A 72,089-nucleotide genomic window follows, 5' to 3' on the forward strand; every position below is an offset into this window, starting at 1 on the left:
CTTGATTACTATTATTTTTTTAAATTGAAAAACCGAGAAATTGCATTTAGTTTTTTTTAATTACTAGTTTAAAAAACAAATGGCCCAAACTCAGACCCAAACCCAAACCCAGCAACCCAAGTCCCCAACGTAAAATAAAAGGAGTGGCCAGAACGCATAGAAAAAGAGAAAGCGCAACCGCAGAAGTGCATAATGAAAAAGAGAGCGTTGTGGTGAGGACCGAGATGTTGGTTTGCCTCGTACCAATTTTGAAGACATTCCGTCAGGTCTTATTTCTACTTCATCTTGAATAGCTACAGCAGATTTTGCTAATTTGTATACGTATGTATTATGTAACCTAAAATGAGTTAACTGGAATGTAGAGAAACCCAAAATGTTATTATTTATTTGATGTTGTATATTTGATGGATGAATTTAGTTGCATGCATTATTGTGAATTTAGTTCCATATTAATGTCGACTTCTGAAAATTTGGAGAATCGAAAAGATCCTGGCTAGAACAATGGGAAATTAATCAATCCAAAAAAAACTAACTCCGTGTAATGTGTTTATGTGGCAAAATTCTCAAGGGAGGAATTTTTTGTCTCAAGCAAAATCTTGTTGGAGGCCATCGAAATGCCAAAGCATGTCCAAAATGCTCTGAGCATGTTAGAACTGAAATTCAAGTTTACATGTAAAAAAAAAGAGATCAAACAGCAAATGCACATGAATCCTAATTTTGATGAATTTGTTGAGCAATTGGAAATTTTCAAAGATGATGTTATGTTTCCAATCCCTCGAAAAGAGAAACAACCAATGTTAAGTTCAACAGCGTATTCCGCCACCATCCCCCCTGTTTCCTCAAGTCAAGAAACAAAGATAGTTGGTCCTCTTGATTATTTCTTTGCCAATGATATTGATCAAGTTGTGAATCGAGGAAAGCAAAAAATACCTAAAGATTCAAAGAAATATGATGAACGTCAGAAAAAAGTGAGAGACTCTGTTGTGCAGTATTTTGTCAAATAGATGTACGATGCAAGTATTATGTTCAACGTTAAAAACTATGATAACTTTAAGGAATTTTGTAGAGCTGCATCTTACTGTACTCATGCATGCTTGGAAGCCCCCAAGTTACCATGAAGTTACGGTAATTTATTTAAATAAAAAAACAAAGTACGAAAATTCTTTTGAAAGGATACAAGGCAAACTATCAAAAATATGGATGCACATTAATGGCTGATGGATGGACGGATGAAAAAAATATAACTTTGATTAATTTTTTGGTGAACGGTCTAAGAGAGACAATATTTTTGGAATATGTGGATGCCTACGACTTTTCTCATACAGGTATAAAGTTGTTTGACTTACTTGAAAAATTATATGGAGCAAATCGGTCCAAAGAATGTTGTTCAAGTGGTTACAAATAATGCATCTGTAAAAATTTCACCAGGTATGAGACGTGAATTCAAGTGGTTACTTTTAATAAGTATTAAATTTGTTCATAGTTGTCAAAGGCGACGCCACCAAGTGAGGACCCTGTACTTGGGGTAATCCCAGGTACAGGGATTTAATAAGGCGAGCCCAGACGCTCGCCTGGACTAGCCTTGGAAGTTGGAAGTTCACTCAGGCGCCCTTAGTGAAATTTTTTTTTTATTTACTTGTTTAAAACAAAAGGCCCAAACCCAAACTCTAGCAACCCAACACTCACATTGGAATTAGAAGAAGAGAACGCTGAACAAAAGAACGAAGTGAGGACATCTACATCTTAAACAACCAGAAAAATACTGATTTCACATCTTTTGGATGAGGAGGAAAAAAATTGATGTTGACCAAGAAAAATACAAGTCCGAAAGTTCTGGGGACTTTGATGATTCGATGAAAGAAGATGAACTTGATTTGAATAATTTAAAATTTTTAATCATGTTGCTAATTACTACGAACTTATTAATTATTTTTTTGTTTTGAGTGACATTGTGACTAATTATTTCATATTTTAAATATATTTATTCTAACATAAATATATATATTTTTTTAAATTTAAAAATGTGTGACTTGCTTCGGTAAGGCACGTGCCTTGTGCCTTCCGCCGTGCGACTTGTGTCTCAGGTTCCATGGTCCTTATCCGCCTCGATGCGCCTTGCGCACTTAACAATATGGTAAAAAAAAAGATAAGACTGATTTCTAAGGGATATGATACAACACCAACAGCTAGACAAGCACCTCTCCTTATTCACAAGCCTAAGAGCCTGACCCGTCAGCACTCAAGTAGGTGCACTCTTCACTGGCACAAGTATAAGGAAATAAAATTGCGTCTTGGCTAATATTTATAGTTTTTGATCTAGTGGTAAGCGCTTGATTCTAAATAAAGTAATAAAATAAACATACTTCAAAAAGTTCAAAATTATGGCGAAGTACAAGAAAACATTTACTTCATTACAATTCAAACTATGGTAAAGTCGTCCGGATCAATATTTCATTAAAATTATACTTTGTTGCAGTCACATATAATTAAATATTTTGCTATTTGATGAAACAATAGAGGTAAATGCAATATTTTATTTCACCACAATAACAAAACTGTGAAGTTATACAACTACATTACTTCTACAATCGATGTAGATACCCCGTTAACTGACGATACAGACGTAGTAAAATATGTATTTACTTCATCAATCAATGTTACATATGAAGAAATATAAGATCATTCGCTACATTAATTTACGAAATCGATTAAGTAAAAGACGCTTTTGAATCGGTCTAATTTCGAACCGATTTTGCCTCTTTAGACCGGTCAAAGACTTCGCTTTTTTATGGGCTACGACCTTGGTTTCAATGCTAAGCACCTTTTTACTTCATGTGCATCTATTTCGGTATTTATCTATCTATTACTTTGTTTAATATTTGAAGTATATCACCGAATTTCTACGGGTGCTTTTTCGTATTATTAGAACAAACTGGCACTGTAGCTCTCATCGACCTTGAGCATTCTGATTGAGCCATTCATGACCTTGTATTGTAAGCAATTGCATATACTTTGGCTCACGCGATTTCTTCTATTCCGACCCTTCTATAGTATCATAGTTAGTATCTACTGAGTCGGATGACTAATCATTAGTGTTGTGCGGCCTTCAGTGAATTCAAAATTTTAGAACATGGCACTAAAGAAATGTTGTGAGAATAAATTTTTTGACTCTAGGCATTAAAGGGAACAGTTTGTGCTAGAAACCATGCACGTACAGCTGAGATGTACAGTATGTTATCAAGCTTCTAGGTACTATTAACGTGTACGACCGTATGTGGAATGTGTGTAAGATACTTATGAAGTTTCTATTTTGGCTAAGCACCAGTGTTAAGATTTCTGGGACGAAATCCAATAGATAGGGGGTGAGTTGTAACGCCTAAAGCTATATATATGTCAGATACAAGTCACAAGCATTTTAAATAAATAATTTAATATTAATGGCACCTTGCTATGTACTTGGTCTAACTGTATAGTCTTGTATATAAAATAAATTTTGGTCACCCCTCTTACCATCTACCTAGACCAACCATATAAGAATAGTAAATTCGTTATTGTTGCACCTGTCATCTTCTTCCTCTGCGTCACTGGGTTCTTGAATCAACAGTTTCTGTAGGTCATCATCCGTGATATTTTCTTGGAGTTCCTCGAACTTGGCTTGACATCTTGAAGCGGAAATCGAAATCCCATCGAACCCACAAGTTCTTGAACGAAACAGGAAAGTAGAAAAATGGGCGGTGGTGGGAACTTTGGGAACACAAGCAATGCAACCAGCGAGGTTTGAATATGCGGCGGCCATCTTCACTCTGCTTGTTTTCACGCACAGCCTTTGCTTTGGAGGGGATAATATCAATTATCCTTCATTCAACCAATAATTGAGTCCCACGTAAGCAGAACTTGGGAGACTGAACTGATTTTATCGGAGGAAAACAACTTTTGAATATTAATATATTCTTTTAAATATTTTCACATTATTTTTTTATCACATATGTTCACATTTTATTGACGTTAACTTGTAATTTATTTTTTCATTACTTCAAAAATTATTATATAGTGTATTAATTCGATAAAAATTCAACCTTAACTCAAATTATTATATTGATACAGAATTATAATGAAAATATCCCAAACCACAAATTTATTACAATTACAAAAAAAAAATATATTTGAAGATGAAGAACTGAATTGAAATGAAAATGAAATCCTTCTTTATTCTGTAAAAATATTTACAAAGATCTGATACAAATGGAACTCGAGCTACGCTTAAATACATGTGCGGAAGATCAGAGAAGTAAAGTAGAATTGAAAATGCGACTTATATTCTAGTACTCCCCTCATGGAGAATGAATATTTTGAATGCCCATCTTGACTTGTAATCTTGCTGGAAAAAGTGGCTTCGTAAATAAGTTGGCAGCTGTAATTGAGAAGAAACATGCATCATTTCAAGGAGACCCAGCTTGAATCTTTTCCTCAACAATATGACAATTGATCTCGATGTGTTTAGTTCTTTCACGAAAGATCAGATTAATTAGAAGATATGCTTGGTTGTCAGAGAACAAGACTACTGGAAGGGGAACTAAACATGTAAATCAGTGAATAATGATTGACATCAGGAACCTGAACTTTATGCAGCTTTCTTGAGCCCATAAAGTGGATTTATGCAGTTTAGATAGTGCATTATGAGGCAACAACTCCCCCTTACGCTGTTGAAAACCAGGGGGCAAAGCCATGCATACTTCTTCATTTAAGTCACCGTGCAGAAAGGAATTATTGACATCTAACTGCATTAAAAACCACCCACGTACGATAGCCAAGGCTAAAAGAATCCTGAATGGCACATCGGAATAATTTTTGAAGTAGGACATATAGGAATTCAAGTGATGCAATACACTTGATTATTTTATTTAACTTAATTGTTTTTGGATATAATCTGCAGATTACATAAGCGTATTTATAAATCAAATCTCACATTTTCAAGACTTATTAACTCCACTCTTTGACTAGCTATTCAACCTTCCTAGATGACATTCAAATTACTAGCAAATATTCTAGAAAATGACTCTAAAATTTACAAATTATCTTAATACTCTCCTTAATTTTTAATTTTCAATTGCTGCTTGAACTTTCTCGAATTTCTCCTTGGTAAATGCTTTGGTTAGAAAATCTGAAACTTGATTATATGTGTTAATAAACTCCATTTGAATATACTCTGTGCTTACTAATTCTCGAATAAAGTGATGTCGAAGTTTAATATGCTTTGAATGAGAATGAAATACTGTGTTCTTTGTCATTGCCATAGGTGACATGTTATCACAATAAATTTTGTTAGCTGACTTTGAACTTGCTGCAAGTCACCAATATTTATCCTTAACCAAGTTGCATCACATGTTGCTTCTATTGTTGCAATATACTCAGCTCAGCTGATGATAGAGCAACTGTCTTTTGCTTCTTTGAGCTCCAAGCTATCACTTTTGAGCCAAGACAGAATATGTATCTAGAAGTGCTCTTCCTGTCATCTTGAGATCCTGCCCAATCGCTATCAGTAACCCAACCAATTTGTTATCTTGATCATTGACATAATGTAGTCAAAGCTTTTTTGTTCCTTGCAATTACCTTAGGATTCTTTTAGCTGCAGTAAAATGAACTTTGGAAGGATCATGCATAAATCTTGAAACAACACCAACTGCAAATGAAATATCAGGCATCATACGAGTAACATAAATAAGTGATCCAACAAAACTTCGATAGATATTTGGATCCACTTTTTCAGACCCATCATTTAGTTGCAACTTCTCACTCGGCATCATTGCAGTGCTAACATGCTTGCCATTTGCCATGCAGAATTTTTTGAACAAATCCTCTACGTACTTTTCTTGTGAGAGAAAAATCTCTCCATTAGCTTGTCTTATTTGAATGCCAAGGAAATACTTCATCATTCCAAGAATAGTCATTTCGAAATATGCCATCATTTTCTCCTTGAACTCCTTCAAAAAAAATCGTATTAGTTCCAAAGTAAATCAAATCATCAACATATAAACATACCACTATGAAATCATTCCCATCCTTTTTCATATATATATAGAGCTGGTTCATTCTTGCTTCTTTCAAAACCATTTTTGAGAAAATACCCATCAATTTTGCAATTCCAAGATCTAGTGGCTTGCTTCAAATCATACAAGGCCTTTCATAGTTTGTAAACCTTATCTTATTTTCCTTCAATCAAGAAACCCATTAACAATATTGAATCAAGTTTTATTGAACTCGAGTTGAATTTTGCAAGTATTTTTTAGGCTTCCTCAAGATCATGCTTGACTCTGCAAAGCTCAAGATCTTTTTTACTTAACACAACTTCAAGTCGAGACACACTTTCTTTCAGGTCTGCATTATTTTAGAGAGGATCTAATTATCTTATTTCTTTTGATCTAATCTTTGTATAGCTCTTTGTACATAGTCTGCACACTTTCTAAGGTGAGTTCATCTGAATCAACATCCTGGATTTCTTGATTGCTCGAGTTACCGTTAGTTTTAGCATTGAGACACAGATTTTGAAGTGGTGTTACGACCCGGTGTTGCAGCACTTGAGACAACACCTAGCGGGTTGACTTGCAGCCAGTGTTTTTCTTTCAAAACTGCAGACATGGAAGAATGATCTTCTCATTTACTGGATTCCAATTCTTCTTCTGAGTAATCATCACTCAAAGAGACGGTCATGCCTTTGTTCTTACGAATTCTGTTTGCACATTCATTTGCGTAATAATCGAATCCAGAACAATCTTTGCATTAGACCGAATCTAGTCTCTTAAGATGTGGTCGATCCATCAATCCATTCTTTGGTTTAAGATGTCCTTGAGAAAGTGCAGGTCTCATATTCTTTTCAAAAATGACAAACTTAGGTTTCGGTGGTTGAATGATTTTTGTTGGGCTAAGCATACATGAGTGAGAGTAGTACTGGGATGGGTCAACTCTTGGGAAGTTCTCATGCTTCAAGTTGTTGGCGTTGTGCCGCTTGATCTGATTGACTAAGTGGGCCGTAAAAGAGTGACACCAGATCTTGACGGATAATACTGTCTCTGCTGGGGACAGGGACGACGGTAGGGAAAGGGTAAAAGACTGATCTTTAAAGGATATGAGACAGCACCAGTAGATATACAAGCACATCCTCGTATTCATGGGCCTAACAGTTCGACCTATTAGCACCCAAGTAGGTGCATTCTGCTCTGTCACAAGTATAAGGAAATAAAGTTGCACCTTGGCTAACAACTATTGTAAGATCCAAAATTAAGATGATGTAATCCAGCTGCATTCAAATCTAGGAGAAAATACAAAATAGCTAATTAAATGATTTTAACTGCTTAATTGAATATGATATGCATTGTTGGATGTATAAAATGTATTTTCTGCAAGAATGCATGTAAACTGTATTTTTAAAGATTATTCAAGATGCGATCGAGGAATGGAGACCAATGGCTGAAAAAGTGAAAATATTTTTATCAAAGAATTGTTTTTAATTATTTAAAATAAGGTTGATGCTATTTGATATTTTGAAAATAAGGTGTTTTTAGGTGATTTTATACGTCGAGTTTTTTAACGGTATTCAATTTTCGATGAAATATGAATTTTTCGAGAACTCAACTAATATTTTCACGAAATTTCCTAAACGAAATATTTTAATTATGTATTAATGAGCTTATTGGGCCTATTGTACGATGGTAATGAGCTTAGGCTTACACTAGGAATTTTATATCAAATATTAAAAAGCCTAAACCCCCCCCCCCCCCCATTCTTTTTCGTAACACACGCCCATTCCCCTCAACAACAAGGACTCTCCCCTCCCCCTCAAACACACGCACACACGAGTTTTTATCAAGGGAAGGCCACAGTTTTGCAAAGGAAATTCAGCCAAGGTTCTTCGTCACTGTTCTTCGCTTTTCAACGTATTTGTCCTGCGTAATATATGCAAAGGCACACCATAAACTTTATTTTCTCATCTATCTCACCCTATTACGTATTGAAATTGTGTTTGCATGAAAATATGTTTACCTTGAATTTATATTTCTTTTTATGCACTTTCATTTGAATAAATTATGTTTACATATTCCAGAACTTGATATATTATCGCATGAAGGGGTTGCCATGTTTGGGGATCAAGGACGGACGTTTTTTAAACGAGTATAATGGCCATATGATGTATGGTTAAGGTCTGCACACGCCTAGGAGGAAGCTTGATCAAATTATTGCATGTAGGGTTCTAAGGTTCGGTTGGGAGGCTTCGCGGCGTGCGGTTCGAACTAGGGCTCGACCGGAGCTCAGGCTGGACGTGACACGGGGTGAGGAAGAGTCATAGCCATGCTAGGACTCAAGCACGACAGTAGGAAAATAGCCCATGCAAGGTGGGACATTCCCAAGCTAACAGGAATAATTGTTGTGCATGGGAATCATGGCTCGGACAGGGTGGTCAAGGCTCGGCTAGGGTCGTCCCAAAATGTGTAGTGTGTATTGTCGTTCCTGAACTGACACATGTTGGGATAATGAGCATAACTTTTTACTCCGACCTTCAAATGACATGAAACTAAATGGGGATGCAAGCCAAGACATAGGGCTACAACCTGCCTGTTTACCACTTTTTCAAATTATGAAGGGAAGAGACGTTTCTGGAGCGATCTTTGATGAAGTTGTGTGCAGGAACAAAATGTTTGGCGCTCGAGCGGTAAGATGTTACCGCCTGAGCGTCCCTGTACTAAAAATTCTGTATTTTTACATAAATTTCTGCGTCCGAGCGGTAGAATATTACCGCCCGAGCGCCATTGCACGACATTTTCAGTATTTTGGCAGAAAGTTCTGCACCTGAGCAGTAAGACCGCCCGAGCGCCGCTGATTATAATAAAGGATAAGTTTCAAATTTTCTAAGCATCTTCACCATTTCATCTTCACTTTTTCACAGCAAACAGACGGGAACCCTTCCTCCAAATGCTATTTTTTTTCTTCTTCTTCTTCTTCTTCTTCTTCTTCTTCTTCATTTTGAAGCTAGAGTTGAATTCTCCACCTCAAGATCATCCTAGAGTTGTAAGTGTTCATCTTTAATGGTTGTTATATATGTAGAGGATCATAAAGGGATGAATTTCACCTAGTATAGACATAGTGACTGAATTTTTGATATACTTGACAGTATAGGAGTGAGAAACATCGTCTCAAACCAATATTTGTACGCTTGGATAGTAAGTTGTCATGTTCTTGAAGTAATACAAGAGTAATATTATGTCACAGTTCTTCGAGGGTAAGGCACTACACTTCATCCACACATGGGGAACTCGGCAAGTAAATATCTTTATATCCCATAGTTTATGATAAGTTATGTGCTTTTACGTGGCCTACTTGTAGGCTAAGTTGGCATGTTCTTGAAGTAATACATGAGTAATATTATGAATTTCAAATGTTTTCCATTGATTATTGCTTTATGTACATTGTTAGTATGTTTATTGATGAAAACATAGCACCATATTCCATTTTTATTTATTAAATATGAAAAAATTTCATGAATATTGAAGATATGTGCTATGTCATGAACATGGACATAAAAGAAAAGGAAAATGACTAATTTTTATATGATATATGAGCTTGTTGACATCATGGGTGGTTTTAAGTCCACTAAACCTATTGGTCAATATATGTTCATGGGACGTGGGGTTGTCACAGGGCACCCTGACGTACAACACAATAGTATCTATATAATAAAGCAATCACGGTAGTACATGTCAACTAATGAGGCTCAAATACAGAAATGAACATGAATATATGCTATGGTATGACATGGTTTATTGATTCATTGTTGGTCACGACTCGATATGTATAATCCTTTGATGCATATTGATACGTGTAAGTGCCAACTTATTGAGTTTTATAGACTCACGTAGCTCATGTTTTATAGGATCGGGTAATGAAGATACATAGGATGTCGGTTCGCCAATGGATGCTTGTGACGTGCCTTACCTCGATAAGAATCTGGACGTCTTATTGTATAGCTTCCACATATGTATTATAATGGATTTTATGTCAGGGTTTGAAACAAGTTTCACGATGTTTATGACTATATGTATAACGATACGGTGTATGTTTGTATATGAAGATATGCTTGGAAGTACATATAGATGTTTTTTCTTGAGTTTTTGGCTATTACAAAATGTAGGGACATCATTCCAAAAATTTTATAAACCGTCAAATTGATAGAGACAGGCAACAACGAAGGTAACAGTACTTTCAAAAGAGTCGAGGAACAGGACAAGACAAAAGAACCGATAGCAAAGGTACTCAACCAGAGGAACCCCGTGGAAAGGGTCCCCCTCCACGTAAGGAACAGGAAAGACCACATTGTCCTAAATGTGGCAAACCCCATGGTGGTGAATGTATGCAAGGTAAAAATGTTTGTTATCGTTACAAAAAGCCATGGCATCTCGCTAGAAATTGTACATGGAGTTCTGAGAAAGTGCGAGGGTGTCCAATATATGTCCAATGCCGTGAGATGTATGCCAATTTGATAGTTCTGAAAATTACTAATTTTGATGTAATACTGGGAATGGATTGGCTCTCAAAGTATAGAGTTACGATTGAATGTGGCATGAAAATGATCAATTTTGCGCCAGTAGGAGCTGAACCATTCACAGTAACAAGTGCATATATATTCTTCCCTCTTCCGATAATCTCTTGTATGAAGGCATGTAAATTACTACAGAATGGGTGTCAAGGGTATTTAGAATCTGTTTTAATTATTGACCCACATGTTTGTGAGTTAAAAGATACAGATGTTGTTTGTGAATTCCCAGAGGTATTTCCCAATGATATAACAGGCTTACCCCTAGATAGAGAGATCGAATTTGTGATTAATGTTGTGGCAGGAACTTATCCGATCTCAAAAGCTCCTTATTGATTATCTCTTACATAAATGAAGGAATTGAAAGAACAGTTACAGTAATTACTTGATAAAGGGTTTATTAGACCGAGCTTTTCACTGTAGGGTGCATCTGTTTTATTTGTGAAGAAGAAAGACGGTACCCTTCGTCTATCTATTGATTATAGGGAGTTAAACAAAGTGACAATAAAAAATAGATATCCACTCCCTAGAATTGATGATTTATTTGATCAATTACAAGGAGCTGTTATCTTCTCAAAGATTGATTTACGATCATACTATTATCAATCAAAAGTAAAGTCAGCCGATATCTCAAAAAATGCCTTTCGAACCAGGTATAGGTATTATGAATTTCTTGTAATACCATTTGTACTAACAAATGCTCCAACTAGTTTGAACAAGTAGCATTCTTGGGCCATATCATCTCAAAAGAAGGCATATATGTGGATCCAAGCAAGATTGAAGCAGTTAATAACTGGCTACGACCAACTACTGTTACCAAGGTATGTAGTTTCCTTGGGTTAGCTGGTTATTACCATCGTTTTATAGCAGAATTTTCTAGGATAACATTGCCTTTGATTGCTTTAACACAAAAGAATGTGAACTTTGTATGGAACGAAGCATGTGATCGCAGTTTGCCAGAGTTAAAAACAAAATTGACATCAGCACCGGTCCTTGCTATTCCAGAAGGACCAGAAAATATTGTGGTATATAGTGATGCTTCAAAACAAGGTTTAGGAGCAGTCTTAATGCAGCACGGGAAGGTGATTGCTTATGCATCAAGACAATTGAAGGAATATGAAAAGAACTATCTTCCACATGATTTAGAACTGGAAGCAGTGATATTTGTGTTGAAAATATGGCGTCATTATCTGTATGGTGAGCAGTATGAAATATACACTGACCACAAGAGTTTGAAATAATTTTTCACGCAAAATGAGTTGAATGTGTGACAACGACGTTGGTTGGAATGAGTGAAGGATTATGATTGTGTTATTAATTATCATCCAGGTGATGCCAATGTTGTTACAGATGCCTTAAGTCGAAAATCCAGTTCTATTGCCGCGATGCAAGTACAAGAACAAATTTTATAAGATTTACAGAACTTGCAGATTGAGGTTATTCCAAATGGAGCTGCAATCCGGTTATCAACCCTCATGGTTCGACCAAGACTTGAAGACAGAATCAAGGCTGAACAAAGTGCAGATAATGAATTACAACAACTGAGACAACGAGATGAGGGAAAAAGAAATTTGAACTTTGAATTAATGGGGAACAAATGTGGACATATCGAGGTAGATTGTGTGCGCAAAAAAAAAGGAACGATAATAACCGACATTCTTATAGATGCTCATGCTACACCCTATTCGATTCATCCAGGAGTCACGAATATGTACAAAGATTTAAAACCATTATTTTGGTGGTCAGATATGAAAAAGGACATTGCTCAATTTGTTGCACAATGCTTCACTTGTCAACAGGTCAAGACTGAACATCAAAGACCAGCAGGACTCCTGAAACCATTACACATTCCTGAGTTGAAATGAGAACATATTACAATAGATTTCATCCTTGGTTTACCAAGAACACAAAGATGATTCAATGCTATATAGGTTATTGCCGATCGGCTTACAAAATCAGCTCAATTTCTTCCGGTGCAGATCACAAATACGATGAATCAATATGCTGAAGAATACATCGAAGAGATAGTGAGGCTTCGTGGCATCCCAGTGTCCATTGTATCTGATAGAGATCCCAAATTTACGTCTCCATTTTGGAAAATTTTACATCATGCTATGGAAACTCGATTAGCATTGAGTACATCATTTCACCCTCAAACTGATGGACAATCAAAACAAGTGAATCAGATCTTAGAAGATATGTTGAGGGGTTGTACTATTGACTTTCTAGGCAGTTGGGACAGTAAACTTGAAAATACCTCGGCTTTTTTTTAAAAAAAAAAACATAAACTTCGAAAATCACCATTCAAACTAAATTAACATTTTCATTGACCAAAATAACTTAGCATTTTAAACTTCAATTGTATAAAATAAATCTCTAAATCGTCCAATAACCAAAAATCATACGTCGACCTTTAAAAAGATCAACTAACAATAAAATAAAGCATAAAAATCCCTAATAAAGTCATTAACATAAAATTTTCAAATCTTTTATCTATCAAGCTAGTGCGGGAAAAAACGTTCCATCGGGAGTGTACTGCAGCACTCGATCCACTCAATCGTCAGCGCCTCCCATTATATTATCAAATCATGCATCGTACCAACCTAGTGAGTGTAATGACTCTGTACGTTCTAAAGATTAATAACAAATAATACATATACAATCACATGCATTTAAAAATCATATTTTTATTTAAAATAGCTTTTAAACATAATTAAACCATTTAAAATAATTTTAAACATAAATAAATCATTTAAATACTTTTAAGCATAAATCATATATCATAAAAATCGTAAAGCTTTCAATCCTTTATCATTTTGGATGAAGCTTGATCCTTGAAAGTGACTAGCTTTTATCATTTGATTGACTAATCAGTCTTTAGCTCTACATGGCCCATGGGGGTGGGCACTAGGCTCCACCGTAGAAATACGATCGTCGGGGTCTCTCTGGGGCGTTGTCCCGTAAAAAGGGTTTCTCTGGGGCCTTGGCCCTCACGATATCCTCACAAAATCATATATCACATTTTGTCACAGTCAATTAACATCCCTCAAAATATTTTTCATTTTCTTTTAAAAGTGTAAAATATCGTAAATTTCAAAAAATAGCATTTTAACAGTAAAAATTGCACAGCTTTACCATAAATCATAAAATATCATATTTTCATCAAAATAATCATTTCAAATCATAAAATATCATTTAACATGCATTATGATCATTCGGGACGCTGCCAAACTTTTACGTATTTCCCAAGTGTAGAATGATCGTTTTGCCCCTAGACGTATAATTTCTTGATTTTTATCTTTTTATTACTTTTAATGACATGGACTTATCCCAAATAATTATTTAAGCTTAAATCTAATTTTCTATAATTTTATTCAGCTTAATTCGAGACTTTTCGATTAATTCTTTAATCAACTATTCTTGAGCGTTTAATTCCTGAATAAATTCAAAACTTAATATTTTCTTCTCAAATTTTAAACATAAACTTTTTAATACCTAATCTACCCTTGTGAGCCATGAACCACCCCCGTGGACCCATGGTCCCAATCTTTCTTCATTAAATTTGAAATATGACCCCCAATCAAACACACCGACCCATTTCTCAATTTACTCGAGCCATGTCCGAGTCACCTCGAGCCAAACCCTAGCCAACCAATCTAGGAACCCTCATGAACATCCCTGGCCCTTATGACATGACCCTAGCCCACGCAACTCTCCTGGACAGGAGACTCAAAGCCACACGTGACCCTTCTCTTCGCCTAGGACTCTTGGCTAACTAGGAGTTTTCTAGTCGAGCCACCACCGAGCCCACCTAACCCTTACCGACCCTGGACCACGCCCAGACCCAACCAAGCCTAACCCAAGCCCCTAACCACACGAACGAAGCCCTGCCCGAAGATATAAGATGTGCGCACCCCACGGCTGATACTGCTATCTTGCGTGGAGGTTTATACCCAAACCACCACTTAGCACAGCCCCTCATAACCCTCAATGGACCATCCTAAGGCACCGTCTAGACCACCTAGCCCATCCCCATATCGAGCCGAAAGCCCCCTAGCCCGAGACTTACCTGAATTCGCATGGGGGAGAGTCCCAACTCCTGTGGACTCTTCCCTAGTGTTTATCTAGATTCCTAGACATGCTATGAATCCTCCTAGGACCTAACCACATCCCATACAAACCCTCCTCAAGACTTGGTCGAGCCCCATCACCCCATGCACCCTAGCCGAGTCCCTTGAATCAAGCAAAACCCATGAAACCTCGGCTTCTCTCTTCCCTTGCCATCTCTCGGTTCCAGCCATGTTTTCCTTTAATTTTTTCACGTTCCATTCATAAGTCATCTTATGTTGGCAGCTTAACCCTCGGGAATCATAACGTTTCAAAACCAAGTATTAAATCGTTGAAACTTTGAAAATATTTGACAAAACGTTTAACGATTAAAACTCCAATATTTTTCATGCAAAAATACATAAAACATGCATATAATAGTTTTAATGATGCGTCAAAAAGGTTTAGTAAAGGTGTCTTTGTGTTTAAAACGCTCGAATACGTTATCGTCGGCGAGGAAGGACGAACGGGCGACGAAGACACATAGATTTTCTTCCTTGTTAATTTCGAAAATAATATGTGTGCTTGTTTGTGTATTTCAGCTGATAGGAGGTTGAATTGTGGTGTTATGAAAGCCTATGAGTCCTAATTATAATTTAATTAACATGATAATGTGCTTTGGTTTTGGGCATCCAAGTATAGGAGCAATTGGGCATATTTAAAACAATTAAATTGAGCCCAATAACTCTAATTTAATTAAAATATAAAAGTTTATAAACATTAATTTTCATAAATAATGCATTTGATATTTTAAAAGTCCTTTGTTTGCCCAAAACCGGCTTCTTGGGTAAAATCGAGCTCGACTCGTAAAATAATTCAAACTCCCACATTTTTAGAAAAATTAAATCATTTTAATCATATGAGGAAGTCTTGAAAATATTTAATGAAAAATAATTATTCTAGTATTGGTCGTCTCCGGTCTCCTTTCCCCTACCTATTATCGAATATTCGGGTAAAATCCTACAATTTTATGAAATCATGTCATATAATCATTCAATCATGCAATCATATCTTTAATCATTTAATAAATATCATGCAAGTATAAAAAATCAATTAAATAAAAAAATTAAACAATTAAAATAATTTTGCATACATGTGGTTTATGTAGGTTGGTTTTTCGGATGTTACAAAACTACCATTGGTTGAGTTTACATATAACAATAGTTATCAGTCAACTATTGGAATGACACCCTATACTGCATTATATGGTAAAAAAATGACGATCTCCAGTACATTGGGATGAAATAGGAGAAAGAAAGTTATTAGACCCTGAATTGGAGCAACAGATAGCAGAATTAGTAACTAAGATTAGAGAAATAATGCACACTGTCCAGAGTCGACAAAAAAGTTATGTTGATGTTTGACGTTGCCAATTGGAATTTCATGTCGACGACCATGTATTTGTAAATATACCACCATTGAAGGGCATTTTGTGTTTCGGTAAGAAGGGAAATTAAGTCCAAGATGTATCGGTCCGTTTGAAATCTTGGACATAATATGAGACATAGCATACCGACTTGCTTTACCACCGAATTTGTCAAATTTTCGTAACATTTTTCACGTTTCCTTGCTACGGAAGTATTTGGCCAATCCAGCTCACGTTCTTCATTACGAACCATTGGAGCTTGCATCGAATCTCTTGTATGAAAAACGGCCGGTCCAAATCCTCGATAGGAAATCAAAAGTGTTACGAGGCAAGGAAATACTCTTAGTGAAACTATTATGGTGCAATCATGCAATCGAAGAAGAAACTTGGGAGCGAGAAGACGAAATTCAACAGAGATATCCTGAACTATATGGTACGTCAAATTTCGAGGACGAAATTCTTTGAAGGTGGGGAGAATTACAATGCCCGGTTACTCGTACAAATGATTAATGATGCGTTTATGTCATTTATTATGCTGTTATTTGGCTCATTATGTTTCACGTGTTGATTGAAGTATCGATAATGAGATTGAATATAGTGACTAGATTGAATAATGACAATAAGATGTGTGAATGAAATGGTGTCATGAACATTGATATTTAAATGTATGAAACGAGAATGAAACTATGATATTTCTTACGGTTTTTAGCCTAAGTATTTGAATATGAATCATATTGATATGAGGCAAATTTCATTAGAAATTCAATGAGTAGGGCTACAGCTTTTATGTTTTGAGTTTTGTCCAAATCCATTAGGAAACAAGACCAAAATCGTCCCAAAGTGTGTAGTGTGTATCGTCGTTCTTGTACTGACACGAATGAGCATAAAATTTTACTCATACTTTCAAATGACATGAAATTAATTGGGGATGCAAGCCAAGATATAGGGCTACAACTTTCATGTTTACCACTTTTTCAAATTATGAAAGGAAGAGACGTTTTTGGAGCGATCTTTGATGAAGTTGTGTGCAGGGACAGAATGTTTGGCGCCCGAGCGGTAAGATGTTACCGCCCGAGCGCCCCTGTACTACAAATTCAGTATTTTTATAGATAGTTCTGTGCTCGAGCGGTAGAATATTATTGTCCGAGCGCCACTGCACGACATTTTCATATTTTTGGCAGAAAGTTACGCGATCTTACCGCCCGAGCGCCGCTGAGTATAAGAACGGATAAGTTTCGAATTTTCTAAGCATCTTCACCATTTCATCTTGACTTTTTCACAGCAAACACACGGGAACCCTTCCTCCAAATGATTTTTTCTTCTTCATTTTGAAGCTAGAATTGAATTCTCCATCTCAAGATCATCCTAGAGTTGTAAGTGTTCATCTTTAGTGGTTGTTATATATGTAGAGGATCATAAAGGGATGACTTTCACCTAGTATAGAAATAGTGATTGAATTATTGATATATTCGGCAGTATAGGAGCGAGAAACGTCGTCTCAATCCAATATTCGTATGCTTGGACATTAAGTTAGCATGTTCTTGAAGTAATACATGAGTAATATTATGGGTTTCAAATGCTTTCCATTGATTATTGCTTTATGTACATTGTTAGTATGTTTATTGATGAAAACATAGCACCGTATTCCATTTTTATGTATTAAATATGAAAGAAGTTCATGAATATTGAAGATTGGTGCTATGTCATGAACATGAACATAAAAGAAAAAGAACATGACTAATTTTTATATGATGTATGAGCTTGTTGATATCATGGGTGGTTTTAAGTCCATCAAACCTGTTGGTCAATATGTGTTCATGGGACGTGGGGCTGTCACAGAGTTCTCTGACGTCCAACACAATAGTAGCTATATAATAAAGCAAGCACGGTAGTAAAAGGCAACTAATGAGTCTCAAGTATAGAAATGAACATGAATATATGCTATGGTATGACATAGTTTAAAGATTCATTGTTGATCACAACTCGATATGTATAATCCTTTGATGCATATTAATACGTATAAGTGCCAACTTATTGAGTTTTATAAACTCACATAGCTCATGTATTATAGGATCAGATAATGAAGATACATAGGATGTCAGTTCGCCAATGGATGCTTGTGACGTGCCTTACCTAGACAATAACTTGGATGTCTTATTGTACAACATCTGCATATGTATTATAATGGATTTTATGTCAGGATTTGAAACAGGTTTCACGACGTTTATAACTATATGTATACGGTGTATGTTTGTATATGAAGATATTCTTACACGTACGTATAGATGTTGTTGCTCGAGTGTTTGGCTATTACAAAATGTAGGGTTATCATGCCAAAATTTTTATAAACAGTCAAATTGATACCAATTTTTTGAATTTCTTCATAATATTGATATATAATTCAAACTCTATTTTGATTATGAGTATACGTATCATTAATCTTGTCAAGTATAGAAGAAGGGTGTCACAATAGGAGTCTTAGGTGCGTACATGAGGGGCTCGCGCATGCTCTTGTGTACGTGCAGGAGGTTGCAGCTTGCTAAGGGCTAGTTCAAGGGGTCTTGGCTGGTCAGTAGGGTCCATAGGGGTCTGGGAAGAGTTTGGCTTGAGGTGGCTCGGGCTTGGCTTGAAGGTAGCGCAACATGGCTCAATGTATCATGCTAAGGTTCGAATTAATGGGTTTAAATGGTTAAGGCTTGAACCGTGCGTCTACAGGGGTGGTCCATGGGTCACAAGGGTAAATTAGGTAATAAAAAGTCTATGTTTAAAGGTTGAGAATTTAATAATCAAGTTTGAATTAATTCGGAATTAAAACGCTCTACGAATTAATATTTACGAAATAAATAGAAAACCATGAATTTATGCCAAATAAAAATATAAGAAATTCAATTAAAACTTAAATAATTATTTGTTATGGTCTAGTGTCAACAAAAGTAAAAAAAATGTCAAAATCGATAAATTTTACGTCTAGGGGTAAAACGGTCATTTTACACCAGAAAATAGTAAACGTCTTGGCAGTGTCCTGAATGCTGTAAAATATATTAATATGATTATTTTAAATGTTTATGGAATTTTATGATGAAACGTTAATGCTAAAAGATATGTTGCAAGATTGGTTTAAAAGAAAAATGATTTATGCCTACTTTGATTTTTATAAAGTGATGAAAATGTGAAATGTTGAAGGAAGTGAAGTAATTGTAACTAATACAATGATTATGATGAAACGATGCTATGTAAGGCCAAGGCTCAATTGACGGGTGAGAGTGTCACTGATGTCCCTGCCGCCCAGTACTGTGGTAATAGTTAGATGGACCCATCGACCTTCAGCTGATACGAAAATCACAATTAACGATCTGAATTCAACGAAAAAGGAAAACACATACGTATATGATGAAAAGTAGAATTTTTATGATGAAAGGGAAGATTATTATGTTTATGTTTATGCATGTTCATGAAATGTTATTTTAAGTAAAAGTATTTTCACTGTTGTATGTGATTGTATATGAATTATTCGTCATTATGGTTATGGTTTGTTGAATCATTAGACTCACTATGTGTGATCGATGCAGGTGAGCATGATGTTGAAGTTGAGGGACTTGATTGTTGATCTTATTGGACTGAAGGTGCAAATAACCCGAGGAACAGCGCTAGTTTTCCGCACTTATGATCTAAAGTTTATGATAAAGATTTTTACGACTTTTATGATGCGTTTTTAGTGGTTTTGAGAGGTTGTTAGAGTTAGTTTTTATTTTGAAATATTGCTAAGTTTAGGTTTAGTGAAACGATTTACGATTTTACGTTTTGAATTCTTTCTTTAAAATTTCAAATACAGTTGGTATGTTTTATTTTAAAAGAGTGTCAAAATATTGTATATATATATATATGTATGTATGTATGTATATATATATATATATATGTATGTATGTATAGGTATCTGCCGAGAATTAGTATAGAAGGAAAAAAAAGTTAGTACTTTTTAAGAAGAACGAACAGTGGACGTTTCAGCTATAGCTTTTGGCCCAGTGGTAAGCACAATTGGTATCAAAGTGAGGTCATGGGTTCAAGTCTTCCAATAAGCATATTTCTATACTTCTTGGGGGGGGGGGGGGGGGGGGGGGGGGGGGAGGGGAGGGATGTTGAATTAAGTGTGCATGAGTGATATTAGTACTAGGATGGGTCACCTCTTGGGAAGTTCATATACGTCAAGCTGTTGACGTTGTGCCGCTTGATCTGGTTGGCCAAGTGGGTCATAAAAGAGTGACACCAGATCTTAACGGGTAATACTCTCTGCTGGGGACATGGCCGATGGTAGGGAAAGGGTAAGATTGATCTCTAAGGGATATGAGACATCATTAGTAGATAGATAGACAGACTCATTAGCACCCAAGTAGGTACACTCTATGTTGTCACAAGTATAAGGAAGTAAAGTTGCGCCTTAGCTAACAGCTATAGCTTTTGGTCTAGTTGTAATCGCTTGATCCTAAAAAACTTCTTTGTGTCTCTCATTATTTTTAGGTAATCATCAAACTTCTTTGTAATCAGCGAGATCGAATCTTCACATTGGTCAGACTCATTAACTTCCCGAATCAAGTCATCGAAGGAGTCATCAGAAGCTTGCAGTGCAACAACCTTCCCTTTGTCTCTTTTTAGTAAGTCTCGATTCATCTCAAATATTTTGAGTGAGCTGATTAAATCTTCCAGGTTAAGTGTAGAAGTATCCTTAGATTCATAAAAAACACAGATTTTAATGTTGAAGAGTTCTGGAAGGGATCTGAGCACTTTGCTAACCAATCCTTCATTCGGCATAGGATCGCCGAGAATAAACGCTTCATTTGCAATGTCATGCAATCTTCGGTTTTTCATCACCAGCCCCAAAACATGGCTTGTTCATCCTCATCTAAATGGTCTTCATTCTTATATAGGGAGGAAGAGTAAGGATAGGTGTTTGGGGAAACACTCAGCAAGTTCGGGTTGATCGTGCACAAAAAATACCAATGATACATATAGGTATACAAAATCATAATTTTGATTAAAGGCATGATGACGCTAATACGAACAAAAATATAAACATATCATTGAAAATTATCTCATTTTTCATGGTTTACTGATCAGTCCCTTATATATTACTAATTAACAGTTATCATAACCTACAACATCAGGACCTTAACGAAACATATCAAACATCGAAATTTCATTTGTCATTTCTTACTCGAATCCTTATAACACATTTTAATTATTTCAAACATGCTTTCAAATATCATATCTAATATCGAACAACAAACGAATTCAAAAATAAAATATCAAATAGAAACGAATATATACCGCGGATCGGATTTTCAAAGACATACGTAAATGTTACTGATTTCAATTCATTTCTTATCACACAACACTGCTGAAACAAGGATTTTGCCTACTTATGAAGGATTTTAGCCCTCATCCATTCTGTGGTCTGCTTCTGCTTTTACATGATAATATTTATTGGAAATGGGTGACCTCTTGGGAAGTTCATATGCGTCAAGCTGTTGACGTTGTGCCGCTTGATTTTGTTGGCCAAGTGGATCATAAAAGAGTGAGACTAGATCTTAACGGACAATACTCTCTGCCGGGGACATGGCCGACGGTAGGGAAAGCGTAAAATTGATCTCTAAGGGATATGAGACATCATTAGCAGATAGACAGCCAGACTCATTAGCACCCAATTAGGTGCACTCTATGTTGTCACAAGTATAAGGAAATAAAGTTGAGTCTTAGCTAACAGCTATAGCTTTTGGTCTAGTGGTAAGCGCTTGATCATAACAATTTTCTTTGTGTCTCTCATTCTTTTTAGGTAATCATCGAACTTCTTTGTAATCAGAGAGATCGAATCTTCACATTGGTCAAACTCATTAACTTCCCGAATAAATTCATCGAAGGAGTCATAAGAAGCTTGCAGTGCAACAACCTTCCCTTTGTCTCTTTTTTGTAAGTCTAGATTCATCTCAAATATTCTGAGTGAGCTGATTAAATCTTCCAGGTTAAGTGTAGAAGTATCCTTAGATTCATCAAAAACACAGATTTTAATGTTGAAGCGTTCTGGAAGGGATCTGAACACTTTGCTAACCAATCTTTCATTTGGCGTAGGATCGCCGAGAATAAACGCTTCATTTGCAATGTCATGCAATCTTCGGTCTTTCATCACCAGCCCCAAAACATGGCTTGTTCATCCTCATCTAAATGGTCTTCATTCTTATATAGGGAGGAAGAGTAAGGATGAGTGCTTGGGGAAACACTCAGCAAGTGTGGGTTGATCGTGCACAAAAAATACCAATGATACATATAGGTATACAAAATCATAATTTTGATTATAGGCATGATGAAGCTAATACGAACAAAAATATAAACATATCATTGAAAATTATCTCATTTTTCATGGTTTACTGATCAGTCCCTTATATATTACTAATTAACAGTTATCATAACCTACAACATCAGGGCCTTAACGAAACAGATCAAACATCGAAATTTCATTTGTCATTTCTTACTCGAATCCTTATAACACATTTTAATTATTTCAAACATGCTTTCAAATATCATATCTAATATCGAACAACAAACGAATTCAAAAATAAAATATCAAATAGAAACGAATATATACCGCGGATCGGATTTTCAAAGACATACGTAAATGTTACTGATTTCAATTCATTTCTTATCACACAACACTGCTGAAACAAGGATTTTGCCTACTTATGAAGGATTTTAGCCCTCATCCATTCTGTGGCCTGCTTCTGCTTTTACATGATAATATTTATTGGAAATGGACTTAGGAAACCATATACCAACCCCCAAGTAGATGGACACGTACAACATGAAATGAATTTTGAGGAAAAAAAGACTTCAAAAGGATGATTAATAAAGAGAATATATCATTATATGGACAATCCTCTGAATATAATATTCACTACTAAAACTGGCCAGCAAATCAGAAATACAATCAACCATGGAAATTATAAAATTTCTTATATGCTGCTGCTTCTCGCTATAGACATCATCGAGAAGATAAATTCAAATTCTCCGAGGTGAGAATCGAACTGACATTGACATCACCGGACGATGTTTAAGTCCGCTCATCATCTTGGTGACGTCACTGCTCCTTTGTACAGATTTTTTCCCCTTCAATGGCGAAATCAGTTTGTTTGCTATCCTGGATGGCGAAAATGATCTACCAATCTTTGACGCAGTCGGCAATTTCTTGGACAAACCCACTGGTCTTGTAGGAGAAATCGAAAGTGGAGGGCCTTTAATCTTCACTTGAAACTTTGAACCAGCCGGAGGAGACTTGATCGAGAACTTGTGCGGAATACTCGTCCTTTTCCCAATCACAGGGGACATAGTCTTGCAGAACTTTTGATGATGAGACGTGGGAGACATCGAAAGGAATAATGGGTTCGGAAACAATACTGTCTTTCTAGCCCATGGTGCATTCCTCGGGGATACTCGATTAGCTATATACCTAGAGTTTTCTTTGTCACACTCCCTTTTCTCAGCCGGTGAAACCTTGAAGTTTATTCGAGATCTTGCCCGTTGGATAAGCGGGATGTTTGATTGGGATCGGATTGTTCGCAATACGGCTTGTTTCTCTTTCTTTCTTCGTTCATGGATCTTGGAATCGTCTGCATTCAACCTGTATTTCCTCCTTTCGGTGATTGGAGTTTTTGGGTCATCTTTAATGGCAACTGATTCCACTATATTCCTTGCAAATTGACTTGCTTTCATGATTTCTCCAATTGTTTCTCCTAAAAGCATAGCTGGAAGCGACATTCGTCTCCATTCCTCTGCACACCACAACTCATTTTTGTCATACAACCAACTGAATCAGAGATCAGCCACAGCATGTTAATAAAAAAAAAATGTAAAAGAACCTGTGTTATCTATTAGCATTTTTCCTGGAGAAGACCTTCGGGAATTAACATTTTTCATCCTTCAAATTTATAATCAAACAACAAATAAAATCAATGGGCGCTGAAAAAAATCTTCAAACTTTTAGACGAACCAAGTTCCCGATTATCCGTACCTCGTACGCTGCTGTTTACAGCGTGGACTAAGATTCTCACCTGAACTCACTTTCTTCCCGCCATTCACTGCATATTGAAGCTCTTGCAATCGAGCCATACACTTATCCACCTTCGATACGACACACAAATCACCACTTCTTCTCCAAATCCAGAATTTGTTAACATGATATGATAAAAGCAAACAGAAATTAGTACCTTTTTAACTGTTTCTCTGAGAAGAGAGGGACTGAGAGGTGGCAGCGCCGCCGCCAATCTCCGCTGCTGCTTCGGTGGGCTTCTTGCAACCATTTTTTCACACTATCTGCACGGATTTGTGTGTGTTTCTTCTCGCCCTCCCTAGTGAAGTGAAGTGTAACAACAAAATTATATTGGAGCAGCTCACTTTTGGAGTAACGGATACAATGACGCGTGTTTTTGTAACGGTCGAATCGACATTTAAATTAATTAATTAATAATATTTCCACTTTGACTCTGATTTTATTTTATTTAAATTCCATTTAATGATTAATACAATTTTCAATTAAATTACTTAATTTATTCTTAATGTTTACCTATTATCACTTTCACCATTTAAAATTATGTCTCGGATTTCAAATAGACACACCTGAAAAAACTTACCACAATTATTTGAGATATAGTTGGATATCGTTTTTTATATTGATTTATCCAGAAATCAAATTAAAACTAAAATTTGTTGGCTATTTATTAAGTTTCTGATTCAAATAGGACACACTAGATAAAACTTAGGGCAAATTGTAAAGTCTAAAATACGATAATGTAATCTAACTGCATGAAAATCTAAGAAAAATAATAAAAAAATACCTAATTAAATTATTTTAATTACATGAATTCAATGTGGTAGGTATGTTTACATGTTTAAAATATGATTTTTCTCTAAAATGGATAAGACTCTGTTTTTAAGTGTTATTCAAGACGCGGTCGAGGAATGGAGATCGGAGACTGTCAAGATAAATTTTTTTATTAAATTATTATTTTTAATTATTTAATAAATGATATATTTTATACGATAATTTCGAAAATTGTATCTTTTGAGATGTTTTTACGAGCCGAGTCGTATTTTAAATTGGAAATTGATTTTTGACGAAAATAGAGATTTTCGAAAACTATCCTAAAAAAAATATTTTACCTACAATATAATGGGTCTAATTGGGCCTATTATACTATAGTTATTGAGTCTAAACTTGTACTATAGTATTTATATTAAAACAAGGACTCCTAAGCCCTAATTTGAATCATAACTCATGCACACTTCTCCTCGAGACCTAGGGTCTTCTCCATCAGAAAATAAACATACACCACACGTTTTGAAGGCTTTCACGTGAGTTTTGAAGACGATATTTCAACAAGTTCACTCCCGCCTCTCCGCCAACATTCCTACACGTTAAGAGTTGAATTTCGCGTGTGAAACACACAAAAGCATGTCTTAATCTTTCCTTGCTCAACGTTCATATCATATTACGTGTGTATATACATGTTTGCATGAAAAATATGATACTCTTTCATTTATTTTCGTTTTTATGAATCATACATGGAAAATCATGGTTTTTCTTGCATAATTCTTCATGATATTTATGCACAAAGGGGCTGCCATGGTAGGGCCATTACAAGTGATGAATTTCAGAGGGTTTAAGAGCCCTAGATGGGGATATATAAGGGCTGGACTGTGAAAGGGAAAAGATGAAGGAAAATTGGGTTCATGGATAGCTAGGGCACGATTTTTGGAGGATAAAAGGAGGGGGAACCACGCGGGGTACTTTCCACTCGAGGGGCTGGGCTCGTGAGGTCCTAGCATCGAGCCATGGTGGTCCACGTAAGGCTGTACAGGCTAGGAAAAGTAGCCACTACAAGAAAATACACATTCAACAACACATCAAAGACAACGGTTTTTATTAAAACCATTGTCTTTTTATTTTTAACAATGGTTTCAATAAAAACCGTTGTCGTAACCTAAAAAAATCTTCTCATAGACAACAGTCTCTTCAAAACCGTTGTCTTTGATATATCTGCAACAACGATTTTTAAAAACTGTTGTCTATGAGCGTGTTTTTTTGAGCTACGACAAAGGTTTTTAAAAACCATTGTCTATATGTGTTTTGTAAAGGGTCAAAGACAACGGTTTGTTTAAATCATTGTCTTTCAGCTGGTTTTTTTAGTTCTACGACAACGGTTATTGTAAAACGTTTTCTTTCTGTTGTCTTTGAATTTTTTTAAAAAAAATTATTAAATTTTGCGACGGTAGCGACGGTTTTAGTAAAACGACTAAAACCGTCGCTAATTAAAAAATTACAACGGTTTTGTATAACTGTCGCTCTTTTTAGCGACAGTTATAAAAAACCATCGCTAACTTTAGCGATGGTTGAAAGGATCGGTTAAACGAATAAAGAGTGTTTAGAAGGGGGGTTGAATAAACACTCCTCAAATTTAAATATTCTTCGACAATATGAGTTCAGTTTTGTTACAAACTGATACTAGGTATCCCTTCGGTCAATGACAATCACTTAAACTGAAAGAAACAGTTGCGGAAAATAAACTGACTGAAAGATAAAGTATCTAACTGAAAAGTAACGACTGAAGTAAAGATAACACAATTTGTTTCTGGATATTCGGAGACTTGAATAACTCCTATGTCACCCCTTCTATCACGAAGATAGGATATCCACTAAAATACTTTGATCAAATACAAGATATTGTACTGACCCACTTCAGTTTGGACTTATCACTTTGCCACAACTGAAACTCTTAGTATATAACACTTTTACAGATGGTAACTGATCTTATCACAACTTAGAAAAACTATCAAAGATTACAAAGGGTTATTTAAGCTCGAGAATGTAGCTTTGAATGCTACTGATATAACTAGTAAACGTGAACTTTTAGCTTCTGAATGTGAGTAGATATTTTAGCAGCGTAACAACAACTAGAATGTAATAGCTGAAATCAGTCGTGTTGTCTTCGGCTGCTACCTTCGATTATTTATAGGCTTCTCTCTCAACGATAACATTAAAGGATATTTGAATATTCTAACCGTTGATTTCCACGTCGATATACTCTGACAGTCGTACACTCCTCATTCTAAAATGTGGCGTTCCACTACTAGTTGCAGGTAGTTGTACTATTTGTCGGTTGTCGTTTTCAACTGATGACGTGTACAGCTGAGAGATCAGCTGGTAAAAAGTCAGTTGACGAGAATGACTGAAGAGATGTTCAGGTGAAAGAGCAGCTTAATAGAGAAGACATCTGTTCAGTTATATTTCAGTTGCGTCGATAAGTTAGTTGGATTCAGTTGCTTAGTTCAGTTGGTTTATCTTTTGTCAAATACTGGAATTAAGTTTCCAACAATTTTTCCCTTTATGGTGTTTGACAAAACTAGAGTAAAAGAAAACCGAATAATTGAACTCATAGTAGATAAAATAAGAAGTAGATCAACTGAACTCACATTCTTCACAAATACAAGAAAGACTGCTTTTTAAGATTTTTTCTGCTGTTCTAAAATCTCTTTGAGCTCTTACCCCTTTTTGTCAAACAACTCCATCTTGACAGATAATTTCCGAACGTCAGTAGATAGAAGCCGGACAGAAGTGGAAATGTTTTCGATAGCAAAGGTCATTGCGACTTGTAGCAAATCTATCTTTCTGGAGACGAGTGTCTCGACACTGTCAACTCGTTTGTTAATATAGTTTTGAGTTGCAGTAAGACTCAAGGCTATCCCCTTGTTCTTCTGGATTTATTCAACTACAGATGAGAGAGAGGTAATAGCAGTTTGGATGGCCTTCAGCTTTTCGGAGTTGAATTGTTGAGAGTGTTCCAACTTTAAAGTGTGAGACAGTTGCGTATTCTGAATCTTTGAGATGGCTGAGAGAATCTGATTCATACTATTCTGTATATTCTGAATTTCTTCAAGGACAAGATCAAAATCTAATGAGGATGGATGAGGAGACTGATGAGAGGTTTCCGGTCCTCTTGCAGTTTGATCAAATATAACCAACTCTTGGTCAGTTGCTACTGTTTCAGCAACATTCTGAACTGAAGTGATTGTTGCAGCAATGTCTTCTGGAACTTGAGGCGGAGAAGTTGGATTCTGATCAGCATATGAGCTGTCTTGAGGAATAATAAAGTCTGAAGAAGCCAAAACTGGTGCCTCTAGAGGATGATATTGGGAATCAATTGGCACAACAGTTGGAATAGCTTCTTCAGCAGATAAATCTGGCTGAACTGGTGCTTCTGAAGAGATAGGAACCTCTGGATTGATTTGATCAACGGGGTGATCAACTTTATCAGAAATAGGTTCACTCAATTGGGATTCTTGCACTACTGCTTGAATAATTTCATCAATGTTTGCGAAAGATAATTCTGCTTCAGTGTAAATTTGATGTTCACCAGTAGGTGATTGAGACATATCCTGAACTGGCTCTTCAGTTGGAATAATATCCTGTTCTGAGGATGACTCTTTCTGCTGAGAGGAAGGTTCTTCAACTATTTCCTCTTCATCATCGTCTAGATCTCCTTGATGAAGGACTAACTCTTGATCAATTTCCCAAAACTTTATCTGAGATAGCAAGCCAATCAGATCGGTGTCTAGCTGAGTAATCACCGCATGATCAGCATAGGCAGTAGGATTTGTTGGAACGTAGTTAGCCTTCAGTTTGTCAATAATTTGTGCTAACTTCTTGATTCTCATCTGATCAAACAAATATGTTTTTATCTCCAGAGCTTGAACAATTGTGGCGGCTTTGACCATCTTGAGGACAAAAGCTTCCATTTTGATGAACTTGTTCAGCTGGGATTTCTTTCTCAGTTGCTTGGCAAAAATATAAGTACGATAGGCTGTCCAAGCATCGTAGGGTTGAAGTTTTGATGCTGCAAAATTATTAACCTTATCCCAAACAAGGTCAATGTGGGTTTGAATGGGATTGGATGGCCTGGGCTCTTCAATCAATTTGCCCTTGCCTTTATCAGAACTGAGGATGTGTGGAATTTCAAGACCAGTTCGAGTAGTATCCACCCGTTCTATAATCTTGATGCCTTTGGGTCGGGCAGGTGCCAGAACGGTAGGACGAATAATATTAATCAGAGGAGCTTTGATCCTAACTGTTTCTCTCTTTGCACCAGCTGATTTTTCTGGTGCGATGATCTTCAGAGGAACTGCTTCAATTGGCTGCTGAGCATCTGAAGATATTAGCTTGTCAGTAGGAATAGATTCCTCTGTAGTTGTTGGTTTAATCCTCTGGGTTCTCGGTTTCTTGGCGATCTTTGGGGAAGGAGTTTTCTCTGAATCGGATTCACCCACAACTAATTTCTTTTTTGCTGACTTCAGTTGAGCCAATGTCTTGGTCTTTTTCACTGATTTTAGGAGCCGCCTGTTGAGTCCCAATCTCTTGTTTTATCTTTACAAACTGAGCAGGAGAAATGTCCAATTTGGTCTTGAGTGGCATAGTATTCTTCACATTGAAGACTTTGAATTTGGATGATTTTTCTGAATCATCTGCCACTAACCCCTTCACTTTCAGCAGATAGCTCAGTTTCACTGCAAAGCCTTTGGATTGTTTGGATGATAGAAACATATTCTTTAAAATATTGAATATAAGATGCTTCTAGTTGAGTTTATGTTCAGCCATAATGATAGAAATGGCTTGAAATTTTTCCAACGTAAGTGCAGCAAAAGATCCAGCTTTCGCCAAAATCCCTTGTACAACAACTCTTGAATTTGATCTTTCAGCTCTTTCATCTTAGCTGGTGCTAGACGACAGGGTGCCTTTGAGATTGGCACTGTACCTAGCATCAACTCAATAGAAAAATTCCATCTCTCGGTCTAGTGGAATGGGATAAACGTTCTCAAGAAAGATGCTAGGAAAATATCTGACCACCTCAACATCCTCTAGCTTCTGACTGACAGGAACAGGTGCTGAAGTAATACATGCTAGAAAAGCTTGGCAGCCTCGTCCCATAAGTTTCCTCGCACAGATGCTGGAGATAATGTACGGCATTTTCTTGTTCTTTGCTGCCTCAAAGGCAAAATATTTCTCGCTGGGTGGTCGAATAGATACTGACATCTGCCAAAAATCAATCGAAGCTCCATTCGAAGATAGCCAATCCACGCTAATAATGATGTTGAATTCAGGCATCGAGAGTACGATAAGATCTTTCCAAACTACATCCTTTTGTAAACGAAGCTCCAAATTCTTCACAATACTCGATGCAGCCATTTGATCACTAGAAGGAATGGAAACTCTAAATCCCAAATCCAAATCCCCAGATATAATATTTAGTCACTTTACGAACGTCTCAGATATGAATGAGTGTGTAGCTCCCCAAATCCAAATCCCCGGGTACAATCTTTAGTCGTTTTACAATGTCTCGGATATGAATGAGTTTGTAGCTCCTGAATCCAACATTACATAGATAGCTACACCTAAAATAAATATTTTCATGTGATAAATATACCATCAAATCCAATCGAGTCGAAAAATTAAGGAATTCCAATCATTAATAGCACAAAACTCTCGAAAATTATCTCAATCTATTCTACTAACCAATTTAACATTTCATGCAATAGAAGCAATATAAAAATGTTAAACAACTAGGTTATCAGTAATTACAGTCGTGTCTGGCTCTGCCTCTGCTTCCTCAACATGCATAACAAAAGCTCTGCCAATAGTTGGTCTGTCCTTTCTTCTTTGGGTAGTCAATGGCCTTATGTCCTTCATCCTTGTATATGAAGCACTTGTATGTTCCCCACATGCACTTTCCAAAGTTTAGACGATTGCATTCTTCGCACAGTGGCCACTCTTCAGGTTTTGGGGCTCTAGACTATGGTGGCCTCTGTTGCCTCGGTTTCTTCCACTGTCCTTGGGGCTTTTGTTGCCCTTGAGCTTTGGGAGGTCCCGTAAATTTCTTCTTGACTGGATGAGAGTTCTGCTAGTGCTGGTGCTGGTGCTGCTGCCTCTTGCGCTGCATCTCAAAATCAATATCTTTCAAGGCTTCCTCAGCTTAGAAAGAACAAGCAGTGGCAGCTGCATAATTCGTCGGTCGTATCAACATCACATCACGGTGTATAGTAGGTCAAAGGCCATTCAAGAAGTGACTCAGTTTCTCAGCAGCATCCTTAGAAATAAGGGGCACAAAGTGACAACCCCTATCACTTACTAACGAACTCAGCCACCAACGTGTCTCCCTGATGGAGAGTCATAAACTTCCTCTTCAAGCGTCCTCGAGCATCAGTAGTAAAATACTTATTATAGAAAATGTTCTTGAATTGCGCCCAAGTGAGGGTGACTAGATTCTCACCATGTTCAGCTCCTTCTCACCAAAGAGAAGCATCATCTCAAAGTATATAAGTATCACACATAACTTCGATCAGCATACCCCATATTCAGATAACTTAAATGCATCTCAAGGAAACTAATCCAAACCTCAACAATAAATCGGTCGGTGGTGCCTGAAAACTCCTTCAGACCCAGCCTCCGGAACTGATCATGCATATTGTGTTGTGACCTCGGAGCCTGATGCTCAAAGAAACGTGCCATACCCTCCAGAAAACGTGTAGCAGTATCCTCATTGGGAGGTGGGGTGCAATCTCTTTACCATCCTCGTGTGTATCGGTTTGCCTATCAGTACTAAGTGCGCGTCTAGGAGGCATTATATCTGAGCGTTTTCCAAAGTCTAAACGTAACCAACATGCATTTAAATCTAAACTTCTAATCATGCAGCGTAATAAAAACCTTTATCGAGCAACTTAAGCATCAATATCATGTATAAACACACATAATATGGTATGAACGATGAGCAAAGAAAGATTAAGGCGTGCACTAGTTATCCATGATCCCAATTTTCGTTCATCTTTATCCCTTCACAGTCCATCCCTTGTACAGCCCCATCTAGGACTCCTAATCGATCACCACCTGATCATGGATGATTTTAATGTTGTGGAAGAATTTGAGGATTGGGAGTGGTTCTCATATGATGATGTTCAAAAAACTGCTACAGCGCCCGACTACATAGTTGATCGGAATATATCGCAAGACGACGAAATATTCAAGGACTTGAAAACAAGGAAAAGTAGGGAGGAAGATCAGATACAAGACAATATATGCGTTGTGTGCCATGATGATTTGTACCAAAGCGAAACAACGATGAGACGATTGCTACTCTGAATTGCGGCCATGAATATCACATACATTGCATCAAATGTTGGCTGCAACAGAAGAATGTTTTCCCTCTCTGTAACGTTGCGGCCCTGTCTCAAGACTGATGTGCATCTTGGCATGGTTACATAAATTGTTAGAAATTTAAAATTATAGGTTTCATCTGGTACTGAATACTTTCTTGATTTTTGGAAAATATATAGCTCGATTTTGTTGTTTAGTTCAATTTTTATATTAGATTCGAGAATATGTGATGAATTAGCTTGGACAATATCAGTAATTGGTAGCTCAGAAATAGTATTATAAATATAAATCTATAATTATGCATTTATGTAAAATAAAAATAGGAATATGTATTCTAAAATAACTACATATTATCTTGTAAATTAATTATTTTCCCGTGGATTTAACAGATTGATGTATATATATATTGTTTTTCAATGGTCATGCTTATATAATTTTATATTTTTAAAACTCCCGTATAAACTTTATTATTTCAAAATACTTTTAATAAAGTAATTATCTGCTTTATATCCATATTTTTACTTTGAATTATTAGTTAAAAATACTTTAAAAAGTTATTATTAGAAATATCTTATTAATATTACCTTATTTACAATAAAATTAGGAATAGAATCCCATTCCGATCCTTATCAATTTCTTTCTTATATCCAATTCCTAATTATGGTTCTATAAATACTTCTCATCGTCCAAACATTCTCAATTTCTTCCATCAAAAAAAAAAACTTTGCTTCAAATACGTAGCTCAACTGGTGCAAATGGCTTCCAACTTCCGACCACCGTAGGTTTCTGATTCTTTTCCGAACCCTTTGCCAAACTTTGCTGCCTCTTATGATCAAGTTCCTTTCTATTACGAACAATCTGATGAGAATGATTGGTCTCATCCCACACATTTGTGGAATATTAATCAAGAGTATACTTACTTCAGTCTGTTTGGTCGTGCCGCAAGTGAAAATTTCAAGATTAATCAGCTGCTTGCGAATCCAAAAGATCAATTTGTGAATAGGTATTTGTTCTCTAGAGTTGACGGGGATACATATAACCACGCGAAAAGCGTCTACAAGACATGTGTGGTATGCGAAAAGGATGAGCATAAGGAGAAGATTGCTAGTCTATATTGCGGATGAACATCATGTGTATTGCATGGAAAATTGGTTGCAACAGTGGAATGTTTGCCCTCTCTGTAAATTTGATGCAATCAAGTATTGATATATGGTCATCCTAGCACTTGTTTTCATTATTTATTTTATTTTTCCCTATTTTGGAATTATAAATAAATAATTTATAGTGACACAGAGGATTTTTGGGGGGATCCGTCTCAAGAAGGAGCGGTGAACTTACTTTTTGGCCACGGCCCAATGATGAGAGTTGTTGATTCCCCGCCTCCAGGTACTTGGTGTATAGATTGATTAATCGAACAGATGATAAATGATAGTCACTTTCAAGGATCAAACTTCACTAAAATGATTTATGAAGAGGAAATGTTTTACGATATTATCTGCTTAAATGATTTACGAAAATAATTATATGTTTACAAGTTTTTTTGTGTCAGCTTATTTTATTAAAAATATTATTTTAAATGCATGTGCCTATATATGTATTACTCGTTACGTATGGTTCGGACATGCTGAGTCGTTAGTCTCACTAGATTTGAATGGTCGCAGGTGAAGTTGATGTTGAGGAAGACTCGGGCGCTTGAGTGGATTGGACATGGCGGTACACTCCGGAAGACCTTACGTTTTCCGCAATATTATGATAATGAAAGTTTTGATATAGATTTGAAGATTATTTTAAAAGATATTTGTATTTAGTTTTTTTTAAGGATAGACGTTAGATTTCGTATGATTGACGTATGTTTTTATGATTGACGATTTATGGATATTTAACACAAATTCCGATTTTTTTAAAATATGGATTCATGTTTTGGTATGGTTCGGTCTTTGTAGAAAAAAAATTTCTAGTATTATTTATTTAAAGTAAGAGGTAAGGGACGTTTCACTGTTAGAAAGTTGTTTCTTTGCAGATTAAGTTAAACAGTTAGATGCTATGATCTTCAGCTCCATGGGGTTGTTGAACGAAGCAGAAATAGGTTTGTAGAAGATTTGTACCGATCAAATCCTCTAATAAAATCCTTCTAAAACATAAGAATGAGAGACGTAAAAGCACAGTCGTCGAATTTCCAGAAACAAATACTTGTCTAACTTATTTACTGTTTTTTTCCATCTAAACTGATATTAAGTTTATAATATTCACTAAGTATATCAAGCCGATTTTGCACTTATCTATTTTGAGTAGGTCTCTTGTGAGACGATCTCACGAATCTTTATCTGTGAGACGGATCAACACTACCGATATTCACAATAAAAAGTAATATTCTTAGCATAAAAAGTAAAATTTTTTCATGGATAACCCAAATAAGAGATCCATCTCACAAAATACTATCCGTGAGACCGTCTCACACAAGTTTTTGTCATTTATTTTAGTAGTTCGAAGTACTCAGTCTGACTGGAAAATTCACTCTAGCTGCTCACACCGCTTGAAATTGTAAAAACAGTCTATTTTCAATTCAAAGTGTTTATTTACATCCCTCTATATACATTTTTTATCCTAACACGTGGTATCAAAGCGAGATCATAGGTTCAAGTCTCCCTAGAAACATATTTCTATACTTATTGGGAGATGTAGGGTTGCGCGTGCATGAGTAAGAAACTTGTTTTTTTGCTATGGATATTAAAATAGGCAAAAAAAAACTAATGTGAGATCTTCTGACGAGTTAATTTTGTAATACGAATTTTTGACATGATTAAATCCATTAAATTATTACTTTTATGTATAAAATATGACATTTTACTGGAAAATGTCATTTTTTGTTAGTTATGTTATGATAAAATTGTGTGATATATGATGATTTAAGTTAAAAGTATTATTTTTCATGTCAAGAGTTTTTTTTTAATTGTAGATATGGATCGTGTCGACCCGCATATATATGTCTATGAGACTATTGCATAGGAGACCTACTCATAATTAATGTGTTTAAAAATTATTAAAAACAATTAAGAGATATATATTTTTTTATTATACTTACATTTATATATATACCTATATTATGCCATTTACTCTTATATATTTATAAATGTACTTCGCAATCAGTTTTTTTTTTTTTTTTTGGAAAAACGCTCAGTTTTTTATAAACGAAAACTTTGATTTCACTAACATAATAATTTCATATTGTCAATAAATGGTGTATATTAGCTATAGGTAATTATATGACCATTAAAACTAAGCTCAATAATATATATATATATATATATATATATATATATATATATATATATATATATATATATATATAGCCTAACCTACAGTTTGGAAGTTTAATATGATTTTGAGATATTGTTATAATTGGATAAAATAATTTTTTTAGTTGTCTAACTTTGAGTTTTGGTCCATTAAAGTTTCAAATTTTGAGTTTGATGCACTAACTTTTAATTTTCGGCTATGTTGTTTTAATTGTTGACAACGTAACGTGAAATCAGATAAGTTAGCAATTTTCGATATTTTATCAGTAATTTTCGATGTCATATTAGCAATATACCGAAATATGACTAAAAGCATTGAAAAAATATTTAGTACACCAAAGCCAATTTTTGACAAGTTAGTAGACCAAAAATAATAAATGTCAAGAGATAAAAAAATTATTTTCCCTTTCAATTAGGACAATGTTTTTTATTTCCCTAAGATTGTAGTGCAAAGTGGAAAATTGAGGAACATCGATCATTGCATTCTAGACGAGCGGCTCAAGTCAATGTAATGGCAATTTAGTAAAATCTCAATTTATGAAAATTATATTGTGTTAATTTTAGATAAATAATATAAGAAACTTGAGATTTTTGCATTATCTATTTTGTACTTTTATGTATTTGACATTTAACTCTATTTTATTTAATTTATTTAACATTTATATTTAAAAACACGTTTTCTATTATGACAACTAGAGGTGATCGGTACGATATACCTTATCGAAATTTAGAATACTGTATACCGTACCGAAAATACCGGTATGAGAAAAATGATACAATTACCGTACCGAAAAGTCGGTATGCTGAAATTGCGACATTTCAGTACGGTATCGATAAAATATTGTCATACCGAAAATATATATAAAAAATTCATTCTCTTGTAATTCTAAGGCCAGTGATAACTAATACAAACAAATCCCTCAAGACAGTCAAAGAGACCAGGAAAGAAATATACAAAAAAAATCCATCAAGACAATAAACACCAACCGCAACATGTGTCTGGAGATCCAACACATCAATGAACACCAATAAATTTCAGCCGCAACACGTTCGACTTCTTTATCCGCTATCTTTGCAACAATGTCTGAGGTCCTGTGATTTCTAAAGTCTATTAGCTTTTTAACAAGTCGAGGTCCAACATCAAGTCTCTAGCTAGCTGTAAGGTTAGACGATAGATATAAGACTTCTCAACAGTTTAAATTCTCAACTATGAGCCGAGTTGCTTAACTGAACTTTGATTTGGACGATTCCAACATGATGAGCCCAAACAAAAGTTAAATTCTTTATTTTGGTACGGTATCGATATATATCGTTTTATACCAAAAAAATTATTTTATATTTTTTAAAAATTTAACTTTATTATTAAAAATATTATATATTATTATATTTATATATATTATTTCGGTATTTCGGTATATACCAAAAAATTCAAATTTCATATCGTTACCATACCGAATATTTTGGTATCGGTACCATATCGTATCGAAAATTTCGGTATACCAAAAATTTCGATAAATTCAGTATTTTTCGGTATAATAACCTTAATAACCTCAGTATACCGAAAATTCGGTATTTTTTCCCGCCCCTAAACGGGATGCCATATTTGTCATGTAAAACACATTTGGCGTCGTACTTCTGAACTATTATCAAACCATTACAACCTATGGTCTCTTATGGTAAATAAACTTTAAAACGTTTAAACCGTCTTACTTTAAGCTTTCGATTTTTGTCTAGGAGGTATATGAAGCCAGGTCTTCATAGTGTCATACGCCGTGAAACCAATGGCGACCGAGGGAACTATCTGCAAGCAACATCCAACAACTCTGTTAGTATTTCAGAAACCAGAAATGTATCCATCCACATTTTTTGACATTAGTTCTTGTATCTTGACGGGGCTGTTCTTAGAGTTTAATTTATCAAAATGAGATTCTAGTCTGACGATGACCAAATAGTCAGTACCTTGATATAATTAATGCTAAGGCCAGCAAAAAATTGCCTCCAACCTTGATTACGAGCAATGGTAGCAAGCCCATCCCAGGTGCTTTTGTATCTGGTGACACCTTGTGTTGAAATTTGCAGGTGTTCAACCTGTAACAATTGTTAAATTCTTGATAAATACTCTGCCTAAGTAAAACATCTAATGACTCGACCACAAAACTGTTATTGGTAGGATAAATCAAGTGAATCGTGTTTCCGCACGGTTTCTCAATATAGATGTTCATCGTTAAATGTCTGATTAAATAATAACGCAGGACGTCCACACTGCAGTACCTGCATCTGCCTTCGGACAACATCCAATGGATATGTGAAAGTTTGTCCAAATAAACCGGCTAGAGCTCCACATGATAAGCGCATTAAAATGGAAGAGTGGTATTCCTCGGGAACGCGCCTCTTCAGTTCCTCATAGACGTAAAACTTCAAGCCAGCGTATGGAAGAATTCCAATGAGCGTAGGACCTACTCGAAACGTGATATTGAAAATTGGTCAGTACATGATATATATACAAGAATTTAACTCCCATCATATCAGCAACGGCTAACTGTAAGCTTCATATCATAATTAAGCTTAAAGTGGAGGGGAATGTTATAAAAGTATACGAGTCAACATGAGGTTGTTAAAAAATACGTATCATATAAAGTATGCACCATGCAAATGTACCTATGCCTCGATATAGTCCCCGTACTCCTGCTTCTGTGTACACTCTCGGATCACATTCCTTATTCCACTATAAGCAGGGTGAGTATGAAGTTGTCTTGTACCATTATGAATAGCTCCTCTTGCATCTGCAACCTAAAAACATATACAAGTTGTAATTAACATCCAATATGAGTCAGCAACAAAATGACTATATAATTGAATAATTACCATCTAAAGATTTGAATAATAATAAAAATAAAAAAGTTGGCCAAGATGTCATATTTCACTGTCTCACCAACACGCCAATGATGCAACTCTTTGTATCACACTATAGTTATTAAAAGGGTAGCCTGGCTGCGCCTGTTGCCTTGAAACAAGCAAGCTTAAAGCATGCGCCTCTGCCTAGGCACGAGGCATCGGAGAGAGGCGCAGAAGCATGCTCATTAAAGTAGTGAGTTGAAATTTTTTAGTTAAATAAAATTAACTCGAGTTCAACAAATTTTGAAGCCCAACTAACAAAGCTCGTGGCTATTTTATTTTATGATAAAAAAAAAACCCTATTGTCACTCATTTATGCAAGAATTTTTTATCAGAAAGTTTAGAAGTCCTTTATGCACACTTTTGTTATAATTTTCCCCCTATTGGCACTCATTTTATTGAATATGGTTATCTACAATGTTTCAACTCCTTAAAGTATCACCATTACAAATCAAATCGTGTTTTTTAGTTAAGTAAAAAAAAGAAAATAAAAACTAAAACAAAAAAAACAAGAAGATATATTTGAAAAAAGAGAAACCAATAATACGGGTAGTCATTGTGACACAAATATGTAAGTTCTTGTCATTCAATGATCTAATTTTTCTTCCACACTTATGATTCACCATTGTTTTGGAAGATGGTGATATAATTGAGGAGGATGAAGAGAGATTTGATGATTTAGATATTCGAAGTTTTTTCCTTAATATACTATGAATTTATGACTTACTAATGAATTTTATTAAAGTTTTTTCTGTTTATTATTTAAACTACATTATCTATTAATTAATCTTTATATATATTATTTGCTATCTTTGTGAAAAATATTTAATTTATGTAATATTATAGTATAAATTACTTTATATATATTTTATTTTAAAAATTATCCAAATGCGCTTTATTGAAATAAAGCGTGCATTTCGTCTTGCGCCTCAAGCTCCAGGGTACTCTAGCGCTTTAGTGTGTCACGCCCTAAACTATGTGTAAAGCCCAAAAATCAGTATACGTAAAATCTATGCATTTATTTAATTTATGAAATTTCATTATTGTAATATTTATGTTTAATTGATCTACGTTAAAATGTTTTCTTGAGTTTTATGTTTCAGACGATTTTTCGAGGCGGGATCGAAAAAAGGAGACCGGGATGATTTTTAGTGACTTTAATTGTGGTATTTTATTTTAAGTTAGGTTTGAGGTATTTTAAATAATTTATGAAGTTTTAATATTTTTAAAGCCTAATTTAAATATTAAGTCATTTTAGGATTTTTAAACTTTTAAAGTTTATCAATTAGGGGATTTTAGTAAATTTATTATGGGATTAGAATTTTATTAATTTGTTGATTTGTTAACATTTTTATTAGCATGATTTATTTATTTAAAAATACTTTATAATTATTAATTAGGTGGTTTATTACACACCACACACACATATTAAAATATTCAATTATTCCAACACCTTTTCACACACACTCATACACGTATACACACACCCTTTCATTATAAACAAAACACACATGTTTATTATTTTATTTGACTAAGGAGAGAAGAGAATTTTTCTTTAAACTGTCCTCCATCAACCTCTATATCATTTCTCTCCTCTCCAACTTCTTCTTCAGCAATCGTTCCTTCCCTCTGAAATTTCCAGCAATATTTTGCTGAGTTTATTTCAAGAAAATCGAGCCACCTTCGTCCCGGATCGTCTCTCGCTCCATCTCCGCTTCGGTGTCGTCGTTTCGGTATTGTTTAATCATCAAAAGCACGTATATTCTGTTTTTGCTGCATCGATCTTGTCATAGTATGAATTTTTATGTGTTTTGAGTGAAAACATGTGAATGATTCGTAGTAGTTTGAGCAGAAATTGTATTGGACGTATTTTGAAGTAGTTTTGAATCTCAAAAATTCGATTTTTCTGTCTTTTCAAATACTGCGAATTTTTGGTCGAGATTCTGAGAAAACTTTCAGCAAGAAAAACGTAGAACTTTTCGATGCCTTCGATTTGATATAAAATTCATAATTTTCGGACAAGAAACGAGTGAGTTATGATTGTTTTTGTATGACTGCTCAAACCTACGATATAATGAAAATGATGTTTATCATGTTTTGAAGTTTTTGAGTTGCAGGCTTCGTTGGACACCGCCGGGCTTGTGCTACTGCATTTAGGTATGTTATGGGATGTGTTTAGGTGTTATTTGGTGGTTCGTTTGGGTCGGGATTGGCTTGGGATGTAATATAAGTCGTAGGAAGCGAAACGATGTCGAATTACGAGTTATTTTTGTATTGAAGTTGCTTGTCAATGTTTGGGGACGTTTGGGGTGTTTCTTCGGGTTTGAAGCAATGTAATAACATCCTAGAATGAGTCTTGAGGTGTTGGTTCATGTTCCTTAGGCTTGGGTTGAAAGAATGAATTGAATTTTCGTGAATTTCCATGTCCAGCATGTACCCGGACCCCGACACGGAGTCCGTCTCCATTTTTCCTTAAAAATTCGAAATTTGCGCATGGACCCGGACCCCTATCCGGACCCTTACACGGGGTCCGTGTACCCCTTTTAAAAAAAAAAATTAAAAAAAAATAAATTGTTGAAAATAATATATTTGAATATTTAAAAAGTAATAGTTGAATATTTGAATGTTGAAAATAAGAGTTGTAAAAATTAGAAATTTGTGTGTGATGATGTAGGTAATGATGTATTTTATTTTTGGATTATTTGTAAAGATTTTCTATAAATAGATCTCTCATTTGTGAAGAAAATCACAATTGAGTAGAGAGAAAAATATTATAAAGTGTGTAGTTTGATAAATTTTGAGAGTTTGAGATTTTTACTTTTTACCATAAATTTTTTCTTTTTCACAACATAAATAAATTTTTTTTTATTTTATTTATTTATTTTCTTCGGGGTTTTATATCATGGTTTAGTACGATGGTTAAAATTTATTTATGTAAAAATATAGGATTTGTTTTGGGGTTCTATGTCATGATTTAATACGATAATTAAACGAGGTCAAGTTCCGAGTGATTAGAATGTCATAAGCTATTTATTTACTTTGGTGGTAAGCCCGAGTACCTACGTCTAAGATATGCAAGTTAAGTTTTTAAATTCATGTAGTATGTGCAGCAACGGGCTCGATCGAAGTCCAACGAATCCCTCAACGCCAAGTAAGTATGATGACGTGCAAAGAAAATATTTTAAGTTTTTGGAGGTATGCTAAATGTCTTGTGACCAAATTATGTTAGGATTGAAAAGCGTTAAATTATGAACGGGGACCAATCCGCCCGTTAAATTATGAACGGGTTAGATCGAGGTTGGAAAGCGTTAAATTATGAACGAGGACCAACCAGCCCGTTAAATTATGAACGGGGATCTTATGTATGTGGCAGTGGATACGTCCCTGTCAGCCCAGTACTGTGGTATGTCTGATCAGGCATTTATTATGTTATGGGTCACTTGCTTTGAAACATCCTCTACGAAAATGATGAAGTTACGTATGTTCAAGTATGCTCAAGTATGCAGTATGTTATGAAAGTTTATGATGATGGCACGTCAAAATATGTATGTACGCATGTTCAAGTTTAATATGCAAGTTCAAGTTTCAAGTTATGTATGTCCTATTCTAAAGTTGCATGTGATTTTATTATGTAGTACTCGTTATTCCCAGTTTATACGTGTTGAGTCTTTAGACTCACTAGACTAGATTGATGCAAGTGAGTATGTTGATGAAGAGATCGGAGGTGGTGACAAAGGGGCAGGCTTGGACTGAGTAGCAGGCTAGACCCGAGGACCGCCATGTTTAAGTTTTATGAAATGTTTAAATTATTAGGATTTTTATGTTGATGGAAAATATTTTGAGAAAGTGGTTTGTGAACAAATTTTATTAGTCAATGTTTCGAATGATCATATTGTATGGGGAATTGGTTGTGATACTTTATGGCATATGTTGGAGATTATTTTACAAATAAGAAAATTTTAAATTTTTCCGCAAATTTTTAAGTAGTAAAAAGTATGGTACGTTACACTATGTATTGCACACAATGCCCAAAATGGGTAGGTACCAGATGGATTTCTATTTCAGAATAATATTAAAGATATCAAAATTGCTCAAGAGTGTTTTAACCAGTTCTACTTTATTGAAATGTGGCAATTAAGGAAAAAGGGTGATAAAATTTGACTTCCCCACTAGATGCCTTCAGAATATGCAAATAAGAGAAGAACGAAACAGTTAGAAATCGAAAAAAATTAAAATGCAAGAACCTGGTAAGCTAGTTTGGTTCGAGCCAAATCCAAAGGATAAGTACATAGAACTGCAGTTCCTCCAGCAGCTGAACCAGCTAAAAGATCCACAATAGACCCTGTTCCCAAGGCAGAGTAGTTATCCAAAATCCAAGACCGATACTGCTCATAAGTCATGAAATGTAGTGCAGCATAGGGAACAATTCGAAATACACTAGCTCCATTCCCCCTGGATCATCAAAGGTAATACATATTAGTATTCTGTAGATCCCATAAGAAGAGCCATGACACAAAACTGGTGCTTCTAAACTTACTTATAAAATCCAGCAATCCCTTCATGTTTTAATATCTTTTTAAGAGATTGATAGGCCCCAAGACAATGAAAACCTTCGGTTCTAGTCTGGAAACACAAGTAAAATAAAAAATCAATCAGTTACCACACATTTAGCCAAAGATACTCGGTGGACACATAAGAGAACATCAGATCCTCACTGTGAGAAATATAATGCCCAAAATACTTCACTTGGTAACCAAACTGCAGAGTCCAGATTATGGAACCATTTTTCAACAAATGCACGGGAATAATTAACAAGACAAGTGTCATATTTATGCAGACGAAATCAGTCCGTCTCACTATCATGATATTTTATGCATCATTATCGCCACGAAATTCCTAAAAAGGAGCACTTGGGGAGATAAATTTGAAACTCATGGATTTCGATTAGTTTTATTGTTTAAAATGAAAAATATATTAAATCTTAAATTCACATCGTACTTATTTACACTTTAACAATACGAAACTTATTTACACATTAATAATATAAAAAAAAAATGAATTTCACCATTACTGGGAGTACTTGAAATCTATCCTTATTATTTACATGAATTTGAGTTTAATGGTGTTACTTCTCTAAACAACAAAAATACATTTGAAATTCATCAATCCAAGCGCAAACAAAAGGTTTTTCATGCAAACTCCATGTAAAATGGTAATTTTCGGCAATTTGGAGTCTTCTCAACAATCAGATTCTTGAATAGAGATTAGCAACCAGCACCTTCGGTGCCTTGCGTTTATCAAGTGTCGATTGCTCTTCAGATAATAGTCATTTTAACTCCTAATCCTCGGTAATACCATATAATGTCATAGCGGACACCACACCAAATTTACGAATAAAATTAATCTAGTAACAACATACTTTCATTAGAAAGACATATACAATAGAAACTAGAAAGCGCTTGACCAATCTCAGTTGACACTTGACAGTATAAGAAAAAGCTATACACGAAACTTACAAGACACCAAAACTAGTTTCACCTGCAAAAGTATTTTAGTGCGCTCCAACGGAGCAACCGCAGTCTTTGCAAACGCACCCGCAGAACCTCCTGCAATTAACTCTTTGACATAGACGGGAACACTGTCAATATACTTGAGCGTAGCAGGCGCGGAAGATCCATCAGCAAATCTTGGAGATAGAGTAGAGCCTTGTGAGGAAACCATATTGTTGTTTAAAAAATTGATTACCCGCTCTGTAATTGATAAAAGTCCTTATCCCATCTATGGAAAGAAAACGAATTGCTCCGAATAGGTAAAGGAAATGGCCTGAGAACACACCCAAGCCAACACTCCTCTCCGATTGAATGACGACACATCAAATATCTCGAAAGCAGCAATTGTCACAATTCGAGCGTCATCGGATTGTTTCTGAAACAAACCACAAAAAAGCCAAGCCCACGAATCAGAAACCCAAATCAAATCTTTCAAAGTGTTACGGATATTGCCCTGAAGAATCAATTGATTACCTCCTCTGCCTTGACAGGGAGAGGGCCTCCTCTGCCTTGACAGGGAGAGGGAGAGGATATGAAATTGAATCTTTCGTCTGAATCTGAAACCTAACAATTGCTCCTTTCATCAATTTTCCGGAATCGCAGCGTTACCACCTACATATAAATAAATACTTGCATTTTATTTTAATAATTATATATATATATATATATATATATATATATATATATGTGTGTGTGTGTGTGTGTGTGTGCATGTGTTTTGCACGGTAGAATTTCATGTTTTTATCAGCTTAGGATTCTCTACTCCACTCTATGCATCAGAGGGAAGGTTCGATCTTGGGTGTGGGGCAGTGCTCACACTCAGGATAAGGGTTGAGATTCATATAATGAGGGAAAATAAAAATTTTAAAAAAAATTGGGCCAGAAAAAATTCTGACCCTTGTATGTACTGCCTGCAGGGGTAGGGTGAAATAATCCGCATCAGAGTATACTATATTGTTAAGATCAAATAAAATCGTTTAGATAGGAGGAGTTAACTGATATGACGGCTCAAATTACTTAAGTGAATATGATATATGTCAGTGCAATAAATCATTTCAACTTAGAAAGTCGACATCACAGATAATAAAATAAGATAAGTAAAATGACTGAAAGTGGGGAGAACAGAAGTTTGTTTATAGAAGTTCGAAAAATAAGTTTTTATGTCTCCTGTTCTTCTGTTTTCAAGAGAATTCACTAGAAGATTTGATCGGTACAATCATTTGTACAAACCACTTCGACTAAGGGTTTATCTTTGGCATAATCGAAACTCCTAGCACACTCTTTTTTTAATCCGGTATGTTCAGAAACAGGCTTCCGACAGTTACAATAATTCTCACTATACTATGTAACTCGTGTAATCAAAGGATAAGTGAGAATACAAAGTGAATAATATGATCTTTAGTCGATCTGATAGAACATTTTGGTGTGTGCAAGAACAACTTAAAATAAATCTTGTAAGAGATGTTGTGCGATTTGAGAATAATTGATCAATGTAACAATAGTTTTTCATTCCTGATGTAAGAAGTTAGGACATAAGCCCGATAAGCTAACCGAACCTTTCCAACTAGCCACGCCTACTAGTAGAGCCATTGAAACTGACGAAATTACAAAGATTGAAAAATCAGTATTGGTAATTAGATTTTTAGAGCCGACTTGATACAGTTGATTATGGTCGATTTCGATATCATCTTAGGAATGGATTGGTTAGTAAGAAACAATGCGGTAGCAAATTGTAAGGGAAAGGAATATCCCTACCTATTTGGAGACCAAGCCAACTCAAGTTTCGAGGACGAAACTTCTCATAAGGAGGGAGAGATGTAAGATCCGATTTTTTTTTGCCATGCAGATAAATAACAATAAGGAAATTGTGAGATTTGATCATTGTATTAAATAAGATATACATATGAGGAGATAATTAATTGTTGGAATCTTTGTCACCAAGGAAAGAATACCTACAATATGGCATGTATATTTTCGAAAATGGCAAGGAGATTAGGGGCAAATATTGTGAGATTTATGTCAATATTGAGCATGATTTTAGTGTCATAATTAACCCCCTCTCCCTCACCTATAAATACCACATCAAAGCCTAGCATTCCTACACTTAAAATCTGAAAATCCCCTTGCTGAAATCTCGAAAATTTCAGCATCTCCTAGCCGAAACTCTGCCCGAAAATCGTTCCGAAGTTAGCCGAAAGTTCGAATCCGAAGCACCGTCCGAGCGAGAACGCAAAGTGATCCAATCCAAGCCGTACTCTCCACGTTTTTAGTACATCCAAACACTGTAAGTGGGCTGTTTTAAATTTTGGTTTAATGCATATGTGAAAATTTCGGTTTTGTTGTTTCAAAAATACGGTCAAGCACCGTCGTTTTGGTCTATACGTTTTTATGAAGTTTTGGTACGTTTGTGTTTGACACTGTGAGGATTCCCTAAAAATGGGTGGAATTCCAACATATGACCCTTAACAGTGGGATAGAACTGTTTTATGGCCTCGCCCCCTTAGTGGATCAAAACTTAGGGACTGACGTCAGTAAACCGTTGAAAGGTGAAAAATCGCAGTGTTATTATGTTACGAATATGAAGTTACGTTTATAAAAAGCATGCTGTATGTATATGATATGTTTCGAAAATGTTATAAAATTTTATGTAGTGTTCAATGTCCCCCATTTACTGAGTATTCCCAAAATACTCACCCCTCTTACTCTCCCCTCCCAGATAAGTTCGAAGAACAGGTCAAGGACGAAGAGTCGGAACAATTTTGGGGTTGGTGATTTGCCGGATTAGTAATAGGTTTTATTTCGAATTTATGATTTAAAAATGTAAAGACGCTTCCGCATTATTTACTATTTCGTTGGATTTCGATATTGTAAAGACAATCGTTATTTTATCTGATATTATGATTTATAAACTGGTTTTCGGTTTATACTGTGCTACGAAAGGCTTGTTGTTTCGATTGTGTGATTGTCAAACAACGCCGGTGTCAAACCTCGGTCTCGGGGCGTGACACCTGATGCATTCTCCATTTATAAATGTTGGTCCATAATGTTAATAAATAGATATGGTAGACACAGATGTACTGGGTAGCCGATAATTATGTAGAGAATTACACGTGTTATTGTCGTGTTTCCAAAAATAGTACCGGTTAATTCAAATTCCTTAGACACTAGCTGAAAAGAGTAACCAACATATCATTTATTGTGTCTTTGCTAACAACTGTTGGAATAAACTCGGAGATAGTATGTTGTCTTAAGATAATGTTGTCAGATTAATCTAAAAGTTGATCTGTTCTGCTCATAGAACAAATGGGGACAGCTTGGTTCCACTCGAGCTGTTGTAGATGCTTATTAAATTAGTTAAGTTGGACGACTCGATTTGTCTATATGACTTTTTTCGTCTCATCTTGTGTCAGCGTAGTTGATCAACACAAATTATATTCTTTCATTGATAGTCTTGTCAGTTTAGTTCAGTGATTCATGTATTTAATAATTTAGCTTAAGTTAGTATCAGTTTAAGTTGTGATCACCAAAACTTATATTCAAATTTTATATTAACAATTTCTTCTTTCCTAGTGATATCAAAACTAAGCTATTTGTGCAATTAATAAAAACTAAATAGAATATGAACTTGTTATCAATTGACTTGAAAAGATGTGGAGATAATTTAAGAAAAATAATGAAAACAAGTAAATAGAATTATATCTCTTGTTCTATCATTTTCTGAAAGGTTGGTGTGAAGAGTAGTTGAGTCTGTCCACCACTTGAGCTGCTATGATGACTATCACCACCAGAACTTCCACCAGGTGGTTTCTTGTGCATAAACTGTTATTTGTGCTTTTCTCCCTTTTTGACATCAGCCTTTCCTTCTTGAATAAAAATAACCACCTCATAAATATGTTTACCCAATGTCTCGATATGATTTGTGAGCACCTGCTCTTGCTTGTCAATCCGGTAGACCAAATCAGCATTGGATCTTCGAAAAACGTGCATGAGCTCAGATAGCTGACTGATTGCATGTTCAACACTCGGAGCACTTCAGAAATTTGGTCACTGAAATTTGTTTTAAATAGTTCTAGATCAAGTGAAGACGCCATCTGATCTGCTCTGAGACCGTAGATTTCATTCTTTAGTTGAGACTAGGACTGATGAACTATGTTCACATCATCAAATTTTGGAAATTCTGATTCAAGTCCTTGATCTATTTCTTTAACTTTTGGAGGCGAAATTGACGGAGATTTCTGCGGCATCTCAATTTCTAGCAAATTATGTTTTGAACCAAGTTGAAGACCTATTTCTGGTTTAGGGTCAGTAGGAATTTCTAGAATTTGGGGTATGATTTGTGGTTTTACTTCTTGTGTTGGTAACTGCAGAGTCAGAGGCAGAGAAGCTTGAAACATATTATAGAACAAGTAAATACATAAGAATGACACATGGGATACAACTCTAATCATGATGTTCTTTTGGAAGAGGAAGGTTCTTTTATCATCGAAAATCATATAAACTCGTGAAGTACTTGATGAGAATATTGAGGACCTTCTTTTGGATATATGCTTTGTTTTCAAGGCAACAGAGTCCTAAAAGCTAGCTGTAGACACATATTTCACATCTCAAGTGCGGTATCTTTTAATATATTATTAAGTTGGTAGAGGAAAGTTATTTTTTATTGTTTTCTTTTATATATATTACATATATGTTGGTTCTTTTGGTAAGTTTATTCTTTTCATTTATAATGTCATAGCATTTGAACTCACTCACCCGTACGTCCTGTTAGCATTTATTGTTAGAGAGAGAATGAAATGCATAAAATAAATAGGGGGATTGCTAGCTATCACCGTGTTCGTGATTGATTCATATTTCTGTTTGTTTTTGTGATTATGATTTCCCTCAAAAAAGATTGACAATATAAGATACATGTATGTATATTGAGTTTTGTTTCATTACAAAGTGTTAATTGTACTAAAAACACGTTTCTATTGTATGCTATTAAAAGCACGCTTAATAGTTTCTTAGCTCGCTTAATAGTTTCTTCTTCTCTTCAATAAGGTTGTATATAAAGCTACTGGTTGTATTGTCTTCGGTAATAAAGAATTCAGTTAGCTCAATGTGGAGCAAAATTATTTTCATTCCAATCTTTGACATGGTATCAGAGCCATAGGATTCTTTCCTAGGGCTTCTTTTTTTTCAATTCAATTGTTCGATCAATCCTCTCTCCGACGAACTGATGGCGAACAATTATAATTTCAACGATCCGCTTTTCATTCATCCGTCAGATACACCGGGCATCAATTTAGTCAATGATCCGTTGATTGGCGTCGATAACTATGGTATTTGGAGCAGAGCAATGCTGATTGCGCTTCGAGCTAAGAACAAAATCGCATTGATTGATGGAAGCTGTTGCAGACCTCCAGCTGATAGCCAAACTTCACTACAATGGGAAAGATGCAATGCACTTGTTTTGTCGTGGATAATGAACACGGTATCAAAGGAAATTTTCGGTGGAATTGTCTATGCAACCGATGCTTCATCTGTTTGGTCTAATCTGAAGGAACAATTCGATAAGATCAACGGTTCGCGAATTTTCTCGTTGCATCGAGAAATAGGACGTCTGACCCAAGGTAATAGCACTATCTCAACATATTATTGTAGGCTTAAGCAACTTTGGGATGAGTATTCAGCTCTAGTCATTTTGCCTTCATGTGAGTGTACTACTGCTCGGAAATATTTGGAGCATGAGCAACAGCAAAGGCTGCTTCAGTTCCTTATGGGACTTAATGACAGTTATATGAATATAAGGAGCCAGATCTTGATGATGAGTCCATTACCTACAGTTGGACAAGCGTTTTCACTAATCTCTCAGGAGGAATCTCACAGAGCACTGTCCTCGGTTGAAACTCCGATTGCAGCCTTCTATACTAATCAAACCAGGGTGATTCATTCCATGAAGGAGAAACCAAACTTAAATTGCGACCACTGTGGTATGAGTGGTCATACCAAGGCGAATTGCTACAAACTTGTTGGATATCCTCCATGGCACAAGCTGTATAAAGCTCCAAATAAGGGATCACACAAATACAAAGAGAATATGACCTATAAGAGGATGCCAACAGAAAACAATATGAACCACAGGAAAACGTTGGGAGATGCCAACTTTGTTGCAGAAAACAATGCTGATGAACAAAGAGCATCACCAAATGCACCAATTGAAGCCGCGCCAATCTTTACTCCTAGTCAATATGCTGAGATACTGAAGCTTTTGGGTAGTAATAACACACAAAATGACTGCACACCAGTGGTGAATATGGCAGGTATTGTTTCACAATCCTTTGATACTGAATGGATTATCGACACAGGAGCCAATGAGCATATGATTGGTGATCTCTCTCTAATGCAAGGTTCTAAATCCTTGGTAGATTCCACTAGCACAGTACGACTGCCGAATGGTGGTAAAGCCAATGTTAACAAGATTGGTTCAGCCCCATTAACAAAATCCATCCAGCTTGAACATGTTTTATACATACCTAACTTTCAATTCAATCTTCTATCCGTGTCCAAATTCACAAAAACCCATGATTGCTCTATCACGTTTTACCCGCATTTTTGTGTATTTCAGGACCTCAGGACTGGGAGTGTAATGGGGATTGGTAAGGAAAGGCATGGGCTCTATCACTTCATCTCAAAGGCCATTTCGAAATCACTTCCCAAGGATAGTTCCATCTTCCCTCATTTTTTGTCTAACTTTGATAGGGTGCTTTCTTGTTCTGCTTCTAGTTCTTGTAAGAATGTAAATATTGACACTTGGCATAAAAGATTAGGACACATGTCTATATCAAGAATGCAATTGTTACCCTTTGTACAAGGAAATGAATCATTGTCCCATTGCTCTGTGTGTCCTATATCAAAACAAAGTAGGTTGGCATTTCCACAAGCCAGTATGTCCAAATCTTGTTCACCTTTCGAATTGGTTCATATGGACATTTGGGGTCCATTCCATACCCCCACGTACAATGGTGAAAGGTATTTCCTTACCATTGTTGATGATTTTACAAGAGGAACATGGGTATACCTCATGCACTCTAAGTTGGACGTGCTGAGATTGATTAGACTATTCTTTGCCATGGTTAGCAATCAATTTTCCAAAAAAATTCGAGCCATTCGAACAGATAATGCCACTGATTTTTTTAAAAATGAGTGTCAGCTCTTTTTTTCCTCTTTGGGGGTAATACATCATAGTTCTTGCCCCTACACACCACAACAAAATGGGGTAGTGGAAAGGAAACATAGGCATATACTTGATGTGGCCCGTGCCCTTCGATTTCAATCATCTGTGCCCCTCAAATACTGGGGAGATTGTGTGTTAACTGCGGTGTATCTAATCAATAGAACCCCTACACCACTACTGCAGAATAAGTCTCCTTTTGAATTGTTGTTTCATAAGCCTCCCTTCTTCAATAATCTGAGAACCTTTGGATGCTTATGCTATGCCTCTGTGCTGCCTATAAGCCACAAGTTTTCCCCTCGAGCCATGCCTTGTGTTTTTATAGGTTACTCTAGCGTACAAAAAGGGTACAAAGTTCTTAACCTTCAATCAAGAAAGATTTCAATGTCCAGAGATGTGGTGTTCCATGAACACATCTTTCCATTTGCGGTCAATAGCCAATCACTTCCTGTTTTTAATTCATCATCTCATGAAATAGATCCTTTGCTGGTCAGTGAAGAGCCAGCAATGGTCTCTCCTTTGAATGAATCATCTACACCTACTCCTGTACCTTCAAGCATACCACTACGCAGGTCTACTCGGACCATTGTTCCTCCAATCTGGACGCAAGATTATGCTTGTTCCCTCCCTCACAAACCTCAACCTAACACTTGTATACATCCCTTAGCTAACCATCTTACATATAGCCAATTCTCCAAGTCATACCAAGTTTTCTTAGCAGCCATATCATCGGTCAAAGAGCCTCAATTCTACCATGAGGCAGTCACTGATGCAAAGTGGCGTGCTGCTATGGACGAAGAACTTAATGCTTTGGAGATAAATCACACGTGGGAAGTTGTGGATCTACCATCACAAGTAAAACCCATCGGATGCAAATGGGTGTACAAAATTAAACATAATTCAGATGGTAGTATCGAAAGATTTAAAGCCCGTTTAGTGGCAAAGGGATACACACAACAACCAGGCATTGACTTCCATGACACGTTCTCTCCCACAGCAAAAATTGTGACAATCCGATGTCTTCTTAATACAGCCGCGATCTACAATTGGCCCCTCTTTCAAATGGATGTCACTAATGCGTTTCTACAAGGGAATTTGGATGAGGATATTTATATGAGTCTTCCGCAAGGGTACAGAGTTAAGGGTGAAGGAAAAGTCTGCAAGTTGATAAAATCTTTGTATGGCCTAAAACAAGCTTCACGACAATGGAATGCGAAGTTCTCAACAGTTATGATTGAATGCGGCTACTGTCAGTCCCAACATGACCACTCTTTGTTCTTTAGAAAGGATAATGCTTCGATTACCTTACTTGTGGTGTATGTTGATGATATAGTCATCACTGGAAGCAGTGTGACAGAAATACAACGTCTGAAAATGTTTCTTCACTCCAAGTTGCAGCTTAAAGATCTTGGACACCTAAAATTTTTCTTGGGTATTGAAGTTGCACGCTCAAAAGAAGGTATTTACCTTAATCAGAGGAAGTATGCTCTGGAGCTCATTGCTGACACGGGTATAGCAGGAGCCAAGCCATTTGATACTCCTATGGAGCAGAATAGGAAATTCACCAGTCATGAACTTGACTCTAGCATGCAGCAAGCACGGCAAAGTGTTCCTGCAGACACTCTGCTAAATGACCCGAATGAATACCAACGCTTAGTTGGTCGACTGATATACTTGACAATAACTCGTCCTGATATTTGTTATGCCGTTCAATCTCTCAGCCAGTTTATGCATGCACCAAAGGCATCACACATGGCGGCGGCAATTCGAGTTGTTAAGTATATTAAGAGAAATCCAGGCCAGGGCATCTTGTTGAAGCCTTCTGATTCTTTATCTCTCACAGCATATTGTGATTCAGATTGGGCCGCTTGTCCCATGACTCGGCGTTCAGTCACTGGCTATTGCATTAAACTTGGGGGTTCGCTCTTATCTTGGAAATCAAAAAAACAAAATACTGTCTCACGATCATCAGCCGAAGCGGAGTATCGTGCCATGGCATCCACCACTTGTGAAATCATTTGGATTGTTGGACTCCTGCAAGACATGGGAATTCGCATTCATGGCCCAGCGACGTTGTTTTGTGATAATAAAGCTGCCATTCACATTGGTGCCAATCCAGTGTATCACGAACGAACGAAACATATAGAAATTGATTGCCATTTGGTTCGTGAGAAAATCAAAGAGGGTCTTATTTGCACCAAATATGTTTCTACACATCAACAACTAGGTGACATCTTCACGAAAAGTTTGGGGAAGACTCAACATGCCTACCTACTTGAACTTCTAGGTGTCTGTGATCTTCATCAACCCTGAAGAACATACAAGTTCAAGCTTGCTGTTCAAATCACACCAAGCTTGAAGGGGGAGTGTTAATTGTACTAAAAACACGTTTCTATTGTATGCTATTAAAAGCACGCTTAATAGTTTCTTAGCTCGCTTAATAGTTTCTTCTTCTCTTCAATAAGGTTGTATATAAAGCTACTGGTTGTATTGTCTTCGGTAATAAAGAATTCAGTTAGCTCAATGTGGAGCAAAATTCTTTTCATTCCAATCTTTGACACAAAGATATGATGGATTGCTAATTTTGTTGATATATCTATCATGTTTTTGTTTCTTGGTTCTAGATATATATATATGTTGAACATTATATGATTTTGCTTGCACATTTCTTTGGCATGTTGAATATTGGACAGGATTAATTAACAGTTTATTGATGAGATTGCTCGATACATATATTGGACTACCTTTGATATGTGGATTTATCCTTGCTCACATGTAATATGATCTTGTGGGAAAAGAGTTTGGAATTGGAATCAAGCTGTTGAACCAAATTGGCGATCGAAACTGATCAGCTTAATTTATCAAGACCTAGCTAGCTATTTGCAAACATAATATTTAAATTGTTATTTTGTTATAGTAACGCTGGAAAAGATTCTAAGATTGTATTGTTCTGGCAATTATAAATATACAAAATTCACTACGTTACGTTCTCTTGGGGACTAACCCTTATTTTACAGTGGAACGAATATTAATTATTAATTCATCAACAAACCTATATAGAAGCAGCCTACAAAAAATATGAAACCCTGATGAAGAGGATGAGACGATGAAGAAGCTTTGGACGCGTAGAAATAGTAGTATGGCAGTGAAACGTTCCGCTGCGGCGTAATCTGGCTGCCTGGATTGTAAACATAAACCGAAGGTGGAGGAATGACACCGACCCAAGATGGTGGAGTTGGAGGAGGTAAATTCAAGTAGTAAGGTTGAGGGGGCGGGTGGCTGTGGTGCACTGGTGGAGGAGGAGGAGGAAGAGGAGGAGGAGGAGACGGTGGCTTTGGAGTAACTGGTGGCGATGAGCATATGACAGGGCAAGTCTCACAGTGGCTGATGCATAGCAAACTAGATGGTGGGTTGTCTGTTGCTGTTGCTTGGCTCATGAAGAGAAAAACAAAGCATTTTACTGCCAAGAATGCAGCATTAATATTGCAGTGGTTTCTCATTTGGAACTTAAAGCAGTATTTTCTTTAGTGGTATGAATTTATAGAAGCCAATGCGTATATTATAATCTAAAATTAAAGCATGCATGCATTCTACTTGACGTCAAAAATTAAGTTTGTTTATGATATGCTAGCTTAATTAGATGCTAGATCACAAGTTCAAATTAAAATTAATATTTGTGATTAAATTGGAACTGATCTCTTTTATGCGTGTTGTTTTGGATATGCTTTTCTTGACACTTTTGGGTCTCTAGTCGTCCCAAGTAAAGAATTTTGGGTATTGCTTAATTTGCAACCAAAATCCTTTACTTCCCCGTCACTTTCTAAAATTCTTTTGGAGGATTGTATTGAAAACTCAATTAATATTTCATAAGTTTAAATATTTTTACTTAGCTAATCAATTCTTTATTAGATTTTAAATAAATAATAACTGATAAATAGATAAAAATATTTTAATAGTGATTTCTTTTAGTTTTGTGCAAATTACATGTAAACAAGCAACACATGCTCCATTCACATAAAATAGTGTGGATATACTGCAGAGACCTTGGGTTATATATTTCATCCATGTCCAATGCCTTTGGATTGGAGGCCTAAAGATTCATTCTAAAAGCATAGAAGCAGTACTCATTATGTTACCAACTCTTGTTCAAGCTATTTTCACCTTCTTCGGCTCAGGTGGAGGCGATTCCTATATAAGTCGATGGATCGTGTGTTTGTATATATATAAGCCGCGCGGTGCGGTGTGAGCAAGAAGGAAGAAGTTTCTAGAATTGTGGAGAAATGGGCTGATCTTAGACCCAAATTTTATGTAACAAGATATAGGCAATCTCCCTCCAAACGCCTTGATTTTATTCTTTAATGAAAATCGAACATACACGCATTGCTACATTTTTGTTTTGCATATCATGACATGTAATTTGGCATCACACAAATAATGTTCATTTGCATTCGCTTTATTTTAAGCAACCGCAAATAGCCAAGGATGAAGCGCAGATATATCATCCATCACCGTGATCAACAGTATTACTGATTCGTGAGTATATGTGTCCACGGGCAACAAAAGTGGTTCTGCCACACGCGAATAGCATGGTTGCCAGAAGATGCTATTGTGAAAACCCGAATTTAATCCAGCCGCATGTGTACCATCTAAAATTTCAAATTTGAAGCCAACGTTCTGACCGTTTCAAAGTATAATTCTGCTAAAATTTTAAACTCCATTCCCTTTCCATTTAGAAGCCCTTTCAGTAGCCAATCTTCAGTCTAATATCGAGCCTTTTGCAGCAGCCATATTGTGGACATTAGAGTATCTAAATACGAAACCGTGCAGCAAAATCCTTGAAGCCAAGTTTATGCCATCTCGAAGCTTTGCAAACAACAAAGTTCAAGGCATTCTATCAACTTTCTTGTTTGACTTTTCGGTTAGTTCTTTCCTCATTTTTTAAGATAATAACCAGGTAAGTGGGATTTTGATATTTAAATTATTTTTTAAAAATTTGCATACTTATATTTTGTAAGTCAGCTTATGTATACATATTAAAATAACGATGCTCGTGTTTTTTTAAAACTCGATCGTATATTACTTGTTTCATGTCCTCTCATTTTGTATATGTTTCGTTCTACATTATTCCTTTGTTTTGCTATGAAATATCGAAAATGCACTTTTACGATTCAAATTAAAATTGATAAGGAGGGGCGTAGCCCCTCCGACGCTCAAGTCAGTGACTGAGGATATATGAGGGGAGCAACTAAGGGTGCTGCTGAAAACAATATCGAATCCTCCAACTGAACGCTCAAACCTGGTATTTATAGGAGAATACCTGGACCCTTGATTAGCTTGTTTTCCACTTGGGCTAGGGATGAGCCAGGGATAATAGGGCCCTTGATAGGCCTGTCTTCCATAATGGGGCCCTTGGTTGGGCCTGTCTTCCATGGAATATCATCAGTCTCCCCCTCCCAAGTCGAACTGAATCGTAAGTTCAAATTTCGATTAGTTGTGTTGTCCTTGGTTTCTCAGCGATGAGGACGGACCGTGCCAGAAAAATTAATTTTGTTTGCCGTTGACAAACGATGTTCACCGCTATTACGGGGATCGACCTGCAATTTCTCTCCTTCATTTCTCTCCTCTACCACAAAAATTTCTGCTGCAATTCATTCGCCAAGCCCACGCTCCCCCAGATCCAGCCCGCCTTGCCATCGCCTGCTCGCCCAGCCGAGCGCTCGCCCTCGCCAAGCGTCACGCTCGCCCAGCCAAGCCCGCCTTGCCATCGCCTGCTCGCCTCGCCCCAGCACGCCTGCTCGCCCAGCCGAGCGCTCGCCCTCGCCAAGCGTCACGCTCGCCCAGCCAAGCCCGCCTTGCCATCGCCTGCTCGCCTCGCCCCAGCACGCCTGCTCGCCCAGCCGAGCGCTCGCCCTCGCCAAGCCCGCCTTGCCATCGCCTGCTCGCCTCCCCCCAGCACGCCTGCTCGCCCAACCGAGCGCTCGCCCTCGCCAAGCGTCACGCTCGCCCAGCCAAGCCCGCCTTGCCATCGCCTGCTCGCCTCGCCCCAGCACGCCTGCTCGCCCTCGCCCAGCGTCACGCTCGCCCAGCCCAGCCCGCCTTGCCATCGCCTGCTCGCCTCGCCCCAGCACGCCTGCTCGCCCTCGCCAAGCGTCACGCTCGCCCAACCAAGCCCGCCTTGCCATCGCCTGCTCGCCTCGCCCCAGCCAAGCGCTCGCCCGACGCCCCCAGCTCGCCTCACGCCGCTCCACCCTCGCCCAAACACGTCTGCTCGCACAGTCACGCTCGCCCAACCAAGCGCTGAGTACTCGCCCCTCGCCCACGCCTGCTCGCCCAGCCAAGCGCCCACGCTCACCCAACCAAGCGCTGAGTGCTTGCCCCTCGCCCATGCCTGCTCGCCCACGCTCGCCCAGCCAAGCGCTGAGTGCTCGCCCCTTGCCCACGCCTGCTCGCCCAGCCAAGCGCTGAGTGCTCGCCACTGTCAGCGCGCCTGCCCGCGCGCGCATGCTCACCCCAGGCTCAGCACTTGTTCGTTCTTGTGGTTCTATCTTTCGAGTATTTTGCATTTGAATTTATTGCTTCTCACGAGTTTATCTTTGATGTTGTTAAACCACCAGGGCTAATAAAATATCCAACTCTCCTTCTCTTCTACTAGGCGATGTTCTAACAGGAAAATAAAGACTCCACGTCTCCACCCTCTAACTCCTCTGCTAGGTAATACCTTAATAGGAAAATAAAGATTCAACACCTCCACTCTCCAACTCCTCTGCTAGGTGATACCTTAGCAGGAAAATAAAAATTCAACACTTCCACCCTCTAACTCCTCTACTAGGTGATACCTTAGCAGGAAAATAAAGATGCACCCTCTAACTCTTCTGCTAAGCCGGGCCTTAGCAGGAAAAAAATAAATAAAAATTCAACGTCTCCACCCTCTAACTCCTCTGCTAGGTGATACTTTAGCAGAAAAATAAAGATTCAACACCTCCACTCTCTAACTCCTCTGCTAAGCCGAGCCTTAGCAAGAATATAAAAATTCACCACTCCCACTCTCTAACTCCTCTACTAAGCCGGGTCTTAGCAGGAAAATAAAAATTCACCGCTCCCACTCTCTAACTCCTCTGCTAAGCCGGGTCTTAGCAGGAAAATAAAGATTCAACACCTCCACCCTCTAACTCCTCTGCTAAGCCGGGCCTTAGCAGGAAAATAAATATTCACCACTCCCACTCTCTAACTCTTCTGCTAAGCCGGGTCTTAGCAGGAAAAAAAAAATTTCTCATTGTCGACTCTGCTCCTCTGCTAGGCGATGCCTTAGCAGGAAAAATAAAATGTAATTCTCCCCCTCCACTCTGCTCCTCTGCTAGGCAATGCCTTAGCAGGAAAATAAAATTTCATTTTCCTCCTCCACTCTACTCTTCTGCTAGGCAATGCCTTAGCAGGAAAATAAAATTCTTCTCCTCCACTCTGCTCCTCTGCTAGGCGATGCCTTAGCAGGAAAGTTTAATTCATTTCATCATCACAATACAACAACATCCACAGACTTAATATAAGAACTTTGCTTTATTAAATATCAACTGATAACGTAAGAAAAATTCAGGAACGAAATACATCAAAAATGAAGTAAAGATATTCTCTTAGGTGGTAAGCGTTCTCATGCCTCTTTAGAGCCTTACCCAGCGCATTCTCCAACTTTCTTCTCTGTTCCTCTAGTACCTCCACAGGACAAAGTTACCCACTTAGAAGCTTCTCCGAATGACTCTACAATTGCAAGACTGAGCTCAAGCTTCCATGCGAATGCTCGTGATCTCTCTTTTCTTCTTCCTTCACGATTCTTTCATAACAACGACGTGCGATTTTTTGGTCCCCGCATAGGACTCCAACTCCTTTTCTCACAGGAAACTTAAGCTTCTGATGATAACTGGAAGCTACTGCTCTAAAATCCTTCAGGGCTGGTCGTCCTAGAATTCCATTATACGCTGACGGGGTATCTACTACAGTGAAGGCTATCATCTTTGTTATCCGCTGAGGATCAGTCCCCAAGGATAGGGGAAGAACAATCTGACCCAAAGGCAAGATGACGTGTTCTGCAAATCCATACAGCGGGGTGGATACCGGCTCAAACTCAAATCCTCCCATCTTCATTTGATCCAACGTGCTCTTGAACAAGACGTTCACGGAGCTTCCATTATCAATAAATATTCTCGCCACATTATAATTGGCAATGGTGATCGTTACCACCAAGGCATCGTTATGTGGAGTCACAACGCCTCGGAGGTCTTCCGGCCCAAAGCTGATGACGGGGTCTTGTGGTAAGTCTGCACCCCTAGATATCTAAAAGTTCTCTAACCTTCTCCCATGTGCCTTCCGAGCTCGCCCAGAGTCTCCATCAGTAGCATCCCCCGAGATCATATGAATCATTCCTCTCGTAGGGTGGTTATCCTCATTCATTCCCCTACTCGGTTCGACGAGCTCCTGAGGGACATCTTGACATCGACCTTCCCCTCTCTGCTCCCCGATACTCTGATTTATCCATGGAGGGCCTTGACCACGCCTAGGGGGCGAGTGAGATCTTTGTCGACTCCTGAATGAGGATCCTTCTCGTCTATCCCGTGAAGGCAATCTAGCATTGCACCTAACCCTTCGCGACTTCTCCCACCTCCCCGCAGGCTTCCTCACCTCTATCACCTCGTCCCGACTCCTATCCAGGGGAACATGGGATGAGAATTGTCTTCTACTACTAGTTCTGTCTTCCTCTTTTTCCCCCGCACCCCTCTTCCTTCCTCCTTTCTCTGCTCCCTCAACTATACTTTCTCCGGGCCGGTTCTCCATCCTTCTATACCGTTGGGCATCTTCCAAGTTTACATTTTTCTCAGCTCGAGCCAACAGATCATCATAGCTCAACGGAGGCTTCTTGACCAGCGACTTGAAAAACTCCCTTCCCCTTAGTCCTTGTGTGAAGGCACTTATCATGATGTCAGGGGTAGCCGCAGGTATTTCCAGCGCTGCACTGTTGAAACGCTGGACAAACTCTCGTAAAGTTTCATTCTCTTGCTGTTTCATCAAAAACTGGCTCAAATAATTTTTCTGGTGCCTCTTGCTGCTAGCAAATCGGTGCAAGAAGGCAGCTGAGAAGTCCTCAAAAGAACGTATAGAGTTGGGCTGCAAAGTGTTAAACCACTGCTGGGCTGACCTCACCAACGTGCCCAGAAAAACCCTACACATGACTCCATCTGAATATTGGTGCAACAGAGCCGCATTCTCAAATCTCCCCAAATGCTCTTCGGGGTCCGTATGTCCGTCATATTATCCAACGTTCGATTGTCGGAAATTTGGGGGAAGCCCTTCTTCCAAGATGGATAGTGAGAAAGGGCTTCTCCTCTTGGGTACCGGCGCCCTGCTTCCTACATGCTCCCTCAATCTCCGTATCTCCTTCCACATCTCTCCCATCTCACTAATCTCTCCACTTTGAAGGGGTTGCGTCTCTTCAACCCTGCTCTGGTGGACTTCAACATTTTCCTCACGCTCCTGCCAGGCGGCCTGTTCTTCTACAAAGACAGATTCTTGATTCCTCTTCATGGCCACATCCACAGTTCGGGTGATAAATTGGCCCAGCTGTTCCATGGTCAAGTTCCCCACATTATCATTGGGACGGGTTTGCTCGACCCTCGTCTCGTGAATGAGCTGCTCAGTTCTTGTCTCTTGACGAGGTTGTTCCTGTCCCGCCTCAGCATGAGATGGTTCGGGTCCCCTCCGAGGACGCGATGATTCTGAGGCGGCTCTCCCACTCCGTCTCTTCCCTACCATCTCTACGTCTCAACTAAAATTTTTCCACAGACGGCGCCAAGTGATACTCACGGAAAATTTAGGGTCCGTTTCCAGCAAGTGTCACTAATCCAGACGCGGTTTTGAAGTTACCCTAGGCCTGAAATAATCAAAGAAGATCGTTAAGAGGGGGCCAGGAGGGTGTCCTAGCGTAGCCCCTCCGACGTTCAAGTCAGTGACTGAGGATATATGGGGGGAGCAGCTAAGGGTGCTGCTGAAAACAATATCGAATGAATGAATTAACAATCAAACCTGATATTTATAAGAGAATGCATGGGTCCTTGATGGACCTGTTTTCCATTTGGGCTAGGGATGGGCCAAGGGTAATGGGCTCATCCATGGGGTATCACTGATTTTTCAGAGAATGTATGGATTTGGACGGATTGTTCAACTAGATAGACTGTCAGTTGGGATTCATCAGTCAACTTTTAAAATGAAATATACATAATTAAATTTGAAAATACAATAAAAAATAAAAAATTCATAAAATTAAAAAACAAAATACGTATAATTAAAAATTAAACATGATTAAAAAGTGACGAATTCCACTATGCATTATCATGTAAACTGCTAATGTATTCTATCAAGTCTTTTTTATAATTTCTCTATCATTTTTCGATTTATTATTAATTTTTAGATTATATTTATAATATTTTAATTAAACACTTTTCAAACATACTAAAAAATAATGAAGGTCAATTATTTTTGGCCGTGGATTTCTACCAAAAAAATTTGACCGTTCAAATTATTTAAAAAATAAATAAAAAAATTGTTGGCACTTCATCACATGGAATGTCTATGTGCGAGCCCACAATATTTATTGTATTCGGATACATCTGCATGCGATATCCCTCGACCATTTGAGGCTGAGGATTATATCTGATGTTTTCCTCTCATATGTTTTATAGGAAAAGTTTTGTGAAAATATATGAAGAAGATAAAATATTCAATAACATAATTTCAAAAAACTAAGATGATGATACTCTTGAGTTAGCTCGGGTCATTGATGCTAAATGGATAGCCCAAATCTGGGTTAATCTGCATGATGGATTCTTCAAAAGCCGGGCAGGTGAATGCCTGGGACATATTCTCCCCGAGCAACCAGATGTCCGGGCTCTCGAGCCATCTCTCGAGAAGCTTATCACCCGGGCTATCTCGATAACAGTGCCGCACTCGAGTGCTATCTTATCTGTCAGAACTACAATGGTTTGGCGTGTCAGAGAAGCTATCAGATGTAGGGTGGCTTGATAGGAAGTCAACATCAAAGGCTATGAGTGGTAGGTGTACACGCAAATCTAGGTAATCATTGATTGTCCTTCCTATAAATAGGAGGTATGCATCTCATTTAAAGGATTCTGAATCCTTGAACTTTCGAGCACTTACATATATCCTCACATATATTTGCTTGTGTTCATCTTCAACCTACTGACTTAAGCATCGGAGTGGCCACGCCGGACACCCCTCCAACGCCCATTCACGAGTTCATCTCCTTATCTGCAGGTCACAGTGGAAGCTATAGCTCACAAATTCATCTACTTTGCTCATTTTCCTGAACAAAATTATAAATTATTGATTTGATCTGTTGGAGCTCCTTACCCGGCTCACCCATTTCACCAGGATCACATCATTGGCGTCGTCTGTGGGAACTTGAGCTCAAGACGTAGATATGATTTTCATTCAAAAGTAAGTCCGACCTTGCTGGGCAACTCAGTAAGGCCAACTCTGCTTGGCAAACATACAAGTCCGACCATCTCGGCACTCAAATCTTATATGTGGATTTTATATGGGCTCAAAGCTCAGCAGCTATCCCGGATTGACGTTGAAGATCATTTGCTATGCATTCAGTAGTATACAGCTATATTAGTCACCTAATTTAACTCAACCAGAGAAGTTTCACTCTACCGAAAATGAATTCGGATTCAGTATTTACAGGTTAGTGATTTGGTTTTAATAAAACTAATATAGCAGGAGAAGCAAAATTATTTAAAGTCCGGGAAGTACGAGGCCCCGGCACATTCTTCTGAGTCCGGGAGATATGAGGCCCCGACACCATATATTAAGTCCGGGAGACATGAGGCCCCGGCACATTACCTAAAGTCCGAGAGACATGAGGCCCCGGCACATTATCTAATATCCAGGAAGTACGAGGCCCCGACACATTCTTTTAAGTCCGGGAGACATGAGGTCCCAGAACATTATCTAAAGCCCGGGAGGTATGAGGCCCCGACGCATTCTTCTAAGTCCGAGAGATATGAGGTCCCGACACCATATATTAAGTTCGGGAGACATGAGGCCCCGGCACATTATCTAAAGTCCGGGAGATAGGTGGCCCCGACACCATATATTAAGTCCGGGAGACATGAGGCCCCGACACATTATCTAAAGTTCGAGAAGTACGAGGCCTCAGCACATTCTTTTAAGTCCGAGAGACATGAGGCCCAGGCATATTATCTAAAGCCCGGGAGGTATGAGGCCCCGGCACATTCTTCTAAGTCCGGGAGATATGAGGCCCCAACACCATATATTAAGTCCGGGAGACACGAGGCCCCGGCACATTATCTCAAGACCGGGAAGCATGAGACCTCGGTTATAATCCAAGACTCAGGGCTCCGTACCCTGGTTGATCATTAAGTCCAGGGATCCGTACCCAGGCTCGGGGCTCCGCATCTTGACCAATCCAAGACCCAGGGCTCCGTACCCTAGTTGCTCATTAAGTCCAGGGCTCCGTACCTTGGCCCAGAGACCCGCACCTCGACCATTATCTAAGTCCAGGGATCAGTACCATGGCTCGGAGCTCCGCACCTCGACCACTACAAGACCCAGGGCTCCGTACCCTAGTTGTTAACTAAGCCCAGGGCACTACACCCTGGCTCGGAGCTCCGCATATCGACCATTCTCAAGTCCCGGGACATGCTCCCGAGCCAAGGCTCTGCACCTTGGTTATTGATAAGTCCAGGGCATTACACCTTGGCTCGGGGCTCCGCACTTCGACCATTCCCAAGTTCTGGGACATGCTCTCCGGCCCAAGGCTCCGCACCTTGGTTATTGATAAGCCCAGGGCACTACACCCTGGCTCGGGGCTCCGCACATCGACCATTACAAGTCTCGGGACATGCTCCACGGCTCAAGGCTCCGCACCTTGGTTATTTATTGATAAGCCCAGGGCACTACACCTTGGCTCGGGGCTCTGCACCTCGACCACTCCAAGACCCAGGGCTCCGTACCCTGGTTATTCATTAAGTCCATAGATCCGTACCCTGGCTCAAGACTCCGCGCCTCGACCATTTATTAGATCCAGGGCTCCGTACCCTGGTCATCCAGTAAGTCCGGAAGACATGAGGCACCGACATTTTATCTCTAGCCCGGGAGACTTAAGGCCCCGACACCTCATCCCATCTCTGGGATATTTGAAGCCCCCGATGCTTTTATTGTCTGGAATTGATAATTTTTCTATTAAAGTCCATGACCGGGCACACAAGACTAATCAGGACAGCGGGTATGACTCTAGCCCGACTATTTAAAGAGGGAGTGATGGTACCCTTGGGATAGCCGGGTCATGGATGCTAAATGGATAGCACAAATCTGGGTTAATCTGCAGGATGGATTCTTCAAAAGCCGGGCAGGTGAATGATCGGGACATATTCTCCCCGAGCAACCAGATGCCCGAGCTCTCGAGCCATCTCCCGATAAGCTTATCATCTGGGCTATCTCGATAACAGTGCCGCACTCGAGTGCTATCTTATCTGTTAGAACTACAGGGGTTTGGCGTGTCAGAGAAGCTATCAGATATAGGGTGACTTGACAGGAAGTCAACATCAAAGACTATGAGTGGTAGATGTACACGCAAATCTAGGTAATCATTGATTGTCTTTCTTATAAATAGCAGGTATGCATCTCATTTAAAGGATTCTGAATCCTTGAACTTTCGAGCGCTTACATATATCCTCACATATATTTGCTTGTGTTCATCTTCAATCTGCTGACTTAAGCATCAGAGTGGCCACGCCGGACACCCCCCCCGGTGTCCATTCACGAGTTCATCTCCTTGTTTGCAAGTCACAGTGGAAGCTATAGCTCACAGATTCATCTAATTTGCTCATTTTCCTGAACAACATTATAAATTATTGATTTGATCTGTTGGAGCTCCTTACCCGGCTCACCAATTTCACTAGGATCACATCATAAGAGATGATCATGTATTTGAATAATGAATTTAAGTATCTCATAAAGCAAAATGTAACAAGAAAAAAATCAGAAAACTCAAAAAATTACTACCATTAAAATCTCAAGAGAAAAACACAAACCAAGTCAACGAGAGATACTACAAAGATAACAAATATCAAAAGACTGAAATAATGGACATATATAAATTTATCAGACTACAAGATCAGTAAAAACAAAACTAGAGAATAAAAAGAAACAAAAGAGTGGAAAAATCATACCACTATTACAAATACAAGAGATTTAATCTCAATTTTAAGCAGCAAGCTGTGAGCTCTGCTTCTCAAATGCCTTTAAGGTAATCTTGGACCTTTCCAAATGTGGATGAACAAACCAATGTTTATAAACAGGATTTATCTCTGGATCTTTTAATCGATCTTCAAGATTTTTAATTTGATTATTAATTAATTTAATCTTCTTTTTTAAGATTTTTAAATAATTTGCAGACGGCATAATATAATCAAATGGAGGATCATAAATATAATCGTATGACATAAACTTACATGAAATGATGAAACTTGAAACTGAGAACTCAAGAACTGGAGAAAACTTTGAAACTCTTATTATGAGAAAGTAGTAGAGAATTTTGGTGTTTTATTATTAACAGAATAACTTCGTTGAAATCTAGACGTACTAGATTCAGGAATATCTACTTTATATTCTGGATGAGATACATTATCATTAGTCTTTTGAAGACCAGATATACTAATTTTTTCAAAATCAGATATAGAAGAAGTAGAATTTCTACTTTCTTCAGGAAGTTTAATTCGTAAATGTCTTTGAGATGAGAATTTTATTTCGACATCTCCATCAACATATTGAATTATACTTTCTAGTTTTCTAGATTCTTCTTTTAAAGAAGGGGCTATACTTTCCATTTTCCAGATTTCTGGCAGAGTAACTTGACTCCAATTAATTGTTTTCGGAATCATAATATTACTTTTAGTAATATCAGTTATGAAAAGAGTAGTTTCTCCTCTTTTTGAACTAATTTGATTAGTATTGATTCTAAAATTGGATATCGTTGAATTCATGACTTTGTAACAAATTCTATATAATAGAACAACATTTTCTGTTCCATCTATCATATCAAAACCTTCAGTTTTTATATTTAAGGTGAGGGCTTTCATGATATTTGGATCAGAAAGAGAAATTGGAAAATTAGGGAAACAACTAAAATGTATTGGTCCTTCGCATAATGAGGACTCTACAATTCCTAATAAGGAATCTTCAAATTTATTATGCCTTTGGTCTCTTACCAATATTAAAGCTGAAGTATTTAGGCCTAATCTGGTAAGAGGTTTTAAACCTACTTGTATCATTCCCAAATGCATAAATTTGTAATTTTGCTTGTGAATATTAACAAGGTTTTGAGATAATAAACTAAATGAGTCGTATCCTCCTTTTAGAGGAATTGCTTCTTCAATTGTTTTAATAATATAGTCAGATTTAAAATTAAATCCTTTAGATCTGTAGATCTTCATATTAGAAGATGCTGGTATTTTTCAGTTTTGAATATTTTTCTCGAAATTTTCAGAAATAATTAATTCTTTGTTCTTAGTATTACTATTTGAAGATTTATTCTTCGTAAAAGATCGTATTAATTTATCCATTCAAGAATATGGTAGATACTGTCAAGGCTTTACCCTGCCTTACCTTTTGGCTTTACAGGCCTTATGGAACCCGACTTAAGGATTTCTCCTGGGTATAACTACCTTCTTCCTTACAGAATAAAAGAATAAGATCGTAATAGAAGAATAACTTTTATTAATTTCTGAAGAATTTCTCCAATTACAATGGCTCTGACACCACTATTACAAATACAAGAGATTTAATCTCAATTTTAAGCAGCAAGCTGTGAGCTCTGCTTCTCAAATGCCTTTAAGGTAATCTTGGACCTTTCCAAATGTGGATGAACAAACCACTGTTTATAAACAGGATTTATCTCTGGATCTTTTAATCGATCTTCAAGATTTTTAATTTGATTATTAATTAATGGTAATCTTGGACCTTTCCAAATGTGGATGAACAAACCACTGTTTATAAACAGGATTTATCTCTGGATCTTTTAATCGATCTTCAAGATTTTTAATTTGATTATTAATTAATTTAATCTTCTTTTTTAAGATTTTTAAATAATTTGCAGACGGCATAATATAATCAAATGGAGGATCATAAATATAATCGTATGACATAAACTTACATGAAATGATGAAACTTGAAACTGAGAACTCAAGAACTGGAGAAAACTTTGAAACTCTTATTATGAGAAAGTAGTAGAGAATTTTGGTGTGTCGATCACAAAGGGAATCGACTCCTTAAATAGCAAAGCAATACATACTAGTTACAGTGTTTACACAAATAAAAACATGACACGTGAAAAGTAAAACTCACACTCAATAATGCACCACAATACTACATACTTTATTACAAAGACTATAAGTCCCGTGATTGCTTGCCTTTTCATCCACTATCTTTAGTGACATCCAGCTCATGCATTCAATAATGCATATATGTCATCTTCCTCATACGGGTCCTGAGCGTCTTGCAAATTATCCTGATCTGTCATTGGAGTATCATCCTCCATTTTCTCTTTTCCTTTAGAAGAAGTAGATTCTTGTGTTGACAGATTTGATTTTTCTCCAAATACTTCAGTAAACATTGAAGTAATGGTATCTTTATCAAGATGTTGGAAAAGTTCTTTTAACAGTGTTGTTTGTGTTGGGGTATCATGATTTAAATTCTTCATGGTTTCTCTGGCAACTCCTAGAGCTATTACCCCTTGACGGTCATATACTTTGCCTTCTGCAAAGAAATCTTCTTTACCCCACCATTTGATGAGAACTTTTCTGATTAAGAAAGTAGAGGTATATTTGAGATCAAATTTCTCTTTAGCCATATCCTGTAATCCATATTCCCATCGAATAATCCAAGGAACATTGTAGTTAACGGCGAATTGTAATATGGCTGTTAAACCATCAAACTGTGTGTTTGCATTTAAAAATTTATTCCATATGTTTTTAACATTTCTCGGAAGAATAGAGGGCATTACCCCCCATGAGAAGAAAAAAGTTTTAAACCAAATTGGTATAAATTGATGAATATCATCTAATTGGAATTTTACCCACCATGAATGTTTTCTTTGAGAATTTTCATATAAAATAATGATATCCCAAGCCATGATATAATCATGGTAATTAAACATATTAGGCATTGCCTGAAAGGTGTTTAATTGACGTGCTTGTCCAAGGGGTAAACCCCAATTAGCAGCTGGGATAATCTTTTTTATTATCATTTTAGAAAAAGCGTAATCGCGATTGCGATCCATATGTTGGATTTCAACTGAGCCAGTTTCGACTAGAATTGTTTCAAAATAATCACGAGTTTTTCTCCCCAATATGGGTTGTAAATCTTTAATTAAATAGCTTTGAGCTATATGAATTGAGGATAGACCTTTTAGGTCTTTGTCAACAGGACAGCAATTAAGACATCCTGAAATTAGATAAGGATATTTTAATTCCTCTTTTGATCCCTTTAAGGCAAATATAGCATTATTATAATAATGAATGTCATATGCAGTTGGATCATCTGCAAATTCTTTTATTGGATCAAACTTTTCTTCCTCTGTGTTAGCCATATTTGACTGAGGAACAGTAGCACCTCTTTTGAAAGGTGGTTTATTCATGGGCTTCTTCCCGGTGGCTGGTCTTTTTAAGACTGTCTTCCAAGGCTGATCCCTGCAAGAATTCTCTAGTTAGAAAATCTGGTAAAGAATTAGATTTTCCAGAAATATGTTCAATATCAAAATCAAAACAAGCTAAAATTGCTTGCCATCTAGCAAATATTTGTTTAGATGCTATTACTTTAACATCTTTTAAAAGAATATCTTTGGCAGATTTGCAATCAACTCGTAATAAAAATTTCTTATTTAAAAGATCACTTTCAAATTTTGTAATACATTTAACAATTGAAAGGATTTCTTTCTTTATTGTAGAGTAATTCTTTTGAGTATTATTCCAAGTTCCAGACGTATATCTAACAAGAATTTCTTTAGATGTATTATCTATTTTCTGTTTTAGTATTCCTCCGTAACCAATATCAGAGGCGTCTGTTTCAACTATTTTGAATGCTTCTGGATTAGCAATAGATAAACAAGGGAGTTCTTTAACTCTTTCTTTTATTTTTTGTATGGCAAGAGTATGACTATTAGTCCATGGTTGAGGATTTTTCTTCAACCTTTGAAATAATAATTTACAATCTTGAGCGAGATCTTTATAAAAATCTCCTATATAATTAAGACTTCCAAGAAATCTTTGTAACTGATTTACATCAGTGATTTTATCAGGAAATTTATCAGCAAAAACAATTGCTCTTTCAATAGGAATTATTATTCCATTTTCAATATAATGTCCTAAGAATTTTATCTTAGTTTGAAAAAGTTTTACTTTTTTCTGATTTACTGCCAAACCAGCTTTTTTAGTAACTTGAATAAATATATTTAAATGTTTAAAATGCTGATCAATATTATCAGAATATATAAGGACATCATCTATATAGACAATAATATAATCTGTATAAGAATTATAAATTTCATTCATTATATTTTGGAATTCCATTGGAGCATTTTTTAATCCAAATGGCATTACATTCCATTCGTAATGGCCAAATGGTACAGTAAAAGCTGTTTTATATTTATCTTCTTCTTTTAGAAGAATTTGATAAAATCTTGATTTTAAATCAAAAGAAGAGAATACTTTTCCTTTAAATAATCTATTTAGTAAGTCTCTTTTATTTGGTAATGGATGCTTTATCCATTTTAATGCTTTATTAAGTGGTTTATAATTGATAACAAGTCTTGGAGCTCCTCTTTCAATTTCAGCTGCATTTTCAACATAGAAAGCTGGACAACTCCAAGGACTATTACTTGGTCTGATTAACTCCTTTTTAAGAAGACTATCAATTTCTTCTTTGCAGTAATTTAAAAGTCTAGGCCCCATTGCTATAGGCCTTGCTTTTGTAGGAATTTTATCCTCAGAAAAATCATCTGTATAAGGAAGACTGACTTGATGTTTTTTCCTATTCCAAAAGGCATTAGGAACATCAACGCATATCTCTTTAGATATGATTTCTGAAATAATTTTTATTTTTTCCTGAATTTTATCAGATTTTAACTTATCTTTAATATTTTTAAAGAGAATTTCATCTTTTAATGAAGTAATAAAATTTTCTTTATTACTAACTATTTTTTGTAAAATATTTATAGATTTTGAAACTGGTATTGTTGTGAATGGGAAAAATAAATCATTACCTTTAATGTTGGTATATAAACCCTTTTCATTAATTTTATTAATAGGAAACAACATTTGGAAAAATGGAGTTCCTAAAATGTAGTAGCCCGAATGCCGAATTGGGTAATTAACGGATTAATGGTGATTAATCATGATCGGAAGGTCCGAAGATGGTTCGGAAGCACCGAAGAGTTCGGAAGGTCCGAAGTGAGTTCGGTGGATCCGATCATGAGGTGTCAAGAGCAGCTGGACACGTGCATGTTCGGACGGTCCGAAGTGTATGATCGGAGGATCCGATCATGAGCTGTCAAGAGCCAGTGGACACGTAGCGTTCGGACGTTCCGAAGTGGTGTTCGGAGGATCCGAACATGGCCTATAAATAGTGGTCGGATTTCCTCATTTTGACTCGCCAATTCAGAGAATCCCATAGCATTTCAGTCGTTTCTGACAGGTTCTAGTCTTGTTCCGAGATTTGGGCACTAGCGGGGAGCTGCTGGTCTTGTAGCAGAGCTGTGCTCTAGTTGGGAGCTAGCAGCATCAGCGGGCTAGCGACGGACGAAGGTTTGGAATTTTATCAGTATTTATCTCAGGATTATCTAGTTAAGTCTGGTAGATAAGTTTAGTGATGGTTTTCACTTGATGAATAGGCTTGGATTAGACCTGTTGTCTGGTTGTTCCAGTGGATTAGGATTGCTGTGATAGAGGTACGAAAGTACTATCCGAGATATCCTGGTTGAGTATACATTCATATATGTGTTGCATGAGTATGTGGTGCATTGATATATGTCATATGATGCATGCTATTATGTCACGTTTATTACTGCACGTTGCATTTCATGTTGAGCCGTATTCTCCTTTGAGATAGCCTTTACTGTTGAGCTGTATCTCTTTCGAGATAAGCTATATCTTGGGGCCGCTCAGCCCTGTCTTGTGGACGCATGGACACCGAGAGTACACAGTGGCCGACGGGTCGGGAGGGCTTCGGTGGTCCGGGACATTTTAGGTCCACGTCTGTCTTGTAGTGGATGCAGTGACCCAGAGGTTGGACCGCGCGGCACTATCCACTTGGCGCCTCTAGACTGAGCATTGTTGAGATCCTTTTGTGATTCCTGTTTCTTGACTACCCCGGTATCATGATCATAGCATGTGCATTTCATATAGGTCTGTATACTCATACTTTTGTACTGGGCGTTCTTATCGCTCACGTCCTCGGTTTTGTTTATCTTGGACACCCCATTCTCTCGGGGCAGGTCTCAGGTTGGATGGTTCCGGAGGAGCAGGAGGAGGACGTTGAGTAGCCGGTTGGTTTAGTTTCGGTATCATTTGATTCGATATGGTTGTACCAGATATTCTTTACCTTATTTTGAGTTGTTCTAGAGTTCGTTTGGGTTGTATAACTATCATTTGTTAGTTGTTTCCGCTTTTATCTCTGATTAGTAATTATTAAGTTAATTGCATGCTTAGTTTTCAATTAGTAGGTGATTCTGGAACGGGTCACTACATTTATGGTATCAGA

At 37.1% G+C, this 72,089-nt stretch overlaps 4 protein-coding genes across 6 annotated transcripts in view; all 4 read right to left on the bottom strand.

Moving 5' to 3' along the window:
- Window positions 1–3,868, bottom strand: part of LOC140811544 (uncharacterized) — a 12,336-nt gene extending 8,468 nt beyond the window's left edge. The window contains exon 1 of the mRNA XM_073169481.1: window positions 3,561–3,868. Coding sequence (XP_073025582.1) covers window positions 3,561–3,796 — 236 coding nt within the window. The 5' untranslated portion in view covers window positions 3,797–3,868. The remainder of the gene's footprint in view (window positions 1–3,560) is intronic.
- A 19,079-nt stretch (window positions 3,869–22,947) lies between these two features.
- On the bottom strand, window positions 22,948–24,468 carry LOC140812055 (microtubule-binding protein TANGLED). Of its 3 annotated transcripts, none has more exons than XM_073170234.1 (4): window positions 24,305–24,468; window positions 24,109–24,218; window positions 23,957–24,015; window positions 22,948–23,869 (listed from the first exon to the last, which is right to left on the bottom strand). In XM_073170234.1, exons 1-4 carry the CDS (start codon window positions 24,395–24,397, stop codon window positions 23,100–23,102), a joined length of 1,032 nt encoding a protein of 343 aa, XP_073026335.1. In that variant the 5' UTR covers window positions 24,398–24,468; the 3' UTR covers window positions 22,948–23,099. The 3 variants fall into 3 exon arrangements, with proteins under 3 accessions (XP_073026335.1, XP_073026337.1, XP_073026336.1); XM_073170236.1 differs by having other exon boundaries at window positions 24,149–24,218; window positions 24,305–24,361; XM_073170235.1 differs by lacking the exon at window positions 23,957–24,015 and having other exon boundaries at window positions 24,149–24,218.
- A 12,075-nt stretch (window positions 24,469–36,543) lies between these two features.
- LOC140812868 (mitochondrial carrier protein CoAc1) lies at window positions 36,544–44,702 on the bottom strand. The gene is given in 9 exon segments (XM_073171235.1): window positions 36,544–36,683; window positions 37,302–37,392; window positions 37,551–37,679; window positions 37,863–38,047; window positions 38,250–38,297; window positions 38,300–38,381; window positions 42,731–42,938; window positions 43,024–43,109; window positions 44,025–44,702. Coding segments are annotated over 8 exon segments (1,011 nt in total). The 5' UTR covers window positions 44,208–44,702; the 3' UTR covers window positions 36,544–36,683; window position 37,302.
- A 14,298-nt stretch (window positions 44,703–59,000) lies between these two features.
- Window positions 59,001–60,464, bottom strand: LOC140812339 (uncharacterized). The gene is made up of 2 exons (XM_073170585.1): window positions 59,590–60,464; window positions 59,001–59,532 (listed from the first exon to the last, which is right to left on the bottom strand). The coding sequence occupies exons 1-2, from the start codon at window positions 60,462–60,464 to the stop codon at window positions 59,001–59,003; spliced, it is 1,407 nt and encodes a 468-aa protein (XP_073026686.1).
- Window positions 60,465–72,089: the final 11,625 nt, after the last annotated feature.

Source organism: Primulina eburnea, chromosome 14 (assembly GCF_022965805.1).
Source record: "Primulina eburnea isolate SZY01 chromosome 14, ASM2296580v1, whole genome shotgun sequence".
In the NCBI taxonomy this organism is placed as follows: Eukaryota; Viridiplantae; Streptophyta; class Magnoliopsida; order Lamiales; family Gesneriaceae; genus Primulina; species Primulina eburnea.

What these genes read in the sequence shown, in the direction of transcription:
- LOC140812055 (XM_073170234.1), bottom strand. Translation starts at nt 24,397, where the DNA reads ATGGTTGCAAGAAGCCCACCGAAGCAGCAGCGGAGATTGGCGGCGGCG. An exon ending in TGTAAACAGCAGCGTACGAG is followed by an intron (nt 24,016 to 24,108) that starts GTACGGATAATC and finishes ATAAATTTGAAG; the next exon opens with GATGAAAAATGTTAATTCCC. An exon ending in AATGCTAATAGATAACACAG is followed by an intron (nt 23,870 to 23,956) that starts GTTCTTTTACAT and finishes TGTGGTGTGCAG; the next exon opens with AGGAATGGAGACGAATGTCG.
- LOC140812339 (XM_073170585.1), bottom strand. Translation starts at nt 60,464, where the DNA reads ATGTGTAGGGTTTTTCTGGGCACGTTGGTGAGGTCAGCCCAGCAGTGG. An exon ending in CGGAAGGCACATGGGAGAAG is followed by an intron (nt 59,533 to 59,589) that starts GTTAGAGAACTT and finishes CCCCGTCATCAG; the next exon opens with CTTTGGGCCGGAAGACCTCC.